This window comes from Nicotiana tabacum, chromosome 19 (assembly GCF_000715075.1).
Source record: "Nicotiana tabacum cultivar K326 chromosome 19, ASM71507v2, whole genome shotgun sequence".
Lineage (NCBI taxonomy): Eukaryota > Viridiplantae > Streptophyta > Magnoliopsida > Solanales > Solanaceae > Nicotiana > Nicotiana tabacum.
The window spans coordinates 133,788,032-133,860,120 of record NC_134098.1 but is presented as its reverse complement, the minus strand read 5'-3'; the positions used below and the strand labels follow the sequence as shown (position 1 = coordinate 133,860,120).

Genomic DNA, 72,089 nt, shown 5'->3' with positions numbered 1-72,089 from the left:
TTTTTTCTAACGTTGGCTTGCCTAAAAAGCGAAATGTTAGGCGCCATCACGGTCCCGTCGGTGGAAAATTTCGGGTCGTGACACATGCCACCTTCCGGTAGAGCTCGAACATAAAGCACTTTGGGCACTGTGGCAGTTGAATCTGGATATAGAGGCCGAAGGCACCAGCAGAGTCACTGAGTTACATGAGCTCGAGGAATTCAGGTTCCATGCATTTGAGAATGCTAGATTATACAAAGAAAAGATGAAAATGATCCATGATAAGCACATCTTAGATTAAAACTTCAAGCCCGGAGATCTAGTGTTGTTATACAACTCGAGATTGAAATTGTTTTCGGGTAAGTTGAAGTCCTGATGGTCAGGACCCTTTAGAGTGGTGCAAGTGTTCTCAAGTGGAGCTATAGGGATTGAATCCGAAGATGGGACAAACAAGTTCACGGTAAATGGGAAAAAGGTTGAAACATTACCTTGGAATGGTCGAAGAGAAAGGGGATAAAGTGGTGATAACTTTGGAAGAGCCCCAGTTCGCGAACGAGGAGTGATAATGAAAGCATGCGTCGTGCAGCGACATTAAATCATGCGCTTCCTAGGAGGCAACCCATGGTTTGTTGTAAATCGTCGTGCCACGACGTTAACTTAGGAGCTTTTTGGGAGGCAACCTATTATTTTCTTACTTTGGTTGTTGTAATTGATTTTGAACGACTTTGATCGATCTACTAGTGTATAGGGCAAAAGTTATGCGCATTGGAAGGATTCGGGGGTCGAAATTAAACCGAGAATAGGTAAAAATGCGGCAAAGACAAAAATTAGCTGGAGACGGAGATCCGCAGCTGCGAATTGGACCGCGGATATGGCCGCGGATTTTGGCCTGTATTCTATCCCCCGTCCGCGGCCGCGGATTGGACCGCGGATATGGGTGCAAATTTATGGTTCGCCTCTGCCTAGAATCCGTGACCGTGAATTGGACCGCGGATATGGGGCATGTCCAAGTAATTTTTTTTTAAATATTTAGTCAAATTTTTTTATTTTCCCTAACTTAAACGCCCACCACCCCCACTTCCCCCACTTATCCTCTTTCCTTCCTAACTTCAAGTCCCCAAACCCTTCTCCTTCCCCCCATAATTAAAACGCCCTCATCCCTTCCCCCATATTTTCCTTTCAACACAAGACTCTTCTCCTTCCTTCTCTTCTCTACTCAACCAATCTCCAACCTCCGTTCTTCTCAAGATCTCCAAGTAAGTACATGATTTTATTCCTCTTTCTTAGTTTTTTTCTTTTTTTTTCTTTTCAGTGACTTTTTTTTAATCTTTTCCCTTGATATTGTATGTATAGGGTAGTAAAATCATAGGTATTTTGTCACGATCCAAAATCCCAACCTGTCGTGATGGCGCCTATCTCGATACTAGGCAAGCCGATAATCTCGATAAACTACAATTCCTCTTAAGTTTGAAAATACAATAATTTAATATAATACAAAATCTCACAAATACTGACATGAACACTCTCCAAAACCTGGTGTCACTGAGTACATGAGCATCTAATATGAATACAAGTTTGGAAAATACGGTCTATAATAGTCTGAGACCAAATACAGTAAACAAGGAGATAGAGAAGGAGAGATAAGGTCTGCGGAACACGGCAGCTACCTCAAATTCTCCTGAAAACCAACTGCGTGAAATGATCAGCACTCGCTATATCTGGGAACACCTGGATCTGCACACGAAGTGCAGGGTGTAGTATGAGTACAACCAACTCAGCAAGTAACAATAATAACTAAGGAACTGAAGATAATGACGAGCTACACAGTTATAGTTCACTTTCAGTGATTCCAGTAAAGAATAGACATGCTTTCAAATCCAGCAGTTTAAGTCAAATCAATTTTATACAATTCAATTTTATGTAATCCGGATATAAAATCTTTCTGAGATTTCACAGTAATGACAGATAGCAACCTTGCAACAACAAATGCAAAGCAAGTACAACCTCTCAGGCAACAATCACTCAACTCATCACCACAACTCAACCACTCGGCTTTCAGCCCTCAGCACTCACACTCAATGGGTACCCGCGCTCACTGGGGGTGCACAGACTCCGGAGGGGCTCCTACAGCCCAAGCGCCATAATCCGCATGAACAACTCACGTGCTGCACGGACAACTCACGTGTTATAATATCCTACACGGACAACTCACGTGCCATATATCCTTACCTCACCGACAGGCCCTCGACCTTACTCAGGCCTCAACCTCTCTATTCTCTCGGGCTATCAGAAATCACAAAGATCAGCCCAAACAAAGATAACATAGTAAATCAACAAATATCAAGAAAGACTGAGATATGATGCACAAGTAAAATCATGAATGAGTACAAGACAGCAATTAGCAAATAATTCAACAAGTACGCTACCTCTGTGGGTCCCAACAGTACTATCACATAGCCTAAGCATGATTTTTAACTTGTTTACAGTCAAATTTCTTCAACACAAAGAGAGCTTATAGCTAACAACAGGTTATTCAACTTTACAGTTTCACGGGACGAACCAAGTCACAATCCCTTCAGTGCACGCCCACACGCCTGTCACCTAGCATGTGCGTCACCTCCAAAATAATCACATGATACTAAAATTCGGGGTTTAATACCCTCAGGACCAGATTTAAAACTATTACTTACCTCAGAGCGTGAAATTCTTTACTCTGCTATGCCTTTGCCTCGCAAATCGGCCTCCGAATGCCTCTAATCTAGTCACAAATAATTTTTTCCGGTCAATAAAATTTATTGGAATTAATTCCATAAGAAAATACTAATATTTCATAAAAATCCGAAATTTAGCTCAAAATCCGCCCATGGGGCCCACGTCTCGGAACTCGACAAAAGTTACAAAATCTGAAAGTTCATTCAACCACGAGTCTACCCATACCAATTTTACCAAAATCCGACCTCAACTCGACCCTCAAATCTACAAATCTTATTTCCAAATTTCTAAGTTCCAATCTCCGATTTACACCTCAAAATCATGTAATCTAGTCGGATTATTCAATGATAATTCAATATTATGGAGTAGAAATGATCACAAGTGACTTACCTCAAGTTTTCCTTAAAATTATATCAAAAAATCGCGTCTCCTCAAGCTCCAATTTGTCAAAAATGACAAATGGGACGAAATTCCTATTTTTATAATTCTGCCCAAACTGCCTCGGTTTTGCCTAGATCTTGGCCTTCGATTTTGACCTTCGATCGAGGTCCTCGATACCGGGTCTCGATCCTGGGCCTCGATCATGGCTCTCGATCCTGGCCCTCGATCATGGCTCTCAACCCTGCCTTCGATCGTGGCCCTCGACCCTAGGCTCGATCGTGGCTTCGAGCCTGATCCTCAACCCTGCCTTCGATCGTGGCTTCGAGCCTGATCCTCTACCCTGCCTTCGATCGTGGGCCTCGAACCTGGGATCGATCGTCCTTGATTCTGGGCTCGATTTTATTTGGGCTCGATTCTGGGCTCGATTTTCTGGCAGAAGAAATTTCCAACAGAAGGAAATTGCACCAGCTGTTGTAGTTCAATTTTTGATCTGTTAACCATACGAAACTCACCCGAGGCCCTCGGGACCTCAACCAAATATACCAATAAGTCTTAAAACATCATACGAACTTAGTCGAATCCTCAAATCACCTCAAACAACGTTAAAACCATGAATTACGCCCCAATTCAAGCCTATTGAACTTTGAAATTTTCCATTTCTACAAATAACGCCGAAACCTATCAAATCACGTCCGTTTGACCTCAAATTTTGCACACCAGTCATAAATGATATAACAGACCTATTTAAATTTTCATAATCGGATTTCCACCCTGATAACAAAAAGTCAACCCTCCGGTCAAACTTTCCAAAAATTCAACTTTCGACATTTCAAGCCTAATTCCTCTACGAACCTCCAAAAAATTTTCTGGACACGCTCCTAAGTCCAAAATTACCATACTGAACTATTGGAATTATCAAAATTCAAATCCGAGGTCATTTACACATAGGTCCATATCCGGTCCACTTTTTTAACTTAAAATTTTCAATTATGAGACTAAGTGTCTCATTTCATTCTGAATTCCTTCCGGACCCGAACCAACTAAACCGATACGTCATAAATTAATTGCAAGGCATAAATTGAGCAATAAATGAGGGAACAAGGTTATAATATTCAAAACGACCGGCCGGGTCGTTACATTCTCCCTCTCTTAAACAAACGTTCGTCCTCGAACGAGTTTAGAATAATACCTGGAGTCTCAAATAAGTGTGGATATTTGTTCCGCATCTCCTACTCCATATCCCAAGTAGCTTCTCCGGCTGGCTGGCCTCTCCAATGTACCTTCACTGATGCTATGCTCTTTGACCTCAGCTTTCGAACCTGCCGGTCTAAAATAGCCACTGGCTCCACATCATAGGTCAAATTACTGCCCAGCTGTACCGTACTGAAATTCAGAATATGAGACGGATCCCCGACATACTTTCGGAGCATGGATACATGGAACATTGTATGAACACCTGATAGACTAGGTGGCAAAGTAAGTTCATAAACCATCTCCCCAATTTTCTTAAGTATCTCAAAAGGCCCAATATACCGAGGGCTCAACTTGACCTTTTTCCCGAACCTCAACACACCCTTCATGGGTGAAATCTTGAGCAGAACCTTCTCCCCAACCATGCGAAACAACATCACGAACCTTTCTGACGGCATAACTCTTCTGTCTAGACTGTGCCGTGTGAAGCCGTTCCTGAATCACTTTGACCTTCTCTAAATCATCCTGAACCAAGTCAGTACCCAATAGCCTAACCTCACCCGGCTCAAACCAACCCACCGGAGATCGGCACTGTCTCCCATACAAAGCTTCATACGGAGCCATCTGAATGCTTGACTGGTAGCTATTATTGTAAGCAAACTCCATGAGTGGCAGAAATTGATCCCAAGAACCCCCAAAATAAATGACACAAGCGCGTAGCATATCCTCCAATATCTGAATAGTGCGTTCGGACTGCCCATCCTTCTGAGGGTGAAATGTTGTACTTAACTGAACCTGTGTGCCCAATTCTCACTGCACTGCCCTCCAAAACTGTGAGGTAAACTGCGTATCCCGATTTGAAATAATGGACACCGGCACACAGTGTAGGCGAACAATCTCGCGAATATAAATCCCAGCCAACCGCTCCGAAGAATAATTAGTACCAATTGGAATAAAATGTGCGAACTTGGTTAGCCGATCTACAATCACCCAAACAACATCAAACTTTCTTAAGGTCTGTGGGAGCCTAACTATGAAGTCCATGGTAATACACTCCCACTTCCACTCCGGAATTTCAAGTCTCTGAAACAATCCTCCTGGCCTCTGATGTTCATACTTTACCTGTTGACAATTTAAATACCGAGATACAAACCCAACTATATCTTTCTTCATCCGCCTCCACCAATAGTGCTGCCTCAAATCCTGATACATCTCCCCGGCGCCTGGATGAATAGAGTACCGCAAACTGTGAGCTTCCTGGAGAATCAGCTCACGCAAACCATCTACATTAGGCACACATAGCCTGCCATGCATCCGTAATACACTGTCATCTCCAATAGTGACTTCCTTGGCATCACCGTGCTGAACCATGTCCTTAAGGACAAGCATATGTGAATCATCATGCTGGCGCTCTCTGATGCGATCATATAAAGAAGACCTAGAAACCACACAAGCCAAAACTAGATTCGGCTCGGAAATATCTAATCTAACAAACTGATTAGACATGGCCTGAACATCCAAGGCTAAAGGCCTCTCTACTACCGGTAAATATGCTAAGCTGTCCAAACTCTCTGCCTTATGACTCAAGGCATCGGCCACCACATTGGCCTTCCCGAGATGATAGAGAATGGTGATATCATAATCCTTAAGCAACTCCAACCACCTTCGCTGCCGCAAGTTAAGATCCTTCCATTTAAACAAATGGTGTAGACTCCGATGATCGGTATATACCTTACAATGGACACCGTATAAGTAATGCCGCCAAATTTTCAAGGCATGAACAATAGCTGCTAACTCAAGATCGTGGACTGGATAATTTTTCTCATGTACCTTTAACTGTCTGGATGCATAGGCAATCACCCTATCATCTTGCATCAGCACTGCGCCGAGACCAATACGCGACGCGTCACAATACACAGTATAAGACTCTGAACCTGTAGGCAACACCAATACTGGAGCTGTAGTCAAAGCTATCTTGAGCCTGTGAAAGCTCTCTTCACATTCATCCGACCACCTGAGCGGAGCACCTTTCTGGGTCAATTTAGTCATAGGCGATGCAATGGATGAGAAACCCTCCACGAAACGACGATAATAAGCGGCCAAGCCGAGAAAACTCCAAATCTCAGTAACTGAGGATGGTCTGGGCCAATTCTGAACTGCCTCGATTTTCTTCGGATCCACCTTAATTCCTTCACTGAACACTATATGTCCCAAGAATGCCACCGAACTAAGCCATAACTCACACTTAGAGAATTTGGCATAGAGTTTCTCCTCTCTCAGGCTCTGTAATACAATACCCAAGTGTTATGCATGCTCCTCCTGGCTACGTGAGTACAGCAGAATATCATCAATAAATACCACTACAAATAAATCAAGATATGGCTGGAATACACTATTCATCAAATGCATTAATGTTGTTGGGGCATTGGTTAGTCCAAAAGACATCACAAGAAATTCATAGTGGCCATAACAAGTTCTGAATGTCGTCTTTAGAATATTCGAATCCCGAATTTTCAACTGGTGATACCCTGATCTCAAATCAATTTTGGAGAACACCCTCGCTCCCTGAAGTTGGTCAAATAAGTCATCAATACGCGGCAATGGATATTTATTCTTGATTGTAACTTTGTTCAACTGCCTATAATCAATGCATATCTGTATAGTACCATCTTTATTTTTCACAAACAGAACTGGTGCACCCCAAGATGACACACTAGGTCTAATAAACCCTTTTTCAAGGAGTTCCTGAAGTTGCTCTTTCAATTCTTTTAACTCAAATGGTGCCATACGATACGGAGGAATAGAGATAGGCTGAGTGCCCTGCACCAAGTCAATACTGAAATCAATATCCCTATCGGGTGGCATACTCGGTAGGTCTGCAGGAAATACATCTGAAAAGTCTCGCACGACCGGTACTGAATTAATAATAGGAGTATCTGCATCAACATCTCTCACAAAGGCCAAATATGATAGACATCCCTTTCCAACCATACGTTGGGCCTTCAAATAAGAAATTACCCTGCTAGGAACAAAATCTAGAGAACCTCTCCATTCAACCTTTCGCAACCCTGGCATCATCAACATCATGATTTTTGCGTGACAGTCCAGAATAGCATGACATGGAGACAACCAATCCATACCTAGGATTACATCGAAATCAACTATACCGAGTAATAAGAGATTAACTCTAGTCTCCAGTTCCCCAATAGTTACCACACACGATCGATACATACGGTCCAAAGTAATAATATCGCCCACCGGTGTAGATACACAAATAGGTGAAACTAAGGATTCACAGGGCATATCCAGATAATGAGCAAAATACGATGATACATATGAATAAGTGAAACCAGGGTCAAATAATATAGAATCCTCCCTGTGGCATACTGAAACAATACATGTGATCACTGTGTCTGAGGCAACAGCATCTGGCCTGGCAGGAAAAGCATAGAATCAAGCCTGCCCGCCACCTAATCGGCCTCCCCCTCTTGGGCGACCCCTAGCTGCCTGACCCCCACCCCGAGCTGGCTGGGCGAGTGGTGTAACTACTGGTGCTGGTGTCGTTGGCCGAGAACTCTGCTGTGGAGCCCCACTCAATAGCCTAGGACAATCTCTATTGAAATGACCCAATTCTCACTCGAAACAACCCCTCCTTTGACGGAATAGCTGCTCCTGATAACCCGAAGAATTACCTGTAGAAGCCTGAGTGGACGAGGCATAATGAGAACTCTGCGCTGGTAGTGCACTGAATGAAGACTGGCATGAGTGAGCATTATAAGAACCGTGGCTAGCTGATGCACCACGACGAGCTGCACGACCCGCCTGAGCATGTCTGTAAGAACAACCCCTACCGCGGTAAAACTGACCCCCTGAAGGAACACCGCTGAAATCACCGGAATTACGAGGCCTCTTAGCCTTCCTCTCAACCCGTTCCTGGCATCGAACCATCTCAATCTGACAAGCAATGTCGATAACCTCATAGAAAGTAGCACCATCTGGGGTGTTGCACCGACATGTCTACACCTCTCGTAAGACTCCCACCATCTGAACGCAGCCCTAGTAAACTGAAAAGTAGTGAATGAGACCCCACTGATCTCTAGAATACCCGATATCTGATGCATCCACTGATACTTATCCAGAAAACCCTGGGCATCAGAGGCCAGCACCGCTAAATGGTGGAGGTTGAAGCCTCTCAAATCTCTCAAGTCTCCTCTGCTCATCATCTGCCATAACAGGAAACTGGACTGGTAGTGCCCCCGGTATCTGAAGTCCCTATACTACCTGGTCTGGAGTACGTGCAACAGGGGTATGAGTACCTCCCCAGGCCTGAGAAGTGGCAGGTGCGGCCTAAGCCGAAACCACCTGAGCCAGACCAGTGCAGGCTGCCAATATCTGGGCCAAAGTCTCTTGAAGGCCTAGAATCTCAATGGGCACAGCTGGTGCCTGAGCTGATCCTGTCGGCTTAGCTATATCTGGAATCTGCTCCTGAGCTGGAGCAACTGGTGGTACTACAGGTGCTGGTCCAACTGTGATACGAGCTACACCTCAAACTCTACCTCGGCCCCAGCCCCTACCACGGCCCCGGCCTCTCGCGGCCCTAACTGGTGGCACTGGTGGCTGACCGTCTGATCCGGTAGTACGTGTCCTCATCATCTATGAGAGAATAGAATAGTAGAAATTTAGTTTCCAGAATTAACAAATTCGCACGACAGAATGCAAGAAAGTGAAATTTTCCTAAGGGTTATGCAGCCTCTCGAAGATAAGTACAAACGTCTCTGTACCGATCCGCAAGATTCTACTAAAACCTGCTCATGACTCGTGAGACCTATGTAACCTAGGCTATGATACAATCTTGTCACGGCCCAAAATCCCAACTTGTCGTGATGGCGCCTATCTTGATACTAGGCAAGCCGATAATCTCGATAAACCACAATTCCTCTAAAGTTTGAAAATACAATAATTTAATACAATACAAAATCTCACAAATACTGACATGAACACTCCCCAAAACCCGGTGTCACTAAGTACATGAGCATCTAATATGAATACAAGTCTGGAAAATACGGTCTATAATAGTCTGACCAAATACAGTAAACAAGGAGATGGAGAAGGAGAGATAAGGTCTGCGGAACACGGCAGCTACCTCAAATTTTTCTGAAAACCAACTGCGTGAAATGATCAGCACCCGCTATATCCGGGAACACCTGGATCTGCACACGAAGTTCAGGGTGTAGTATGAGTACAACCAACTCAGTAAGTAACAATAATAACTAAGGAATTGAATATAATGACGAGCTACACAATTATAGTTCACTTTCAGTGATTCTAGTAAAGAATAGACATGCTTTCAAATCCGGCAGTTTACGTAAAATCAATTTTATACAATTTAATTTTATGTAATCCGGATATAAAATCTTTCTAAGATTTCACAGCAATGACAGATAGCAACCAAGTGCAACAACAAATGCAAAGCAAGTATAACCTCTCAGGCAACAATCACTCAACTCATCACCACAACTCAACCACTCAGCTTTCGGCCCTCAGCACTCACACTCAATGGGAACCCGCGCTCACTGGGGGTGTACAGACTCCGGAGGGGCTCCTACATCCCAAGCGCTATAATCCGCACAGATAACTCACGTGCTGCACGGACAACTCACGTGCCATATATCCTTACCTCACCGATAGGCCCTCGGCCTTACTCAGTCCTCAACCTCTGTAGTCTCTCGGGCTCTCGGAAATCACAAAGATCAGCCCAAACAAAGATAATATAGTAAATCAACAAATATCAAGAAAGGCTGAGGTATGATGCACAAGTAAAATCATGACTGAGTACAAGACAACAATTAGCAAATAATTCAACAAGTACGCGACCTCTATGGGTCCCAACAGTACTATCACATAGCCTAAGCATGATTTGTAACTTGTTTACATTCAAATTTCTTCAACACAAAGAGAGCTTATAGCTAACAACAGGTTATACAACTTTACAATTTCACGGGACGGACCAATCACAATCCCTTCAGTGCACGCCTATACGCCCGTTACCTAGCATGTGCGTCACCTCCAAAATAATCACATGATACCCAAATCCGGGGTTTAATACCCTCAGGACCAGATTTAAAACTGTTACTTACCTCAGAGCGTGAAATTCTTTACTCTGCTATGCCTTTGCCTCGCAAATCGGCCTCTGAATTCCTCGATTCTAGTCACAAACAATTCGTTTCAATCAATAAAATTTATTGGAATTAATTCCATAAGAAAATACTAATTTTTCATAAAAATCTAAAATTTAGCTCAAAAATCGCCCTTGGGGCCCACGTATCGGAACCCGACAAAAGTTACATAATCTGAAAGCCCATTCAACCACGAGTCTACCCATACCAATTTTACCAAAATCCGACCTCAACTCGACCCTCAAATCTACAAATCTTATTTCCAAATTTCTAAGTTCCAATCTCCGATTTACACCTCAAAATCATGTAATCTAGTCGGATTATTCGATGATAATTCAATATTATGGAGTAGAAATGATCACAAGGGACTTACCTCAAGTTTTCCTTGAAAGTATATCAAAAACTCACCTCTCCTCAATCTCCAATTTGTTAAAAATTGGAGTATTTATTCCGCTCTCCACTGATAGTAGTATTTATTGTGTAGGTAACATGTAACCTTTAAGGAAGAGACGCACTACCGGGGCCTCATCAAGTGGTCATGGAGGCTCATCTCGGGGACAGGCACTGGCCAGTACAACTTAGTTTGATCGTACCAGGTTTGTCTCCAGAGCTGCCCAAGACCGTTTCAGTTTGAAGGCCACTAAAAAACTTGTACCGAAAATGGGTATTGACAGGGCGTCCCTCCAGGATGACAGGGCGTCCCTCCGGGAGTTGATCAGGCGCAGATTGGATAACCTTTTCAAAGAGCCGTAGGAGGGTAACTTGATTCTTGTCCGGGAGTTCTATGCCAACTTCCCCGAACATGAGGATAGAATATACATTGTGTGACACACGAGGGTGGATACCTCGATAGAAGCCATCAGAAGAGTGTATCGATTGCCTAAATTCAATGGGGAGTAGGATTTCTATGATACTTACAGGAGAGAACCCATCACATGGAACAGGTTTTTCAGAACTATCTGTGCACCAGACAAAGAGGTAGTGTGGGTTGTGTCGGGATCGAAGCTACACTCTGCCTCACTCACTTTTGAAGGAAAGTGCTGGTTGTACATCATCAACAGTCGCTTGCTGCCATCCCACAACACCACGGAGGTAAATGGTCCGAGAGCTGCCTTGATCTGGTGCTTCGTGAATGGCCACAACTTTGATGTGGCCAAGGTTATTCAGTCTGAGATGTTCGTCTGTTCACCACAGAAGAGGTATGAGTTTTTTTCCCCTCTCTGATCACTAGATTGTGCGGGGCAGCAAGGGTGCCTGAGAACCCAAATGCGGATGGCATGGTAAAGAAAGAAGCAAAGTTCCGGGCAGACAAAGTGACCATCGAGAAAGACTCAGTGGCACCAGGGGCAACTCATAGTGTATGATTCTAATGCGTCAGAAGAGGGCGATGAAGGGCAGGAGGAGGTTGAACCTGCCTCACCCCTACAGTAATAAGCTGCAGCGACTGAAGGACCATCCCAGGTCAGACGGAGTACACGGATGACAGCCTTAGAACAAGACATGGCAGGATTGCGCACTTCCGTCACGGAGTTGGGCGATAGAGTTGATAATTTGGCCACCCAAAATGCGAAGTCAGAAAAGAAAATCATGGGCTGGCTACGTGCGCTGGGTAGAGCATGTCATCTCGACCCTGGCACTGTCTCCGATCAAGACTGATCCACCAGGAAGTTCCTTTACCTCACATTACTTTACTTTATATGACATGGGGACATGCCATCTTTTTAAGTGTGGGGTCAGGGATACTTTGTTGTATGTTGTATGTAGATAGTTTCGTAGTTTATTTGTATAAATCAATTTCGACTTGGCCCAACGATGGATATCATTCGACGGGTTTCTTGAGGGACTAAAGTCGATCGGGAAAAAAACCAAAAAGATTTTCTTTTGTAGTAGTGTATCAATTCCCCCTTGGTTTTTCTTTAAACCACGGTTCTTTTATCAGGGTTTTGTTTGAACCGGGTGTAGTTAGCTTTTTATTTTTAGTTAAGAACTTATGGGCTATGGGCAGAATTAGAATAGGATCCCTTAATTTCATAATGCCTTGAATATAGCGGTTACTTTAGTGTGACGCTTAGGCTCATTTGTTGACTCTTGTAAGAATGCCTTAAAATGTATGTTCTTAATTTGGCTTAAGTACCCTGATCTGAGCGTTTGATGATCTAATATGGAATGAGTCATGTGCCATGTGTGTGTGAGGCTTGTTATATTCTGTGCACGACATTTAACGCCTAGAACTTGCCCCGTGTGTCTGCAAAGCGAAATGGTAGTCTTGTTTAGTCTAGGAAGTGATATAGGCATTTTTTGTTGAACCATATATATACATACTCCACCCACCTATTTTCTATGTACCATAGTTAACCCCGTTGAGCATGTAATCCTGTTTCCTTGGCAACCACATTAGAAGTCGTATCCCTTGTTTGAATTGACCTTCTTTTTTAACCCTTTACCTCTCGTAAGCACTTGAAATACTATGAATTTACAAAGGATAACATGTAGGGTAGTTGGTGGAGCTTTTGAGTGGAACTAGGGAAATAAGGAAAAAGGTATATCTTGTTGGAAAAGCCAATTGTGAAAAAAAAAAGAAGAGAAGAACATTGTTAATAATGTATCATGTTGATTGGTAATAATTCTTTAGTGGCTTTTAAGGTGATTGTGCTCAAAGAAGAAGTGTGGGGTAGTATATGTGGTGTTAAAGATGAAAATATTGGTTTAACTTAGGTATGGACTTGATTGTAAAATAAATGTATTAAAGTGCTTAGGGAGGTGTAGTCACTATTATATCCAAATATATCCTACCCAACCTATAGCCTACATTACATCCAAATAAAGTCCTACTTGATCCTAGACTGAGTGAGCTTAATTAGTAGAGTCGTACACTACGGGCAAGCCTATGGAGCATTTTCTGTGGCACAAGAATGTCATTTCTGAGGGTGAGTGAATTATGTTCCTTTTAAAGTTCCCCAGTGTGTGTGAATTTTACTGATTGTGAAATGAGTCTCTTTTGTTGTGAGCAGGCACTTGATTCATGAAAGAGAGGTAAGTCTGGACCTATGAATTAGAGTAAGTAAGCCGTTTAGGAACATTGCGTGGCTAGAGGGAGTCAACTCTTGAGGTGTAGATGTTGTACTAATGTCCTCAATTTATGTGAAATATTCTTGGTGTGACGAGTAGGGAAGTCGCTTAGTGAAGTTAGGCCTCTTAGAATGTAGTTTGATTGCTCGGGGACGAGCAATGGTTTAAGTGTGGGGTGTTGATAGTAGGCTATATTTATGCAATTAAGAAACTATTTACACTCTAATGTAGCCACACTTTATTGATATTTGAATGCTAAAAGATAACAAAATGCTCTAATTAAGAATTTGATGCTTGCAGGAGCTACTCCGAGCTAGGAGGGAGCTAACGAGTGTTTTGGAGTCAACATGGAGTGTGAAAGGCCAATCGAAGGTTAGCCTGGTCGAAAAGGAGCGAGAAAAGCAAGCGAGACGACCCTTCCAAGTGCGCGACCGCGAAGTGGGTCGCGAATTGGCCCGCGAACTCAAGGCACTGAGGCAATGGAAATCTGCGGCCGGATCCGCAGCCTCGGCCACGGACGGGCGGACGAAAGCCAAATACGCAGGTTTAATTATGTAATTTCCTAGGCGACTAACCTAAACCTATATGAAGCCTAAACTCGCCCAGAAGTCAGAGATAGCTGGTTTTAGAAGATTTTAGAGGCAAGAACAAGGGAGAGAAGACGGATAATTTCCTAAGAGTTTTCATGTTCTTCTTCATACTTCTATTTGTTGATTATAAATTATTTTATTGATTTGTTTTCCATTAGTATGAGTAGCTAAATCTATTATCTAGGGTTAATGGAACCAATTGTTGGATGAAGTCTTGACTCTATTTTGTTATAATTGAGCCGTGTTTGTTCTATGATTATTCAACTACGTATTGTATTGAGGTTAATTGAAAGGGCCCTTGATTAATCGTGTCTAGCTACCTTGTGTTGCTTGAGAAAGAACACTTGGTTAGATTGTAGTTGAACAACACCACTTTTGGGTAAGTTAAGAGATTAATTATTTGAATTTAAAAGTGTGGTTAGAAATAACGAGGCTTTGGTGGGATAATTCTGAGTTGCATAAATTGTTAACTAGAGTAGTTCGAGAGAATGCTTCTAGTAAATTATCGTAATTGATCGAGAGATAATTACGGTAGCCTGGAACTCATAATCCTCATAGAGTACTATGGCGAGATTATAGCTAAAGAGTTAAGAATTAATCCGGAAATTGGGAAAATCAATAGCCCTAGATCCTTTTACCCTTGAATTCAATTTTAGTCTTGATTATTGCTAATTTTATTGTCATTTTTCCTTAGCTAAATAAATTCCACTGATTATTCATAAAACTCTTGCATCCGGAAGTTGTCTAAGCTTATCATTAGCATTATTTAAAGTTGTAGTAAATAGGTTAGTTCCCTTTGGGATTCGACTCCGGACTTGAACCGGATTATATTTACAGCGACCGCTTAGTCCTTTTTACAAGGAATAGTTGGGCATGATCAACCACGGCACCTCCCCTTGGATGTGGCGCGTCAGTACGTCCATAACCAGAGCAAACAAAAAAGTGTTGTGTGTTGACCCCTGATGCAACCCCATCATAACCGGAAAATAGTCCGAGTACCCACCCACTGTCCTCACTCGGGTCTTTACTCCATCATACATGTCCTTAATCAACCTAACGTAGGCAACATGTACACCTCTAGCCTCCAAACATCTCCACAAAACCTCCCTCGGAACTTTATCGTACGCCTTTTCTAAGTCGATGAACACCATATGCAAGTCCTCCTTTCTCTCTCTATACTGCTTTATCAATCTCCTAACAAGGTGGATGAGTTTTTTGGTAGTCGAACGCCCCGGCATAAACCCAAATTGGTTCTCGGAAATAGACACACTCCTCATCACTCTTAGCTCTACCACTCTCTCCCAGACTTTCATAGTATGGCTAAGCAGCTTGATACCTCGATAGTTTTTACAATTTTGGATATCACCCTTGTTCTTGTATACATGAAACATCGTGCTCCACCTCCACTCATCGGGCATCTTTTTCGTTCTAAAAATGACATTAAATAACCTAGTGAGCCACTCCAAGCCTGCCTTGCCCGCACTCTTCCAAAACTCCACCGGAATTTCATCCGGCCTGGTCACTTTGCCCCTGCTCATCTTTCGCATAGCTCCCTCAACTTCATCAACTCTAATCCGCCTACAATACCCAAAGTCACAACGACTCCCAAAAAGTTCCAAATCACCCAGTACAATACTCTTGTCCCCCTCTTTGTTCAAGAGACTATGGAAGTAGGTCTGCCATCTCCGACGAATAAGCCCCTCATCCAACAAAACTCTACCTTCTTCGTCCTTGATGCAATTCATTTGGTCCAATTTTCGCACTTTCCTTTTTACCCGTAAAAGTAAATTAATATTTTAAAGATATTTTCGTAAACTAACATTATTATTCCAAAATAAGACTTTCGTTCTCCTAGTTCTGTTGGTTTCAAACTTTTACTCGGACAATTCCTATTATAATAGGTCTATTATAATAGTTCTAGAAATATTCAGTGTAATGACTATCATGGCCTTTCTACCCGTAAAAGTAAATTAATATTTTTAGGATATTTTCGTAAATTAACATTATTATTCGTACTTTTATAATAATATGATTAATAAAATTAAAAAAATATTCTAGCAAGTATATTGCAAATACACGCATGTAATTACTATTAAAAAAAATCTCCAAATCGTAATAACTGATAATGATCAAATTATTGAATGTTCATCGTATATAAAGAAATCAACAGTATAGTTACACACGTTGCTACTCTTATTAGCAGAGCTTTTAGCTTTATAACAAGGCCTTCAACTTGCATGTGATTTTCAACTATGGCCTTTGAAAATAGAAACATATTCAACGTACATGCTTCAATGTCTTGAATATGGTTATCTAACGTACAATACTATTATATGTGAATGCATGTGGCTGATGCTCGCAGGTGGTGGCCAGACATAGCCTTAGGCAAGCAAATCGAGTGTCTCATGTTTTGGCAAAGGAAGCTTCCAAGGTGTCCAATCTAAACCAATTTTTGCGCTTGCAGCTCCACCCTATTTTGTGGAAACCCAGTTCCTAGACAAAGGCGGAACATACTTTGTTAGATTAATTTCGGATAATGTATGTAATAAGCTGGTGAATTTGGAAACCAAAATACCCTAAGTGGCATCACTACAAAATGTAATTTAGCTACTGTTTATTAGTATTAATAATATCAGTATTCCAATTTCTTAACAAAAAAAGACAATTGCAGTTTAGAGAAGCCTAAATAATAGATTATTAATATTTTAATTGTTGTATGATAGGTTGAGTATCTCGAAGTTGTTCGATCTGAATGTGAAAATAGCATAGGCTAGCCAGTTTTCGGATTTGTCATTGAAAAATAGCCATCGTTTGTAAAGTCATTGAAAAATAGCCATTATTTTGTTGCAACACGAAAAGTTCCAGCATAATATATTAGAGATCGGTGCACCTCTGTATGAACTTCCAGCATATTATGTTGGAACTCCAACACGCAGAAAGTTCCAACATAATATACTGGAAATTGGAGCACCTGTGTATGAACTTCCAGCATATTATGCTAGACCGGTATATTATACTAGAACTCCAGTATATTATGATGGAAGCCGAGTATATTATACTGGAACTCTAGTATAATATACTAGAGTTCCAGTATACTTATGCTGGAACTCCAGTTTATTATACTGGAATTGCAGTATATTATGCTGGAGTATTTTCTGGATTCTGAACAATGTTTTCGTTCAGATTTATCTTTATATGAAAAGTGGCTAAATTTCGATTATTTTTGAAACTGTGGCTATTTTTGAAAGACCACTTGTAAATCCGACTATTTTTGAACTTCTCTCGATCTGAATAAATCCCAGGGCCCAAGAATCAAGTCTAATTAATGAACTTAACATATAAATATACTTTATACGTATAAATATATTCAGTTTGGTTTGATTCGATATTTGTCAGTATTTATATAAGTAAAAAATCAATCCTATTTTTGGTACAGTTATAAATTTATAATTAAATATATGAGTTTACTTAGAAAGACCTAATAATTGATACAGTTAGATTCGGTTCAATCGGTTTTTTTGTCTCTTTACAAATTTGTTTTTACTTTTATAACCCGATCTCTTTTTCTTTTCTTTTTTTACACATGGGAGATTTCCTTTTATACGTAAGAGATATATCTTTTACACATAAGAGATCTAAAAAGATCATTTTCTTAAATACAAAATTGTAAAGGGGCATGATGACACACCCCAACCTCGAGAAGCGCGACCGGCGCTCAACCGAGTGAACCCGACCGAGCAAGCCTAATAGATACTGTCTACCAAAATAACCCATAATCAAGAAAAGACATGATTTCATAAATTATACAGTAGGAGTCTCAAAATACATATTTCTTATAGTTCAAGTGGAACAAGTGATCAAACGCAACATGACTTGTTTAACATTCCCAACACCCATATACAGCCCACATAGTGTCTACCGAGCCTCTAAAGATACAAAAGAGAGTAGAGATGGTGCCGGCAACAAGGCCCCGGATATACCTAAAATAAAAGTGACCATAATATAAATAAAAGGTACGATACATGACCCCGGAATGAAATGGGGCTCACCGAGTCCGCTGAGAAGAGGATGCAACACTATCTGAGATCCGCACTGTCTGCTATGTAACCACCTGCATCCATTTAAAGATGCAGAGTCCCGGGCAAAAGGGACGTTAGTACCGTCGAATAGCCCTAGTATGTATAGCTAAACACCAACTCAATAGAATGAATAGTACTACAAGAGGAGCATACAAGAATTCAATAAGGGCTTCAAATAAATAATAAAACAACAAGTTAAGGATCATATATATTTTCAAGCCAATTTCCATATTACTAGGTTGGGTGACCTTTAGTACCGATGTTCCACAATTCACAATACCTCCGTGTTCTTACACGGAGTCCGATCTTAGCCCGATCGTCTAGGCCGCCTCGTTGGAGACGTTACCACAATTCCATTCACAATACCACCGTGTTCTTACACGGAGTCCGATCTCAGCCCGATCGGCTAGGCCATCTCGTTTGAGACATTACCACAATTTCATTCACAATACCATCGTGTTCTTTCACGGAGTCCGATCTCGGCCCGATCGTCTAGGCCATATCGTTTGAGACATTACCACAATTTCAATCATCTCACATCGTACTTCTTTCATGTACTTTCGATTCATTGCCACTAGTGATTATGATTACAAAGTCATTCTTGACACTTGGCTGTATTTCATAGTTCCAAACCCCTTTACCCACATTCCATATCATTATCAAAATCAAAAAGGCTCCCCATTCAAGGCATTAAATTCACGTATGAGATGTTTGGGAATCTTAGGCACATAGAGGCTTTTTCATACAATTTGGCATAACAACCTTTATTTCAATCTTGACATGAAGTCTTAACATTCCTAACACATATTACACATTTTGAACATATTCTCAAATGGAAAGATTACATGATGAAGCATTTAGCATAAACATTGAACTTACATCCTTCAACACAAATACGTTAAAAATCGTCAATTCTATAATGATCAAGAACTTACTCCGATAACATGAACGATGTGGGATTCGATTCTAAGAAGAAGAACGGGGGGGGGGGGGTTAGCCAACATACCTCAATTGAGCTTCTTAAAACTCTAAGACGTTCTGGAATATTAGCAACTTTAATCTATTTTAGCAATATAACAAAATTGAACCAAAATTAGGAAGATGAACAAGGTTTTAGCTCATTTGAGCATATTATCAAACACTAGGTGTGCATCAATGCTTTAAGGCTCTTTTGTGGAAGATTCCATCATTTCCCAACCCACTCTCTACCATTATTAGCTCACAATCTTCCCACATACTATAAGGATACATGCATGCAAGGTAAGCACTCCCATCCCCATGAATTAACTCACTAATGGCCCATTCTAGTTACATTTTGAAATTAAGAGTTTGGGTGATAGAATCTTACCTCTTAGGAAGAAGACCTAGGTTCCTCTGTTGACAATCTTCAAGATTTAAGTGAGAATTGAAGAACAATTTGATGAAGATCACTTCTCCCTCTAGGACCCTCTCTCTCTCACTCTAGGAATATCAGAAAATATGCTCAAAATGGTCCATGGGTTGTGTTTTAACGAAATAGGGTCGGGTTTAAGAACCCCAAAAATAAAGTTTCGGAACAGGTTCTGCGATCACATATGCGATCGCATAACCAATATGCGGACCGCATATCGGTCGCATAATACAAACCAAAATGGCCAAAAAAGTTGTCCGTGTCTGCGGTCACTTTGCGGCCCGCATAATTATTTTGCGGTCGCATAATGCACCGCAGAATAGTTATGCGGTCGCATATTCGACCGCATAATTGCTCCCAGTCTGACCTAAAAATTGCCTCACTCTGCGGCCATTATGCGGTCCACAGAGTGATATGCGGTCGCATAATGGACCGCAGAAACGCGTAATTCTGCCAAACATTTTCCTTTACTTTTTGATGCATTGTTCAACCCAAAAAGTCCGAACCGCGGTGAGCTTTCTATAATTCACAACACGTAAAACCAAATCGGCACCACGAAATATTATTAACACTATTTTGCTAAATTTTACGGGGCCTTACATTTCCCCTCACTTAGGATTATTCGTACTCGAATGAGGGTAAGAATATGTTATTAGCATCTTGTGCAACTCAGTTTTCATACCACATACCAGCAGCCCCAAATCTGACTAACTCCCTAAATTCTCAAAAATTTTGCCAGAGTTTCATTTGTAACTAGGCCTATCCACCTGTCAGAGAGCCCCAGAAACACATCTTACAAACATGTATAGAACTCAACGACATAGCATAACTCATAACCACACCAACTGTGGCCTCATGTAAACAACATATAATCAAAAGGAGCATCTTTACATTAACTGAACAAGTGGTACAAAATTCTTAGGTGACAGGTTCATAAAAGAAAGGATTACACAACTATTCAAACAAATGAGGATACTTCTTCTTCATCTCTTCTTCGGCCTCCCACGTGGCCTCTTCAACCTGCTGGTTTCGCCATAACACTTTCAAGGAGGGAATTTCTTTATTCCTCAACTTTCGGATCTGCCTATCAGGAATGGCAACTGGAATCTCTTCATATGACAATTCTTCATTAACCTCAATGGTCTCAACCGGAACAATGAGTGTCGGATCTCCAACTACTTTCTTCAACATAGACACATGAAACACCGGGTGTACTAATGACATCTCAGGTGGTAGCTCAATCTTGTACGCTACCTCACCAATCCTCTGAATGATTTTGTATGGCCCGACATACCTCGGACTCAATTTCCCTTTTTTTTCTAAACCGCATAATACCCTTAATGGGGGAAACCTTCAAGAATACCCAATCATATTCTTTGAACTCTAAGTCTCTGCGACGAACATCCGAATAGGATTTCTGACGACTCTGAGCAGTTTTCAACCGCTCCTTTATTATCTTAACTTTTTCCATAGCCTGATGTACAAGGTCTAGCCCTATCAATTTAGGTTTCCCAATCTCGAACCACCCAATGGGAGATCTACATCTCATACCATATAATGCCTCAAATGGTGCCATCTGGATACTTGCATGAAAGTTGTTGTTATAAGCAAACTCTATGAGTGGCAAATGATCATCCGAGCTACCCTTGAAATCAAGAATACAAGCATGCAACATGTCCTCGAGCGTCTGAATAGTCCGCTCTGCTTGCCCGTCGGTCTGTGGATGGAAAGTTGTACTAAGATTCACCTGAGTACCCAAACCTTGCTGAAATTTCCTCCAAAAATTAGATGTGAACTGAGCCCCTCAATCGTAAATGATAGAAACTGGAGTGCCATGTAGCCTGACTATTTCTTTGATATACAATTGAGCATACTGTTCCGCTGTGTCGGTAGATTTAACTAGCAAGAAGTGTGCTGATTTCGTGAGTCGGTCCACGATCACCCAAATTGAGTCAAACTTGCGCGGAGTGCGTGGTAATCCTACCACAAAATCCATATTAATCATCTCCCACTTCCACATTGGAATTTCTATGTTCTCTGCGAACCCACCAGGCCGTTGATGTTCGGCCTTCACTTGCTGACAGTTCGGGCACCTTGCCACAAAGTCCGCCACATTCCTTTTCATGTCATTCCACCAATAGACTTCCTTGAGGTGGTGATACATCTTCATAGAACCTGGATGCACGGAATACCTAGAAGCGTGAGCTTCAGTCATGATCCTTTCCCGGAGACCATCTACATTCGGAACACATAGCCACCCTTGGTACCTTAGTGTACCATCATCCATGCTAAGAGAAAAAGCCGTTGTCTTATGTTTTCGAATCCCCTCCTTCAATTGCACCAAAAATGGATCGTTGTATTGCTTCTCTTTGACTTCCACCACAATCAATGATTCAACCCTATTTTGCACAATTACCCCTCCTTCATTAGAGTCCGTAAGACGAACTCCCAAACTATCCAATCGATGGACTTCCTTAGCCAATGGCCTTTGGTATACCTCCAAGTGTGCTAAACTACCCATAGATTTCCAGCTAAGAGCATCCGCCACAACATTGGCTTTCCCCGGGTGATATAGAATATCAATGTCGTAATCCTTGAGTAACTCAATCCATCTTATCTGCCTCAAATTCAGTTCTTTTTGTTTGAAAATATATTGAAGACTCTTGTGGTCCGTGAATACATCCACATGGACCCCATACAAATAGTGAAGCCAAATTTTCAATGCGAAAACCACCGCCGCAAGTTCTAAGTCATATGTTGGATAATTCTTTTCATGATTCTTGAGTTGCCTAGAAGCATATGCTATAAATCTGCCGTGTTGCATTAACACACACCCAAGCCCAATTCTTGAAGCATCACAATACACCACAAACTCATATGTACCCTCTGGCAAGGTCAACATCGGCGCTGTAGTCAATCTCGATTTCAACTCCTGGAAGCTCCTTTCACAAGCATCGGGCCATTGGAACTTAATTGCTTTCTGAGTCAATTTAGTCAACGGAGAGGCAAGAGTAGAGAACCTCTCCACAAACTTCCTGTAATACCCTGCTAAGCCCAAGAAACTGCGAATTTCGGTGGGTGTTGTAGGTCTAGGCCAATTCTTTACTACTAAAATCTTTTGAGGATCAACCTTGATTCCTTCTCTAGAGACAACATGACCCAAGAATGTGACCGATTCGAGCCAAAATTCACACTTTGAAAAATTCGCATATAATTGGTGCTGATGAAGAGTATGCAACACTGCCCTGAGATGATCGGCATAGTCCTCCCGACCTAGTGAATACACAATTAGTTTCATCGTACGATCCGGAATATCAAAGAAGGGTATTGTTCCTAAATGTCCAAGTAGCCTCCAACTTATAGATGTGGTCGACAACACACCGATAAGAAGGACTCTACCAGACACGGCTCCGAGACATCCTATGACACTTTAAAACCTTAGGCTCTGATACCAATTTTGTCACGCCCCAACCTCGGAAAGCGCAACCGGCGCTCAACCGAGTGAACCCGACCGAGCAAGCCTAATAGATACTGTCTACCCAAATAACCCATGATCAAGAAAAGACATGATTTCATAAATTATACAGTAGGAGTCTCAAAATACACATTTCTTATAGTTCAAGTGGAACAAGTGATCAAATGCAACATGACTTGTTTAACATTCCCAACACCCATATACAACCCACATAGTGTCTACGGAGCCTCTAAAGATACAAAAGAGAGTAAAGATGGTGCCGACAACAAGGCCCCGACTATACCTAAAAAACAAGTGACCATAATATAAGCAAAAGGTACGATACATGACCCCAGAATGAAATAGGGCTCACCGAGTCCGCTGAGAAGAGGATGCAGCACTATCTAAGATCCGCACTGTCTGCTATGTAACTACCTGCATCTATTTAAAGATGCAACGCCCCCGACAAAAGGGACGTTAGTACCGTCGAATAGCACTAGTATGTATAGCTAAACACCAACTCAATAGAATGAATAATACTACAAGAGGAGCAGACAAGAATTCAATAAGGGCTTCAAATAAATAATAAAACAAAAAGTTAAGGATCATATATATTTTCAAGCCAATTTCCATATTACTAGGTTGGGTGACCTTTAGTACCGATGTTCCACAATTCACAATACCTCTGTGTTCTTACACGGAATCCGATCTCAGCCCGATCGGCTAGGCCGCCTCGTTGGAGACGTTACCACAATTCCATTCACAATACCACCGTGTTCTTATACGGAGTCCGATCTCAGCCCGATCGGCTAGGCCATCTCGTTTGAGACATTACCACAATTTCATTCACAATACCATCGTGTTCTTTCACGGAGTCCGATCTCGGCCCGATCGGCTAGGCCATATCGTTTGAGACATTACCACAATTTCAATCATCTCACATTGTACTTCTTTCATGTACTTTCGATTCATTGCCACTAGTGATTATGATTACAAAGTCATTCTTGGCACTTGACTATATTTCATAGTTCCAAACCCCTTTACCCATATTCCATATCATTATCAAAATCAATAAGGCTCCCCATTCAAGGCATTATATTCACGTATGAGCTGTTTGGAAATCTTAGGCACATAGAGGTTTTTTCATACAATTTGGCATAACAACCTTTATTTCAATCTTGACATGAAGTCTTAACATTCCTAACACATATTCAACATTTTGAAGATATTCTCAAATGGCAAGATGACATGATGAAGCATTTAGCATAAACATTGAACTTACATCCTTCAACACAAATACGTTAAAAATCGTCAATTCTATAATGATCAAGAACTTACTCCGATTACATGAACGCCATTGGATTCAATTCTAAGAAGAAGGAGGGAGGGGGGGGGGTAGCCAACATACCTCAATTTATCCTCTTAAAACTCTAAGATGTTCCAGACTATTAGCAACTTCAATCTATTTTAGCAATATAACAAAATTGAACCAAAATTAGGAAGATGAATATGGTTTTAGCTCATTTGAGCATATTATCAAACACTATGTGTGCATCAATATTTTAAGCCCCATTTTGTGGAAGATTCCATCTTTTCGCAACCTATTCTCTATCATTTTTATCTCACAATCTTCCCACATACTACAAGGATACATGCATGCAAGGTAAGCACTCCCATCCCCATGAATTACCTCACTAATGGCCCATTCTAGTTACATTTTGAAATTAAGAGTTTGGGTGATAGAATCTTACCTCTTAGGAAAAAGACCTAGGTTCCTCTCTTGACAATTTTTAATATTTAAGTGAGAATTGAAGAACAATTTGATGAAGATCACTTCTCCCTCTAGGATCTTCTCTTTCTCTCTCTCACTCTAGGAATATGAGAAAATATACTCAAAATGGTCCATGGAGTGTGTTTTAACGAAATAGGGTCGGGTTTAAAAACCCCCAAAATAAAGCTCCGGAATAGGTTCTGCGATCGCATAACCAATATGCGGACCGCATATCGGTCGCATAATGCAGACCAAAATGGCCCAAAAAGTTGTCCGTGTCTGCGGTCACTATGTGGCCCGCATAAGTGTTCTGTGGTCGCATAATGCACCGCAGAACAGTTATGCGGTCGCATAGTCGACCGCATAATTGCTCCTAGGCTGACCCAAAAACTGCCTCACTCTGCGGCCATTATGCGGTCCGTAGAGTGATTCTGCGGTCGCATAATGGACCGCAGAAACGCGTAATTCTGCTAAATATTTTTCTTTACTTTCCGATGCATTGTTCAACCCAAAAAGTCCGAACCGCGGCGAGCTTTCTATAATTCACAACACGTAAAACCAATTCGGCACTACAAAATATTATTAACACTATTTTACAAAATTTTACGGGGCCTTACACATGATGTACAAATAACACTTCGGTTAGGTTGGTTCACTCGATTTTTAGAATTATTTTGACACCCCTATGTAGGGCAATTTAATTAAATAAAAATATAAAACTTCATTAAATTCATCCATAAAAAATCTGTTTCGGAACGTTGATATAGTCTTCGTAATTTGACACTAAAAATATATTTTGAAGAGTTCTTTTAAAACCTAGGACATGCATGATTTCGTGTAGTATATCGTTTTATTTTCTCCATGTTTATTTTATGCTCAAATAATTAAAGGGTGATATGCCTTAATTGGTCCTATACACTAATTCTTCTTCAATTTTAATTTTTTACTTTTTGCTTTGTTTGACCCTCGACCGATGTAGAAGTAAATGGAAGGGTGAAAACAAGACAGAGGTAAAATGGAATAACTTTTTTTATTTTATTTATTTTTTTAGAAAGAAGTAAAATGGAAGAACTGCAAGGAGAAGTCATTCACAATTAGAAAATCGATAAACCGCACCAAACCGATAATTCGAGTCAAATCGGAAAAAAAATTCGATGTGATTTGATTTGATTTGGTTTTGTATTGGAAAATAAAACCCGACCATAATTAGTTTGGTTTGGTTTTAACTAAAAAAAGTCAAACCGAAACCAAACCAACCCGATAGTACATTTATATAATTTTAAAAAATATTTTATACACATAAATATTTATTATAATGTAATTTATAAATATTTCTTAAATTTTTTGCGATACTAGGAATGACGATAGTGTTGGATAATTATTTTAGTTTTATATTGGTTTATAATGAAAATATATAACTTAGTTTATCTTTTTCTTTAGTGCTTAATTATGTAATTAATATTAGTACTTATTAGCTATACTTATTTTAGCATGACATATATAGTATTTTTAGATTATATTAATTTTCATTATGGCTTATTCATTACAAATATTTGTTTTATGTAATTTTATTATTTTATTTTTGTTATTAAATATTTTAGTATAATGCTATGACTTATCTCATATTATTGTGTTAGTTTCTTGGAAAACACATTATATAGTTATTTTTTAGTAGGACATAAGAAATATTTGGAGGACGAGTTATATATTTTATGTTATGAAGACTTTACGAGAAAAAATTCGAAAAATCTGAAAAATTCAAAAAAAATCAAGATTGAAAAATTCAACTTTGTTGGTTTGGTTTATAAATTAAAAAATGTGACACAAATTTGGTTTGATAATTGAAAAATTTCAAGGAATCCATATAAGCTACGTACACCCTATTCACAATAATCACTAAAAAGCTTCCGGACTTCTGCCGAACCTCTATAAATACCCTTCCCACCTGAAAAAATTTGAAATTTCCCCCATTGTCGCTCGCTTCCGATGTGAGAGTCGCTCGCTTCCGATGTGAGTTCGTCTCTCTGCGGTTCACGTTTTGCTGCTCTAGTGAGTTCTCTCTGCTCGCTTCAAGTTTCGCTGTTCTTCTCCGGCACTCACATTATCTGTTCACTCTTTTCTAGGGTTTGTATTTTAGATTTTTGTATAATATATATATATATATATATATATATATATATATATATATATATATATATATATATATATATATATATATATATATATGTCGCTCGCTTCCGATGTGAGTTCGTCTCTCTGCGGTTCACGTTTTGCTGCTCTAGTGAGTTCTCTCTGCTCGCTTCAAGTTTCGCTGTTCTTCTCCGGCACTCACATTATCTGTTCACTCTTTTCACATTATTTACAATTAAAGAGTATAAATGAAATAAAAGACAGTCTTAAAATAAAATGCACCAAATGTTCTAGTGGTAGAATAGTATCCTGCCACAGTACATACCCCGATTTGATTCCCAGATGGTGCATTTTTTAATTATATAATTAAAATACCGATCAACTTTGGTCGGTTTTTTCGGCATTTTTTTTTTTGAATTTAATAGACCGACCAAAGTTGGTCGCTAATTTCCGACCAACTTTGGTCGGTATGCCCTTCCGACCTTCAAAATACCGACCACACGTTAATGGTCACGTTTTGGACGGTTATTGGCCATTACCGACTAATTTTGGTAGGTTTTTTTGACGGTTTTTCCCGAATTTCTAGTAGTGTATGGTCTTGGTCTATGTTTTACTACCACAAATATGCCCTCAAATACTTTAAAGAGAGGCGAGACTCGATTCAAGTCTGTTCGTGAAGACATTAGATGTTTCATTCAAGATAAAGATAGACAGGTAGAAAATTGATAAGGTGTGATTACAAGAAAATTCAAGTACTTTCTTGTTACGCTACGAAAGGAATTAAACCTTTTAGTAGGTCTAGGTAATTGTTTCCGTTTGGTACATTATGGTTAATGCAAAAGAAGAAGGCATTGCTCCAATAGATCCATACCATAATTTAAGGATTACGCATTTAGCATCTAGGGGTGATACATCCGTTTAATATATGAATTAAGCACAGCTTTCTTGATTGATGATCTATGTATCTAAACTAGTTGAAAGTGGCAACCCATTAGTCTAGGTTTTGGCTTAACTGACATTAGATATATGTGCATACAAATATCCAGGCTAAACGTAGTTCTGTTCATGTTTTTTTCATGTTACCTATCAAAACAGTGTTTGTTCTGGTAACAATTTACTTTTAGTATTTAAGGTTTCTACTTATTTCTAATTTTATTTGACATCATTGTCTTTTAAACAGTGTATATCAGAATATATAGCGGTTGGATTTAACCTTTTCCTTTATGAGAATTTTCTTAATAAGTAAAATCCTTTTCTTTTCAAGAATTAGTTAATTTGAAGTTGATTTTACAAGATTTATTGAGTTTGCAAACGTTTTTGCTGGTGGAATATTGTAGCTTTAAGTATATCATATGTCTTATTGTTCTGACTTCTTGACTATGTTTAGTTGTATTTGGTTGTGCATCCATATAAGTTGAAGCCCACATGAGCAACAAATTGTTGAAAAGACAGGGTGGTAATATTAATGCAATATAAATGTTTGTGTTCTTTTCTCCTCTTTTGCAGTATATTGTTTAGCACTCAATTATTAATATATGATACAATCAGACCTCTCTATAACAACATCCTTATATAACAGTCATTCACTATAAAAGTCAAGTTTTCCTTGGAACCGATTTTTTAAGTTATATTTTACCTTTTTATAACAGCTTTTTACCTATAACAACAACAACCATATTTATAGCAGAATGCTCTTTGTAAAATTACTCCTCTATAACAACTGTATAAATTTTTTAAGATTACTAATAATAATTCTAAAAATATGTACACAATATTTTCCATTAAACAAAGTTTCTATCTTGCATAAGATATAAGATTTGAAGATTTGCACATGATATCTTTTCCATTAGACAAATTCCAAAAAATATTTAGATAGAAAATTTAACTGTTAAGCTCTTCAATTGTCTTCAAGGTAAAACTGTGGGATCCCTCTTTGCTGAAAATTTGGACATAAACCTTTGTCAATTCAAGCGTTATATTGTTAGGGAGAGAATAAAATTTATGAAACAAGTTATAATTATAAAGTTATTCCGTCAATTTTGAAAGAAATTATTTTTCTAGGTAGCTTTAAAATGTCTGCCTTAGAGTTTAAATCTTTATACGTTTAGTTATAAATTTATTAATAATGTATTAGCTTTCTTCAATATTTTAACTAGTGAAATCTGCATAGCTTTTAAGATTTTAGATTTGCATAATTTTGTTATCATTTATATGTAACATTAGAAAAGGAAAAATAATCAATTTTTGGATAATTTTTATTTATAACAACCAAAAAATATTTAAACGCCAAATGCTGTTATAGGTGTATAACATCCATTCATTATAAAAACTAAAAAATATCGGAACAAACGAAGCTATTATAGAGAGGGTTGACTGTAGTTTGCAGCTCTACTATTTTTTATAGTTCAATTTTTTTACTGCTGTAACTGTGCTTGCCTGAGCCGAGAGTCTCTTGGAAATAGCCTCTCTACCTGCATAAGATAGGAGTAAGGTCTGCGTACACATTACCCTCCCCAGACCCTACACATGAGAATATACTGGGTATGTTGTTGTTATTGTGTTATATATATATATATATTGTTACCAATTATACTGATTGATTTATTTCTTTGCGTTGTTCTTATGTAGTGGTGTAAGTTTTTGTGTTAGATTGTTATTGGAAAATGTCGTCTAGAACAATGTGTCTAACTTCTCTAGTACTCATATTATCTGTCATTACTCACTTTTTTCTAGGGTTTGTTTTCTATTTTACTTTAGTATTTTGTGTTATATATATATATATATATATAATGTTACATATTATATTGATTGATTTAATTATTTGCGTTGAGAATGTGGTGGAGATTCTTATGTAGTGGTATAAGTTTTTGTGTTAGATTGTTACAGGAAAATGTCGTATAGAGCAATGTGCAGGTATTGGTTGGCGAAAAGGGAGTGCGACTACGGTAACAAATGCAAAGTATGCGTTATTTTAAATAATTTTATCTAAAATTTTAAATATTTTTTAATTAATCGGTCAAATTACTATTTTGACCTTAGTTTTTACACGGTGAGGATGATACCCGCTTCTCGGTGGAAAAGGTAAGACAATTCGGATTGTCGATTAATTCCACAACTTCTTTTTATTATTTTGTCGATATTGTAGGTGCCGTTGTGCATAGCTTTCCTACGTGGATGCTGTACCGACGGCACAAGGTGCTTCCGACGGCACCTTGAGCTCCATGGACATGTGGAGTCGGCACATGTGGAGTTTGCATCGGCGCCGGAGCATCCTGCACTGTCGCCGACGCCTGCTGAGGCGGCATTGTTTCCGACAGCGCTGGTGGGAGCTGCCTCTATTCCTATACCTCCGGCTGTCTCTATCAGTCAATTGGCATCACCACTACCACCGCCATTACTGACGTTGTTGTGGCTGATCCTAGCGTCACTGCCACAATTTCTGATGCCTCTACGCCTGCTGAGGCGGCATTGGTTCCGGCGGCGCTGGTGAAAGTTGCCTCTATCAATGCCAGCGGCATCACCACTACCACTGCCATTACCAGTGATGCTATCACTATGGCTGACCCTAGCACCACTACCACTATTTGTGGTGCCTCTGCTGTGGTTGGCCCTACCATGACTGACCCTACCCCTATATTGGCTGACCATACCATAGATTCCTCTGCTATGGGTGCCACTTCTGTTGATGCCTCTGCATCTCTCTCTGCTGGTAGCACTATTTCTATAGCTATTGATTCTGCACTAGTCGCAATGGAGGCAGCAGCTATGCACTTGGTCGCTGCACAGAAAGAGCTACCACACCATTCATTAGCAATTGAGAAAGTTAAGCTTCAGATTGCTCATGCACAGGCAGCACTAAAGGATATAGTGGCTCATTCATCTGCTGACACTCATGCAAAGGTTCTTGATCATGCTATAATGCCCTGGAGACTAGGGGCAGACTTAGGAGACTAGAGGCACATTTAGGAGAGTGGAGGCACTTTGTGCAGATGATTGAAGATTGAAGTTGTACATAAAGAAGAGTACTTGCATGTAATTGGGTGTTGTAAATAAATAAGTGTCTTTGATAGTTGAAGTTTGAAGAATAGAGACACACTTAGGAGACTAGAGGGCACACTTGGGAGTCTGGAGGTACTTTCTGCGGATGATTGAAGTTGTACATAAAATTGAGTACTTGCATGTAATTGGGTGCTGTAAATAAAGAAGTGTCTTTGATAATAGAATTTTATCTTTCTTATTCGTTATTATTTTCTTTTCCTTTTCGTTTTTATTTCCCATTAACTTCATTTTTAATGTGTTTTGAACCTGGAAATGTAAATGACTTCTGAACTGAGTGGCGGTTGCGACTTCACCAACTGTTCAAGCGTATGATGTCAAACGGGTGGCACTAATGGTATGTTTCATAATGTTGGGAAAGTTTTGGTCTTTGAAATACGTCAATGCACGCAAAGAACTCTTTTAGTGGTCTAGAATAGTTGTTATCTTGTCACCGACCTATTTGAGGCCATGTTGAATGTGGGTTTTATGTTAATTTGCTTATTTTGATATTTGTTCTTAATAACCAGTAGTCCATGCTACTCTTCCAGATGCCTGATCACTTATCTAGAATACACCCTAATCAACCCCAAGAAATGAGTCCGAGTGATTGAATCATTTTTTTTTTTTCATTTTACACGTTTTATCCTATTTTAGTTCATAACTCCTTGATTTAATATATTCATGCACTCTTCAGTGGTTCCAATGGGAAAGCTGAGAAGCGTTATAGTTTTTGATTTTTTAAATATAAATTAAACTGTTGTTGAAAGGACTTGTTTCTTTTCTAGAGCTATCCTTGTGTTTATTCTATGCTTTGAAAATGATGGCACTTTAACACGAAGCCTATGTTCCGCTAGAGCTGAGCTAATACTTTTCAAGGCTTGAACTGGTGTTTTTGTCAAATTATTATTAGTTCGCTTAAACTGAAACAGAGACTGCAATAAGATTAATGACTATTGTTGGTGGTTACTGAATTTTCTTTTTTGATAGATTGCTGAGAGATCGGAGGGAGCAAGAGACAAAGTTAGGAGCTCTCTGGGAGAAGAGGAGGTATGCTTGTACTAAACTTTAACGTGTAAGATCAAACAAAACATATATTAGTTAACCATGGAAGTAGAAACAAAACACTGATTAAAACAAGTCAGAGACGTGGGAATGCAAATACTTTTAGCTGGGTGACAATTCTCACCCATAACAGTCTGAAAAATTCGGTACTCTGTTTTCCCCAGTAGTCTCTTGCTTTCTGAGAGTCCTGGGATGCTTATGGCTAGAAAGTATTCACTGTTTGATGAAAATTGTGATTTGGCAAGGGTAGACCAAGTATTGGATAGATATTTGCCACTTGCAATCAGGATGAAGCAAGTGCATAAAACCTTAATATGAAAAGTCATTTTTCACAGTTATAGTTTGTCCTACTAAATAAATGTATTGATGCCTAAATTTAATATTTAGGTATTCAAAAGGTCTGCATGTTTCAGCATTTGCAAGATTTCCTTATTCCTTGCATACTAAACTCTTCTGAGTTCTGACAGCTATTCTTTTCGGACACCGAAGGTTCCCAAGGGTGGATACAGATATATGGGTTACATGCGTCCTTTGGCAATCTGGGAAGTGCAATGTGCTTGATGTCCACCTACGCTTTCCAAGTAAGATGTGAAGCCGGAGTTGGGGAGATTCGATTCTTTGTCCAGGCCTCCAGGGAACATTGGTTTTCAAAGGTTTGCTCTTCTACTGAATTTGCCAGAAGAGAAAGTTGCTACCAACACATGCAACAATGTTTATCATTATCTGCAGCAAGTGTTGAGATAAACTTCACCACATTTGTCTCCTTGACTCTAGTTTCCGTTAGTTTTAAGGTATTGTTGAGCTTTTTTTGTTGTTTATCTAGAGTTCCGTTAGACATGAACTAAAAGTGTTCTACTTCTGTGAACCATTAAAAGCTTTTAATATTTCAAGTTGTATAATAAGGACCAAAATAAACTACTCATATGATTGAGAGACTTTGTGGGATTTTACTGGGTTGTTGTTGTTGTTGTTATATGATTGAGAGACTATTTTGATTTTATTAGTGAAGGAGAAATTTTGAGAGAAGAAAATGAGATATGGGTAATTTAGTAATTAGGGTTGCTGCTTTGATCCTCTTATGTAAATAATTTATTTGATAGGCAGTTATCTTATATAAGCTTTTGAGAGAGTCCTTGTTCCCTGGCGCCTCCTTAGCCTTTACTGCAGTGTCCAAACTAGTAAGATCAGAAAGCTTTGTCTCCACTGAATTGTTATGCCATTGCATTTGACAGATTGAAATCCTGCATGTTTATTTCCACTTTTGTCAAATCACTTTTTGTTGGGGCGGATTTTGATGAGTTGTCATGATATATCTAGAATGAAGGATAATGGAGTCTATTCTTCATTCTGTTTACCTGACTGAGTTTTGTCTTCAACTATTGGAAACAACAGGTGCTAGGTCTTGGATTTAACATTTACCAAGAAAGAAAAATTGGCAGGTGTAAGTGCAGAGGTTTGTATAACTTTCTTGTTAAAATTCAGTTTGCTTAAGTCATTTTCGTGTTAAAGTTGCTATCTTTTCCTCTTCTAGTAATTTAGACACGTGACAGATTTTTAAGACATGATTAATTTGTCTTGATCTACTATAATGAACAGCCCTTGCATTAAAATATGCAAATCTTTTGTGTGTTTGCATGAATCAATTATCGGAAACTTTTTGTGAAATCAAATGAGTTTGTAGTTATTCCAATGGTTTATCACGAGCCCAATTATCAGAACCATCTAGGGCTAGGTATTTTAATATCAATTGCTTGAAACAGAACCAAACACCACTAACCTACAATGGTGTTTCGGTCAGCTGCTGCAATTCTGTTCAACTTTTCGTATCCATGGGGTATTTTCTATTTAAAACTACACATTGCTAAACTGTGATTTCCCCAAAAGCAGAACCTAAACCATATGACAAATTTCACTTTTGGTTGACCACTTAATCTTTAGCTGAATAGACCGTTCTATCTGGATTTTGATAAAGTTTGTCATAAGAATAAAAGATTGTCTCACTTGCATAAATTGCATGTTGTTTGGATACTCTTATTTTTTTTGTATTTCCTCTTTCATTTGAAGGAAAACTTGTTGTAGAGCCATTTTTTTAAAATGTCTGTTTTCTTTATGAGGCCAAAGTTTGAGATTCATGTGGTATTGTCTCATATCCCATTATTGTGTGATGACGGATCGTTCTTTCTTGCTTTGCTAATTTGGTTTTTATTTTGTGGTTTATAGAAATTTTAGTGTGTGTTGTTCAGTCAAGAGGATGTTGCTGATGCCGAGACTCCTGATCCCATGGACATCATGAATGCATTGCAGCTGGTGCTCAGGAAGTCTGGAGCTCATGGTAGACTTGCTCGAGGACTCCATGAAGGTGAAAAGGTTATTGAGAAGCATGTTGTGCAGCTTTGTGTGTTAGCTGAGGACTGCGACCAGACATATAACATCAAACTGGTGAAAGCACTTTGTGCTGATCACAATGTTTGTCTGATTACAGTTCCCAATGGAAAAACTCTTGGTGAATGGGCTGGTGTAAGTGATTGATTATTGCTTATCTGTCACTCTAGTTAATGTATTATCAGACTTTAGTGTCCTTGAATAGCTGCTTTCTGCTGTGAAAATGAAATTGGAATGTGTGTTTTACTGTATATGTTTTCGGAGTGGAAGGGTTTTAGGGATTTGTGGTTAATAATCACCATTCGCCAGAATGCTGTGACTGAAGTCTTAACCTCATTTTGGACCTGGATCATCTTTTAACCTTTGGTTAATCATCTTCTAACCTTTGGTTAATTGATCGTGTTTAACAGACCTATGCTTTTTTGCACTTGTATTTGAGTGAAGTGGAGGGGCACAGGAGGGGTTCTGATTATTAACTTGTTGACTTCTCTTTGAAGTATTTTGTAGTTCGCATTTTTGTTGAACTGTATCATGTAAATCGAAATCCATCACTCATTAACTATGATCTTTTCGATTACAGTTATGCAAGATTGATTCTGAAGGGAAAGCAAGGAAAGCTGTTGGTTGTGGCTGTGTTGTTGTGAAGGTACATCCTGTATCCTGTGGCTTTACATGAACAGTAGCTGATAAGTTGCCAAACTAGAATTATATTTCATCGTAATGAATTTTCTGATTGATTCTGCAGGATCATGGAGAAGAGACTGAGGGTCTTCATATCGTCCAAGAGTACGTGAAGTCTCATTAAATAGAAGCTTGAGATGGAGATTAAGGGGACTATGAAGCTAGAGTTCCCGTGAGGCTATCTTTTTGGCATTTATTTAGAGTTGAGATTTTGATATTTCAAACCAAGTTCCCTTATTGTTGTGTACTTCAAATTTTGTTTTCCCATCTGGGAAGATCTAATAGTTTGAAACTGCTCTCTAGTATATAATCTTGTTGCCCATCAGCTAAAGAAGTCGCATTTTCAAAAAAATAATATTAGCATTGGCATGCGATCTCAACACTTGCTGTATAGTTTCTGAAGTAGTACCTATTATATTTCTTACACTGGATGTTATGCAATCAACACAAATGTTTCCAAAAGATAACCGTAGCATTGATTTGTGGTTTCTTCCTAGTCATTTTTTATCTTAAAACTGGGAAGCATTCCTCGAACAATGATTTTCTCTATGTGCATGCTTAAAAGGCCAATAAAAGAGAGGAGAATTACTTTAAACTCTCAATTTCCTGAAATTCAATATAAGGTGTTATCTAGCTGACATTTGTATAACTGTAGAGAGGATGCTGCTGTTGCTGTTACCGCTGCCGAGACTCCTGCTCCAGCACTTGGGGAGCCCATGGACATCATGACCGCTTTGCAGCTGGTGCTTAGGAAGTCTAGAGCTCATGGTGGACTTGCTCGAGGACTCCATGAAGGTGCAAAGGTGATTGAGAAGCATGCTGCACAACTTTGTGTGTTAGCAGAGGACTGCGACCAGCTGGATTACGTCAAGCTGGTGAAAACACTTTGTGCTGATCACAATATCAGTTTGATTACAGTTCCAAATGCAAAAACTCTTGGCGAATGGGCTGGTGTAAGTAATTGATGATTGTTTATCTACTGCCCCAGTTACAGTATATCAGTCTTTACTGTCCTTGAGTAGTTGTTTTCTGATGTGATTTTACTAGATACTCCATCTTTTAGGAGGTGAAGGGTTTTGCCAACTTGTGATAGGTAATCCTTAGAATGCCATGACTACCTTAACCTCATTCTTGACCTGAGTTATTGTGTTTGATAGTCCTATGTATTTTTCGCACTTCTAACTGAGTGGAGAGACAGAGGAGGGTTCCGATTATTAACTTGTTGACTTCTCTTTGAAGTGTTCTGTATTTTGCATTTTTGTTGATGTGTATCATGTAAATTAAAATCCAATCACTCATTCACTATGAACTTTCTTCGATTACAGTTATGCAAGATTGATTCTGAAGGGAAAGCAAGGAAGGTTGTTGGTTGTGGCTGTGTTGTCGTGAAGGTACATCTTATATATCCTTTAACTTTACATGAACAGTAGCTGATGAGTTGCCAAAGTGGAATTTGTATTCCATCGTAATGAATTTTCTGATTGATTCTGTAGGATTATGGGGAAGAGACTGAGGGTCTCCATATCGTCCAAGAGTACGTGAAGTCTCATTAAACAGAAGCTTGAGATGGAGCTTTAGGGGAACTATGAAGCTAGAGATTCCATGAGGCTATCTTTTTGGCATTTATTTAGAGTTGAGTTTTTGATATTTCAAACTAAGTTCCCTTATTGTTGTGTACTTCAAATTTTGTTTTCCCATCTGGGAAGATCTAATAGTTTGAAACTGCCCTCTAGTTTATAATCTTGTTGCCTGCATCAACTTAAAAAAGTTCGTATTAAAAAAAAAAACATTAGCTTTACTTATACTGCTTTTGTCCATGTTAAGTGCATGCGGTCTCAACAACGACTGTATATTATTTTTGAACAATTTTTCTCTCGATGTATGCTTAAAAAGTCAAGAAAGGATAGGAGAATTACTTTAAGCCCTCCATTTCTTGATATCTCATGCTTTCTGTTTACATCTGCAGGTCAATTAAGTTATTTTCTGAGCTTCTAGCTTTCTTTCCTGCATATTTTGATAGCTATCCAGTGATTTCAACCTAAATGCTCAACTCAAATTAGAGATACCAAATAAAAAAGATTGACATAGGCAATTTGAGAAAAATAGTAGCTTTTGTAGAAAAGGAGAGAAAAACCAGAATCAGAAGAATATGAATCACACGAACAGTTTTAAGTGGTGATCGTTGTATTCAAGGTTCAGCTGCACTTCAATACAATGAACCAAACGCTATTAAAATAGAAAACTCTCACCATTTTGCATCCTTCTTTCCTTTGTCCTTCCCCCAAATTTTGCCCTATAATGGCTTTAATTACTATAGCACCGAGAAAAATCTATTTTGACATTCCTTTATTTCCTTTCCGCTCACCGATCATTTTGTTTACAATCAGGAATATCACGCAAATCTTTCGAAAGGATAATTTAATACATAACACTAATAACATCCCAATGTATTTCTACAAGTGAGTCTGGGGAGGGTAGTATGTACGCAACCTTACCCCTACCCTGGAAGGACAAATATACTATTTCCGAAAAACCCTTGGCTAAAGAAAAGATTGAAAAAGCACTAATAGCAAGTAAATAATTTAATAGATGCTAAAGAATAAAGTGGTTTTTTTAGAGACTTTTGTGAAATAGAATTATGAATTTGGACATTCTCCCTCAAGTCCTAACTAAGAAACAGTTTTCAAGAAAATAAATTCCCTTCCTTTTTATCGTTTAGTCCCAATAGATCGCGATATGATAATCCACCACCTATCTAGGTTAACTTCACATATTTAGTGTAACCACTTTAGCCGAATTTTTAGAAACTAAGCGTATAAATACTTTCCGATTAGTGGACAGAACTCATTACTATATATTAAAGCTTGAGAACTTATTACTAATAGCTGATAAACATAGGTGTACTACCTTGTCTTCTCAGTTCTCATTCATGTTAAGTGTACAAAATTGCATATTAGCAAAACCTAATTATCGAAAGTCGTGGTAAACAAATAAGTAGAAAGATGCTACAAGTACAATTCTAACTAGAGAAATTAAGATCATTGGGCTTTTTTCAGTGCTGGGGTTAATTAGAAGAAAAACAACTAAAGGAGCAGAAAAGAAAAGGCGAATGAATTGGGCAGAGCAAAAGTCAAAGGTACTTATTTAGACCGCTTCGCTTATAAGCTAACTTATAAGTATTTTTTGACTTATCTACGCGTTTGGTAAACACTCAAAGTGATTATAAGTCAAGTGTTTATAAGTTAAAATCAGTCATAAGTCATAAGTTGGTCACCCCCAACTTATAGCTTTTCACCTTAGCACTTTTAGTTTGACCAACACTTTTACAAGTTTATCCTTAATAATATTGTCTAATTCACAAAATACTTTTCCCAAAATAAATTTCTCATATTCATTGTTAATTCTTTTCTTTACAAAGATTTTTTTTTAATTTATATTCTTTTGAAAAAAAATCATGGGTATTTTTGTCATTTTAACAAAAGAATAGTTTATCGGCATTTTTTTATCAAATACATTAATTGTTTATTATCACTTTCAACACTTGTATCCAAACACGTAAATGCTTATTTTAAAAATCAGTTTTCGCAGTTTAAAACTTTTCAACACTTCAAACTTATCAGCTATTTACGATCAGCTAATCCAAACGGATTGAAAGAGTGATAAAATTAACTGGTTTAGTGCCTTTTTTTTCTTTTTTCTTTTGTGTACCAGATGGGCCAGTGGAAATTTTCTGGGGATCTAAAAAAGATTCTCATTTATGGAATTATTAGGTCTTAATATGCTAAAATCACTTTTGTAAAAGCTGAAGAAACCTTTTTCATATTTTAATTTCATTGTCTCAGGCTGTCACTTCCTTTTTTTTTGCTTTTTGAACTTTAGAAAATCACAGATACAATCACCCATTAAACAACAATTCTTACGAAATTTTCTGATTTTCGTATATCAAAACTTCATGATATTTTTTTCAGATGAAAGGAGTTGGTCTTTTTCTTATTCTCTAGTTTAAAAAATTGTTCTCCAACCTTAAAATGTCATTTTTTATATTAACGAATACACTCTAGCTTCTTTTTATATTTGGAATATACGTTAGAAAGAGTGTTCGTTGAAACTGAAACAGTATTATTTAAGCAAAACTTCTCCTGGTCCAAAGTGGGTCAAGCAATTTCTACATTCGGTGGATAGAAGTTAAATTATTGGCTAATTCCTAAATAGCTGTCCTTTAGAGTGGCTACCTGGTGTCATTTCGACCAATAGGAAGCAGTGAGCCCATAACCTGTTTATCGCGTTGTTACACGTCCAGAGCGATGGCACTAATAAAAGCCCAGTACTGAGCAAACCAAGAAGCAACACAATCAGCCCAGAGTTCAGTCTCAACTTCTAGGAGGCCTAGAAAAGTATAAAGGCAGGGAAGAAGAGCCTCTTTCAAACGGAAGCGTCTAATTTTGAGTTTGAGATACTTGTTACCCTTTTCTTTTGTGACAAGGGTAAGAAGATATTTAAATTATTTTTTACAAAGAAATACATTTACAATATTTATAGAACAAATATTAGTAGGAAGAATATTAACATAGGAATATAATTCAACCACAATACTCATACGATGGTGAAATTTGAAGCTAATACTTCTACATGTCAGAATCTTCGTATTGACTTGTTAACCATTAGGTCAAGACTTGACTTGTTTCAAATTTAAAAATACTTTACCTTTATTTCACCTCCCATTTGCTTCATTATCAAATATTCATGAGATTATTCAATCCAGTCAATGTAAAACATTATGACTGCTAAAAGTAACCTTATGGCGTTCTTGTATGGAAAAATTACGAAACACATCAAACATATATATTGTATTTACCATTTGTAGCTATACTTTCAACAAATTTTTCATCTGTAGCTATATTTGAATTTTATAGCAAATCCGTAGCTATATTTGGTTAGAGCGTCTATTTAGTTAGCTGAGGTCTTGAGTTCGACTCTCAACAAGAGCATTTTATTTTTTTGTATTTCTATATTCGCGTTGGTTGTATTCGTTGCACGTATGAATACAGTTGATAGATGTTGTATCCTTTGTATACACTCATGTACATAGTTGATACATGTTGTATCCTTTGTATACACCCTTATATTTTACCTTGGTTACAGTTGATACATGTTGTATTCGTTGCCTGAATGAATACAATTGCGCGAACGAATACGGTTGATACATGTTGTATTTGTTATTCGAACGAATACAATTGACGCATATTGTATTTGTTGCACGCTTGAATACAAGTTATACAAGCTGATACCAATTATAGCTACAAATAATAGTTAGGCAAACTATAATTATTAGGCTCTAAATTATAGTGCTCTATCAAAAATCTTCTTTCTCGTATACCTAGAGAAGTTTCTTTTCCCTTCAAATATCAATTCAATGAAAAGGTCCGAAAAAGACGGCTAATACGTAAGAAATGTACTTCGTGTGCTTTGTCTTTGAAAACCAAATTCAAATTGTACAAACATGATTGAAATCAACCAAAGCTATATCTAGCGATGTTTTCTTTTTTTATATGTATTGATATGCATAATAATTTGGGGCTATACTATAACTTACATCAAATTTGCAAACGGACCATTCTACACATTAATAAATTTTGTACAAGGAAGCAAGTTCAAAGATTAGTACTATCTTCCTAAGACCTTTAGACTGTAGAGGCAATAATCTCTCTCTCTCTCTCTCTCTCTCTCTCTCTCTATATATATATATATATATATATATATATATATATATATATATATATATATATATATATATATATATAAAGGCACGAAGGCCCTAAGAGAAATGTCGTTCGTCTTTTTTATCTTTAAAAATACAATTCATACTAGACAAATGTCACGACCCAAAATCCCACCACATGTGTCGTGATGGCACCTAGTTTCTAAGACTAGGTAAGCCGGTTTTTATTACATTTTGAAGCATTTTTTTTTATAAGTAACCAAAACTAACAGTTGAATAAATATGAATATACAACCTCCCAAGACTGGTAGTACTGAGTCACGAACTCTAAATGAATATATGGAATGATCTCGAGGACCGAATATACAATACTGTTTGATTACAAATTAACAGTACAATGAAATGAAAAGACTCCAAGGGATTGCGACGTCCAAGCAGCTCTACCTTGAATCCTTACAATCCCGCTTTAACTCTGTTCAAGTCCGTTATCTTCGATATCTGGCTCTGCACAAAAATGTGTAGAAGTGTAGAGTGAGTACACCACAGCGGTGCCCAGTAAGTATCAAGACTAACCTCAATGGAGTAGAGACGAGGTACAGTCAAGACACTCACTAGTCTAATAACCTGTGCAATATTATATACGAAATAATAGGAAATAAATAATAATAAAGGCAGGATAAAACAACCAGTGATATGCACAACAGACAACAAGGATACCATTAATATCACTCAACAATTAATAAACACAATTACACCCAATTAAATCAAGCCCTTCAAATTAATGTCTTTCACATAGTTCTTCCAGATAACTCTCTTTCAAATATAATTTTCTCAAATAATTATTTTTCAAATATAATTCTTTCAATAAATCTTTTCAAATACAATTTGCTCAAATAAATATCTTTCAAAATACAATTCTTTTATATAATACTTTCTAAGTAAAAATCCTTCCAAATAAATATTTTGAATATAATTCTTTCAATTAAAAAGTCACCATGTGACACCTCATTTCAAAATCATCAAAATACGGGTCTCAGCCTATTTTCATAATTTTCGTAAATATAGGTCTCGGCCCATTTTCATATTTTCACGGCACCTCGTGCCCATAATTAAATCATCGTATTTTTCCGGCACCTCGTGCCTTCATTTCATATCACAACTGCATGGACAATTCACGTGCCCAATATCATTATCATTTCATCACAGTACCTCGTGCCCACATTTTATATCACAACTGCACGAACAATTCACGTGCCAATATCCCCATTTCATATCACAATTCACGGCACCTCGTGTCCACATTTCAATTAATAAACCGCCTGACAATAGCCACAGGCTCTCAATTTCAACATAAATCAGATTATTATCAATTTTACTAACAACAAGACAAGTTGCACAAGGTATAAAAATAAACACAAGAACATCACAACATCACATGAACATTGTCAACACCACAACCTCACATCATCACATATCGTCCCTGACAATAGCCACCCTTATCGCTCCTATAACCACCCTTATCGCTCCGCCCAGACAATATCAATAGCCACCCTTATCGCTCCTATTGCCACCCTTATCGCTCCTATAGCCACCCTTATCGCTCCGCTAGAACAATATCAATAGCCAATAAATACAACAGTGAAATGCCACCCTTATAACCACATAATATCAATGGTGAAGTGTCACCCTTATCTCCCCAAAATAACAACTCACATAACACAACAATTTACACGAAAAATTATCACAATAACATAACAAAAATTAATTCATCTCACAATTTGCCCAATGGCCACAACCAAATTTCAAAGCTACAAACAAGTCAATTAATTTCACAGAAAATAGCCAAATGCTTCACACAATGTGTACAACACCCAAAAATAATCAATAGTGATAGAAATTACTCAACATAAAGCGAAGTCTTCATAAAAGAATAAATTTTTAATAATTATATAAACACATCTTCTTAAACTCATTTAATTAATTATTTTCCGAGGAAAAAATCCAAAATGAAATTAAATTCCAATAATTATCAAACCAGCAAATTCAAGAAATTTCATAAATAATCAAATAACAATCACATCATATTGTCATATAACAACAGAGTCAACAACAAGGGTTTAGGCACAACAAGTAGATGATTAAATATATGCCAACAATTATTCAATTTACTACACAATATGCTCAAGACTTTAACTCAATAAAATTTATACATATAAACTAAGTACGTACTCGTCACCTCGCGTACATGATTTTCAATTACCCAAGTTGCACATAAGACTCAATACCTAAGGAGAATTTCCCTCACTCGAGGTTAAGCAAGACACTTACCTTTTTGAAGTTAGGCCGATATTCCAAAATAGCCTTCTTGCTTGAATTGGCCTCCGGACAGCTCAAATCTATCCAAATTAATTGCATAACTTCATTAAAATTCATCAAAAATAATTTCGGATAATAATATGTCGAATTAAAATTTTATTCCAAAAAAGTCAACAAAAGTCAACGTGGGACTTGCCTCTTGGAAACCGACATAATTTTCATAAAACCCGAACACCCATTCTGATACGAGTTCAACCATACCAATTTTATCGAATTCCAATAACAACTCGACCTCCAAATCTTAAATTTTCATCTTTGAAAGATTTTACAAAAAATCTTAATTTTTCTTCCATTAAATCCAAATTAAATGATGGATTCAAAGATATAATCATGGAAATTAATCAAAACTGGATAAGAATCACTTACCCCAAACACCCACGCAAGAATCTCTCCAAAAATCGCCTTCTATCGAGCTCCCAATTTGATTTTGAGTTATGAATTCAAACCCCCATTTTTGGGACTTTTAATTCTGCCCAGATAGGCCTTCTACGCGTTCGCGATCATTACTTCGCGTTCGCGAAGGCCAAAACCCAACTGCCTCAAATCCTTCATCGCGTTCGCGACGTCCTAGTCGCATTTGCGAAGGCCAACTGTTTGTGCCCCATCATTTCTTCTTCGCGTTCGCGAAGTCCTCGTCGCGTTCGCGATGACCAGCTGACCAACGCCTTCGCGTTCACGTTCCACTCTTCGCGTTCATGAAGGCCAAACGATCCCAGGCCCCTATCTTCCTTTTTTCTTCGCGTTCGCGTTGCCTGGGCCACATTCGCGAAGGCTTGCCCTGCTCCTTCTTCGCGTTCGCTTTCATAGCTTCGCGTTCGCGAAGGACAAATCATTTCCCCTCAAATTCTTCTTCGCGAACGCAGGACTCCCTTCGCGTTCGTGAAGAAGGAAACCAAATTTCAGCAACAGTAGTCCAAACAACTCCAATTTGGTCCAAAACACACCCGAGCCCCTCGGGACCCTGTCCAATTATGCCAACCAGTCCTATAACATATCACGGACTCGCTCGAGGTTTCAAATAACATCCAATTATGCCAAAAATATAAATCGCATCACAAATCGAACTTATGAACTTAAAAAACTTCCAACTTCTAAAACTCATGCCGAAACCTATCAAACCAAATCGGAATAATGTTAAATTTTGTAGGCAAGTCCCAAATAACATAACAGAGTTGTTTCAACTCTCGGAATCGCATTCTGACCCCAATATCAAAAAGCCAACTCCCGATCAAACTTTTCAAAAATTCGACTTTCGCCATTTTAAGCCTAAATTGGCTAAAGACCTCAGATTCACGGTTCAGACACGCTCCTAAGTCCAAAATCACCCAACGGAGCTAACGGAACCGACAGAACTCTATTCCGGAATCGTCTTCACACAATTCTAACTACGGTAAAAATCTTAAGGCTGAAACTTCCATCTCAGGGACTAAGTGTCCCAAATCTCTCTGAATCATCCGTAAATCAAACTCGACCACACACGCGGGTCATAATACATATTGCGAGGATGATATAGACCTTAAGTCACTAAACAGGGCGTAAATTATTAAAATAATAAATCGGGTCGTTACATTCTCCACCTCTTAAACAAATATTCGTTCTCGAACGTTATAAGAATTATTCTGAGGTTACCGAGTTGATAATTTTACTTTTACACATAAACTCACTATTTATTCCACGTTACCACATTTGAAATAAGCCCGACAACATCATCTCACTTGAGATTAATTCTTTTATCCATATTTGTAAACTTTAAGGCCATTTTCTTACGCTCCAATATTTTCAAAAGACCTGATTTCTCACAACAACGCATAATATTAGTCTCAACTAGCTATAGCAACTCATGCCTATGCACACATCAATTTTCTCGATAGTGTTGAAGTAATTCAAGACTTCCTTTGGGGTACTGCATTATTCCCCGCTTAGGATCATTCCCCTCAAACACATAACATAATTTGTCTCTTCTTTTGCAATTCTCAATCCTTCAAATTTTACTAACTCCCAAATTTTTCAGAAATTTCGGCAGAGTCTCCCCTGTAATTGGGCCTATCCACCTGCCAGAGTAACACCCAAACAACTCCTAACAACATATCCAAAATCCAACAAAATACCACAAGGTATATATCAATAATATTAATCTCAGCATTGCCTGATCATAATGATATCAGGACATGAAGCACATCATATGTATGCTCAGAACCACATCTCTGGTCTTAAAAGCTGTTCATAATTAATTCTAGTATTATCAATTAATCTCATATTAACCATCACCTCGTTTCAAATTTTTCACAACACTGCCAACAGAATGTGAGACATGAAGACCTCATGATTACTTACTCGGGTTAATGGGTCACATTTAACGCCACCTGGACACTCACCTCATAGGCTAAAACTCAATATTTACAGCACAAAAATAGATGAATATGAACAGAAAATATACAAGCATTATCAAATAAGCCTAACAGGCCTGACTCCCTATTAATATTATTGCACAAATTAAATTTCACAAGGGAGAATTTTAAACTCATAAACATTTCACCACAAGGACCTCGTCCTTATATAACTTCCATCGCGGCTTGCAGCCCGGTTTAAATATTTCACATCATGTAAAAATGCTAGGATCTTGTCCTCAAATCTGAATCACAATTATGTTGCACATTGTGCCAACTGAAATTTTCAATTTCCTTTATGTCTTCTTTTCAATACATTTCATAAACAATTTTCACAACATATAATGAACCCTCATACCGGTAGGGCGTATAATTCATAAAGATTGGAATCAATTATTTCTAAACACATTAAACCCACTGTAATAAATAATAAAAATTACTTTTGGACTTATAGCCCTCAATGGTGTACAAAAATAAATGACAGACACGGACTCACACCTTCAAATCTCCCAATAGGGATAAACATATAAGTGGGTCATAATTTACGAAGCTCACCATAAGTGGAGCATAATAGGAGGACTCACCTTATTATTCAGAACCGAATCAAATTAAGGAAAACATCCTTTTATAATAAAAATCAGGATCGTACCTGCAACGATACTATCTGGTGTATTGGCCTCAGCCAAACCATAGTGATCATATCAACGGGTTGGGCCTCCACCTCTTAGGCGCCCACTCCCCGCATGTCCTCCATATCTAGCTGACTGTGCATGTGGAGTATCAACTGGAATAAAGCTTGCAGTTGAAGTGTTCTGATGGAATCCACCCCTCCCAAGTCTGGGACAATCTCTCATGATATGCCTAGTATCACCACACTCATAACAAACCCTCTGAGGTCGCGGCTACTCGTACTGATCTGTGCCGAATAACTGGAATAATCATTGTAAGAATCTCGTGTCGGTGGTGCACTATAAACTGGAGCACTCCGAGTAATATGATGTGCGGACTGAGCTGACTGACTGCTCGAGTCTCCGTTATAATGGGTTTTAGCTGAAGAGTAAAATCCACTGAACCCTCCAGATCTTCGAGACCTTTTGGCCTCCTTAGACTCCCTTTCCTCGCCTAAAACACCCTCAATCTTCCTTGTAATTTCCACTACTTGTTGAAATGGAGCATCAGTTTGCAACTCTCGAGGCATACATATTTTAATATCATAATCGAGCCCCTCAATGAATCTGCGGACCCGTTCTCTAATTGTAGGTACTAAGATAGATGCATGATGGGCTAACTCACTGAACCTGGTAGCATATTCTGACACTGTCATAGTGCCCTGACGTAACCGTTCAAACTCTATGCACCACGCATCTTGGAGAGTCTAGGGAACAAACTCTTTCAAGAACATTTCCGAAAATTGAGTTCAAGTTGGTGGTGTTGCATCGGCTGGTCTACCTTATTCATAGATTTGCCACCACCGATACGCTGCGCCTGATAGTTGAAATGTAGTAAAGGCAACTCCACTCACGTCCACAATACCCATGGTGCGGAGAATACGGTGATAATTTTCCATAAATTCTTGGGCATCCTCTGTGGCTGTGCCACTGAATGTTGGTGGATCATATTTCTTAAACCTTTCTGGTCTCTTTTGTTCTTCTTCTGATGCCTCTGGCCTGACCTCAGGTCAAACCGGAATAATAGGTTGTACCGGTACTACACCCAGAACCTGACCAACGGGAACCTGTTGCTCTGGAGTTGTGGTAGGAGTCTGAGCTACTCCCCCAATCTGCGGAATGTTTGGTGCAACAGAGATCAATCCCGCCTGAGTTAATGTACCAAACATACTCAGGAACTGTGCTAAAGTCTCCTGAAGTCCGAGGGTACAAACAGGTGCTTCCGGTACCTGTCCCCCAACTGGAGCTACTAGTGGCTCCTCAACTGTTGTTCTGACAGGTGCTCTAGTCGTAGCACATGCCCTTCTTTGACCTCTACCTCGGCCTCTATCTCAGCCCCAGCCTCTTGCAGCCTTAGCAGTATGAGTGGATGCCTACTCAGCTAATCCAGTAGCACGTGTCCTTACCATTTGTGAGAGAATAGAGATACAAAGGCTCAAATTCCAAATTCAACAAATTCCGCGCGGCAGGAATGAAAGAAATGGAAATTTCCTAGCAGTTCTGTAGCCTCTTGAATATAAGTACAGACGTCTCCGTACCGATCCGCAAGACTCTACTAGACTTGTTTGTGACTCGTAGAGCCTATGAACCTAGAGCTCTGATACCAACTTGTCACGACCCAAAATTTCACCACAGGCGTCGTGATGGCACCTAGTCTCTAAGACTAGGTAAGCCGAATTTTATTACATTTTGAAGCCTTTTTTTATAAGTAACCAAAACTAACAGCTGAATAAATATGAATATACAACCTCTCAAGAATGGTAGTATTGAGTCACGAACTCTAACTGAATACCTGGAATGATCTTGAGGACCGAATATACAATACTGTCTAATTACAAATTAACAGTACAATGAAATGAAAAGACTCCAAGGGACTGCAATGTCCAAACAACTCTACCTTGAATCCTTATAATCCTTTGTAACTCTGCTCAAGTCCGTTATCTTCGATACCTGGCTCTGCATAAAAATGTGCAGAAGTGTAGAGTGAGCACACCACAGCGGTGCCCAGTAAGTATCAAGACTAACCTCAATGGAGTATAGACGAGGTACAGTCAAGACTTTCACAAGTCTAATAACCTGTGCAATATAATATACAAAATAATATGAAACAATTAATAATAAAGGCAGGATAAAACAACCGGTGATATGCACAACAGACAACAATAATACCATTAATATCACTCAACGATTAATAAACACAATTACACCCAATTAAATCAAGCCCTTCAAATTAATGTCTTTCACATAGTTCTTCCAGATAACTCTCTTTCAAATATAATTTTCTCAAATAATTATTTTTCAAATATAATTCTTTCAATAAATCTTTTCAAATACAATTTGCTCAAATAAATATCTTTCAAAATACAATTCTTTTATATAATACTTTCTAAGTAAAAATCCTTCCAAATAAATATTTTGAATATAATTCTTTCAATTAAAAAGTCACCATGTGACACCTCATTTCAAAATCATCAAAATACGGGTCTCAGCCCATTTTAATATTTTTCGTAAATACGGGTCTCAACCCATTTTTATATTTTCACGGCACCTCGTGCCCATAATTAAATTATCATATTTTCCCGGCACCTTGTGCCCTCATTTTATATCACAACTGGACGGACAATTCACGTGCCCAATATCATTATCATTTCATCACAGCACCTCGTGCCCATATTTTATATCACAATTGCACGGACAATTTACGTGCTAATATTCCCATTTCATATCACAATTCACGGCACCTCGTGCCCACATTTCATTTTATAAACCGCCTAATAATAGCCACAGACTCCAAATTTCAACATAAATCAGATTATTATCAATTTTACTAACAATAAGACAAGTTGCATAAGGTATAAAAATAAACATAAGAACATCACAACATCACAACATCACATGAATATTGTCAACACCACAACCTCACATTATCACATATCGTCCCTGACAATAGCCACCCTTATCACTTCTATTTTCACCCTTATCGCTCCTATAGCCATCCTTATCGCTCCGCCCAGACAATATCAATAGCCACCCTTATCGCTCCTATTGCTACCCATATCGCTCCTATAGCCACCATTATCGCTCCGCCCAGACAATATCAATAGCCAACAAACACAACAGTGAAATGCCACCCTTATAACCACATAATATCAATGGTGAAATTTCACCCTTATCTCCCCAAAATAACAACTCACACAACATAACACTTTACATGAAAAATTATCACAACAACATAACAAAAATTAATTCATCTCACAATTTGCCCAATGGCCACAACCAAATTTCAAAGCTACAAACAAGTCAATTAATTTCACAGCAAATAGCCAAATGCTCCATACAATGTGTACAACACCCAAAAACAATCAATAGAGATAGAAATTACTCAACAAAAAGCGAAATTTTTATAAAAGAACAAATTTTTAATAATTATATAAATACCTCTTCTTAAGCTCATTTAATTAATTATTTTCTGATGGAAAAATCCAAAATAAAATTAAATTTCAAAAATTATCAAACCAGCAAATTCACGAAATTTCATAAATAATCAAATAACAGTCACATCACATTGTCATATAACAACAGAGTCAATAACAAGGGTTTAAGCCCGACAAGTAGATGATTAAATATATACCAACAATTATCCAATTTATAATACAATATGCTCAAGACTTTAACTCAATAAAATTTGCACATATAAACTAAGTACGTACTCGTCACCTCGCGTACATGATTTTCAATTACCCAAGTTGCACATAAGACTCAATGCCTAAGGGAAATTTTCCTCACTCAAGGTTAAGCAAGACACTTACCTTTTTAAAGTTAGGCCGATATTCCAAAATAGTTTTCTTGCTTGAATTGGCCTCCGGGCAGTTCAAATCTATCCAAATTAATTGTATAACTTCATTAAAATTCATCAAAAATAATTCCGGATAATAATATGTTGAATTAAAATTTTATTCCAAAAAAGTCAACAAAAGTCAACGCGAAACTTGCCTCTCGGAACCCAACATAATTTTCATAAAACCCGAACACCCATTCCGATACGAGTTCAACCATACCAATTTTATCGAATTCCAATGACAGCTCGACCTCCAAATCTTAAATTTTCGTCTTTGGAAGAGTTTACAAAAAATCTTGATTTTTCTTCCATTAAATTCGAATTAAATGATGGATTCAAAAACATAATCATGGAAATTAATCAAAACTGGATAAGAATCACTTACCCCAAACACCCACGCAAGAATCTCTCCAAAAATCGCCTTCTATCGAGCTCCCAATTTGATTTTGAGTTATGAATTCAAACTCCCATTTTTGGGACTTTTAATTCTGCGCAGATAGGCCTTCTACGTGTTCGCGATCATTACTTCGCGTTCGCGAAGGCCAAAACCCAACTGCCTCAAATCCTTCATCGCATTCGCGACATCCTAGTTGTGTTTGCGAAGGCCAACTGTTTGTGCCCCATCATTTCTTCTTCGCGTTCACGAAGTCCTCGTCACGTTCGCGATGACCAGCTGACCAATGCCTTCGCGTTCGCGTTCCACTCTTCGCGTTCACGAAGGCCAAACGATCCCAGGCCCCTATCTTCCTTTCTTCTTCGCGTTCGCGTTGCCTGGGCCGCATTCGCGAAGGCTTGCCTTGCTCCTTCTTCGCGTTCGCTTTCACAGCTTCGCGTTTGCGAAGGACAAATCATTATCCCCTCAAATTCCTCTTCGCGAACGCAGGACTCCATTCGCGTTCGCGAAGAAGGATACCAGACTTCAGCAACAGCAGTCTAAACAGCTCTAATTTGGTCCGAAACACACCCGAGCCCCTCGGGACCCCGTCCAATCATACCAACCAGTCCCATAACATATCACGAACTCGCTCGAGGTTTCAACTCACATCCAATTACGCTGAAAATACAAATCGCACAATAAATCGAACTTATGAATTTCAAAAACTTCCAACTTCTAAAACTCGTGTTGAAACCTATCAAACCAACCCGCAATGATGTCAAATTTTGCAGGCAAGTCCCAAATAATATAACGGAGCTGTTTCAACTCTCGGAATCGCATTCTGACCCTGATATCAAAAAGGCAACCCCCGGTTAAACTTCTCAAAAATTTGACTTTCGTCATTTTAAGCCTAAATTGGCTACAGACCTCAAATTCATTGTCCAGACACGCTCCTAAGTCCAAAATCACCCAACAGAGCTAATAGAACCGACAGAACTCTATTCCGGAATCCTCTTCATACAGTTCCGACTACGGTAAAAATCCTAAGGCTTAAGCTTCCATCTTAGGGACTAAGTGTCCCTAATCTCTCTGAATCATCCGCAAATCAAACTCGACCACACACGCGGGCCATAATACATATTGCGAGGCTGCTAGAGACCTTAAGTCACTGAACGAGGCGTAAATTCTTAAAACAAAAAATCGGGTCGTTACAACAAAATAGTCATTTAGTTATTTCTCAAATATATAAAAATAGTTATTTAATTAATTCCCTAATATTTAGGATTAGTTATTTAATTATTTTTCTACTTTTTAGAACTTTGATTTTTCAATTCCTTTTAGTTTTAGAAGTTTTTATTTTCAACTCCATTACTAAATTTCAAGTATTTTCAATTTATATTAGGGAAGTTTCGACCACTTTATACCGTTTTTAGATTTAGGATTTTTTTTTAGTAAATAAAATTTTTGCCACTTTCAGCTCTATTTAGTTTTAGGTGGAGGATCAAAAAGGTAACTATATTAAAACAGTGAAGGGCTTCATATCAACAAAAGGGTATAAAACTCAAGCTATATAATTTTGGTTTTGGCATTCTACAAAAGTTATGTATTAAAATGCAAATACATAATCTAAAAATACTATAATTAGATATAAATTATCTCAATATTTATAATTATTATAACCATTAACTCAACATCAAGTTCTAGAGATACTTTCAAAATGACACTTAATAATTGCGCGTCAATTATATGTATAATATTTATATAATTTTTAAAAATGTATACTTAATGATACGGGTTACACGCGTAAACACGTAATGTATCATAAAAGAAGGAATTGAACTCTTAACCAAAATGGAAAAACCTAGACCCCTTTCTTTTAAGGAATTGTCACAATTCTAAACTTATAGGCTTTGTGGTTTGTAGTGTGATTTTTTAGGTCCATTCCTAGTTAGAATTTTAGAAGAATCCTTTTTATTTGGAATTGTAGTAGTGATAATGCTTGTATTGGCATCTTGAACTAGAATTCTACCAATTATGCTATAACCTTCTTTGCTGCGAATTTCAATAATGAATAAAAATAAACTAATAAATCATTTACATTGAGGTATTTTCGCTAGTTTTAAAATGAGATGCAGTAGTTGTCATAAGTTGGGGAAACCCACATTTATCATTCTAGCAAAATGACGAGAGTAAACATTAGCTTATAAGAATTAGAATTACTACACCATAATCATTGCCTTGGCCCTGTACATTGTTTTTCTTCTTTTGTTTTTTAAATTGGGTAATTGTTCATGCAAAATGGTGACAACTGATTTGAGTTCAAAAATATTGACTACATAATTTTCACTTTAGATGCACTACTCTCTTTAATTAGGTTGGCAATCTTTTGGACTTTTCTCCTCTAAATGCAACCTTTCTTTCCACTATAATCTATTAGCCTTTAACCCACAAATGATTGCATTTAAACGTGTAGCTTTGCTATTGATCATTTGAACTAATAAATATCTGTGAATCATTATTAAATATCTCCCCTCATTCAATTGTTAAAAAGCCTTCAATGTTGAATTCTTTTCTATTGGTTATATTTCTTAGTTTTTTGTTTCCTATGGTCTGATTGGTTACCCCTGGTGAATCAATACTTTACTAGTGGAGAACATATAAAACTGATAGAGCTAAAATATTGATTTTCTTATCTACAATTCATAGACTCTATAGTCCATTTTTTTTAGAAATATAATTAGTGTATATATGTGATCAAAAGTTTAATAAATTGACTATTCCAACATTTGTGCTTGATAATAAAATTAACTCAATGGCAAAAAAAAAAAGGGTTAGAAAGTCAACATTGTATTATAAAATTTTGACATTTGCCCTTGATAATAGAATTTACAACCCATTAGCGTCCAATTGATCTAAACCTAAACATAATTAATTTGAAGCCCCAGAAAAATTCAGACGATAATTCTATTTCTATCATTTGGACCAAAAGGGTATTCAATGTAGATTTTTTTAACCCCCATTGTGGAATTCAGCTGTACAAAACTAGTGAAATGAAATCATTGGGGGTGCGGGGTGGGGGTAGCAGAATTCAGGTTGCGGTAAAATTCCTATTTATTACGCTAATATGGTAAATGATTGGGTCAAGTTGAGTCAGGAACCAAAGTGTTGCAAAATTGGAATCAAAATCCCAAAATATGGTAAAAATAGCACGAGCTAGCCAGTTTTCGCACTGGTCATTCAAAAATAGCCAGTGTTTGCAAAATCATTGAAAAATAGCCATTATTTTGCTGCAACACGAAAAGTTCCAGCATAATATACTGGAGATCAGTGCATCTGTGTATGAACTTCCAGCATATTATGCTGGAACTCCAACACGTGGAAAGTTCCAGCATAATATACTGGAGATTGGAGCACCTGTGTATGAATTTCCAGCATAATATGTTGGACCAGTATATTATATTGGAAGTTCAGTATGTTATACTGGAGTATACTTATGCTGGAACTCCAGTATAATATACTGGAACTGCAGTATATTATGCTGGAGTATTCTCCGGATTTTGAACAGTATTTTCGTTTAGATTTATCTCTACATGAAAAGTAGCTAAATTTCAATTACTTTTGAAATTGTGGCTATTTTTGAATGACCGCTTGTAGATCTGGCTATTTTTGAATTTCTCCCCAAAAATATGTGAAAAACGACTGGAGAACATTTTTATATATAGTGCATGTAATACATGCGCTAAACCTGAATGTGAAAAGACAGTCAGGTATACATGCTCTATACTATACCTGAATGTGAAAAGACAGTCAGGTATAGCGCATGTAATTCATGCGCTATAAGTGATTTAAATAAACTAGTAGTCTCCTTCCCGACATAACAAAAAACATATCGTCCCCCCTCCCCCATTTTTAAAAGAAAAAAACTTCACTTGATCCCACACCTTTCCCAAAATCTTGTCCTATCATTATTTTATCGATCTAACACTCGATCCAAGGCTGCCTCGTGGAGTGGAGCTCGTTTATTGCCCGATTCGGTGGTCAAAGCTTCATTATTTCTCCATTCAAAAAAATTTCAGAAAGTGGTATGTCGAAAGACCTTTTTAGTATAAGTGATATATATAATTGAGTAATTAGATGTTATTACTGTATTGTATGATTTTGTGAATTTTTTTGATTTTTTTTAACCAAAATAATTTAATGTTTAACAAATTTGTATGAAAATTGTTTATTATACATTTGTTATATAGTTGTTGAATAATTTGTGTTACATGTTTACTATTTTATAATTGTACGACAATAATATGTGATTTTAGTGTTGTTTAGTGCCCTTTAGTGTTAATAGTAGAACTGTAAATAAATTTTAATTTATGTTAATTGATGTTATTTATTGCCATTTATAGTAGTGTGCATTTAGTGTTCTTTAGTATTCTTTAGTGTAGAACAATAACGACGTGTCCTCATTAATAAACCCGATTAGAGTAATCAATTACGGATCAAATATTAATCAATTATTAACATACAAATTAATATACAAATCGTTATGAACGAAATAAATACTTAATAGTAATTTTTTTAAAAATAATATCGAATAGTTAAACAAATTAAGTATTTAGTATTATCTTAATGAGGAATAAGATTGTTAAAAAATAAATAGTACGTAAAAGAGACCGTGCTGTTTTTGTTTAGTTAAAAGTATTAAATTAAGACATAAATCGTTATGAACGCAATAAATACTTAATAGTAATTTTTATAAAAATAATTATTAAAAATATCTCGATAAGTTAAACGAATTAAATATTTAATTTTCTTATAACGATGAGAAAATATGAAAAAAAAACTTGACAGTACAAATAAAACCCTACCGAATTTTAGTCGTAAAATACAAAAAACTAACATATAAGTAATAATATAAAAATTTATCAATTCAATATTAATATAAGAAATATCGCAATATATTTCGAGACGTTAAACGGTTAAAGAGAACAATAATATTATTCAATTTACAAACATCGTCATGGATTGTCCGTCTGTGCATCCTGGACCTGTTGTTCGAGAGCTACTGTTGCTCTAGGGTGGCCATAGGTCATCACACATCTGGGATGGACAGTTGCTTTCCCAGACCTTTCACCCCAGGCGTAGCGACGATTTTTGGGAGTTCATTAAGGAGCGCCCACTTCATCCCCATACAGTTGCATGCCTACAACGGACTGGTTTTTACCAGATTGTAGAAGTCGGCTGGTTGTAGTTCGACTGCCCCCTGATCACGACTATGATCGAGTTGTGGAGACCTGAGACTCACATATTTCACCTACTTATCGGCGAGGCGACCATCACGCTACAGGACGTGAATGTATTATTCGGGTTGCCCGTTGATGGTTTGGTTGTCCACTGCCCGCTCACTCTTAGGGATTATAGGAGACGACTATCTACAAATGTTGCATAGGCTCACTAGATTCCAGCATGCAGAGCTGACTGCTATGAGTGGCGCTTGTCGATTACAGTTATCACCTGTTAGGCAGCATCTGGAGGAGATCACCGATGACTCACCATTAAAGGCTATTGAGCGGCAGTCGAGGGTGTTGCTATTGATGATGTTTGGTGGTATTCTTTTCCCGAACACTTCGGTAAACCTTGTTAGCCTGCGATTTTTGCATCATCTGGAGAGGCTAGATGAGTTATATCGCGCACCATTTTCTCGCGAAAGCGAGTTTCGACATGTGACAACTCTGTTAAACGGTTAGGGAACCTATTTGCAAATAACTCTGATTGAACTAGTCTGCGCTACCAAAGATCGGGTAAGGGTTCAAATTACCTCGAAGAGAAGGTGTTAGGCACTCTTCGGGGTCCACAAATGTGATTCCCGGCTAAATTTTAAACTATGTGAGATTATTGGATTAAACTATGTTGTAGGTTGCTAAGTTGTGAATTGATCCTAAGTGGTCAAGTATATACATAAATTAAAAGCAGTTAATTAAAACTAGTCATGGAAAATGTAAGAATTGAAAATCATAAAGAAAAACCTATTTAATTATATTAAAGGGGGGCTAAATTTTTACGCTTGATGGATCAACTTCCGTGCAAAGTCTGCTAAGACTTTTATAGCCAAAAGTGCAATGACTATTTGAGCAATTTCTGTACCATGTTCGCTACCCTCATTACTATCTTTAAGTTGTTAACCTAAGAGCGCACTAATTAATTCTAAATCGCGTCTTAATTCAGAGCTACCCGTCCCTTCCTATAGTCCAGGAGGCTTTGGACACTATTCTAAAGTGATTATTCTAGACTTAAAGAAAATCTTAGGTTTCTATTTCTATTCTTATTAGCATCACATAAAAGAGACCACATTGGGACTTGAACAACATATAAGGCAAGTAAGGGCTCATGTTGATATTACTTGTATGCAATAGTTAGCTGTTAGACTGGAATTGACAAAAAGGGGTAGTCTGGTGTACTAAGCTCCAGCTATGCGCGGGGTCCGGGGAAGGACCGGACCACAAGAGTCTAGTGTACGCAATCTTACTCTGCATTTCTGCAAGAGGCTGTTTCTACGGCTTGAACCCGTGACCTCCTGGTCACATGACAACAACTTTACCAGTTACGCCAAGGCTCCCCTACTAGACTAGAATTGACAACTAATCATATAAGTGAAACTTTCAAATAAACACTTAGCAATTTATATCACCTTTTCCATTATTTCCATTATGACAAAGTTATTGCATGCTAATACTATGAACAGAGTCCAGAAATAAAACCAATAGGTCCTTAGGCTTCAGCAGACTCCACACGATTCCTTCTCTGGGTTTTTCCACTCTTCAAACTTTCAGCTTTGGTCCAAATATTTCAGATCGTGGCCCTGCTATTCCAGAACACAAAGAACATACAAACATGCATCTAAACTGATTTTGCTACATTACATCGCTCAATTGGTTAATCAGACTTATTATTCCCTAAGCACGTTATTTCTATGATGCTCAATTCAGGCTTATGTTATTTAAATACTCAAGTCACACATTAATCAAATGCTATCCTTTTATATTCTTAAGAAATAACCTATGCAGATGTAGATTCAAAGGGTTAGGCAAATTTCATTATTAAATCAAATACTTTTGCTTCTAGCACCGTAATATTTAAAACTTAAAGCATGGTATACTTTTGCTGCGCTCCATGAGGAATAAACCTAGTATAAATTTATATCTAGGCAAACATGGAGCGCAGGCAACCAGATTTACACACATTAATTCATATCTCATGTTCTAACAGGACCTATGTATTCAAGCAAGTTTTAGCAGTATGACCAATCCATAGAAAGCAGTAAAGGTATGGTTTAAACACAGAAGTTTCACGCAAGTAAGTTAGCAATGTTCATAAAGAATAAGGGAACTGACCTGGGAGCTTCCAGGATTAACATAGCATTCGAGCAGCGTAACTAATTAAATCAACTACTCTACATACAACTACCACGCAAGAAACTAAGAAATGGCATCGAACGCTACTACTTTACACATAACTAACGCATCAGAAAAGCTAAAAATAGTATCGACAACAAACTAACCAGTTCGCGAAGCGCCAAATTAATAAGAAACCAGAAATCCAAATACCGATAAACGAACAGAGCTTGGGCAGCAGTAAATAAGCCAGACAAACTTCAGAATACTCAGTGATAAAAATTTTGAACGGCAGCAACAAGAAACCAATACTCGAATCTTCACGCTCTAAGATCTCAAGAAGCTCTAAAGATTCTGAGCAATACTCGCATCGAGTGAAATAAAAGAAACCAAACTTTGTCGCGGCTTACAGCTAGCAAAGCAGGTAGCCGAAAAGCAGTGAATATTATAACAATGGTGAAGAGCAGTGGTCACCAAAAGCCCCCCTTATTGCTTTAAACAGTAGTAGTGTTTATAGCTAAAAAAAATTATTAACGCTCTAAGTTAAAAGGACAGAAATTAAGGCAAAAAATTAGTATTTAACAGAATCAATTAGCAGAAGTCGGAGGCCACAACTTTGGGGAAAAAGTGATTCTTTCTATATAGAAAAAGTATATGAATAGTTATCAAATTCGACCACTATATAATTAGAGCAATAATAAATCATGTCAAGAAGGAAAGAAACTTGCAACATTGAGCTTCTCTGACAAAAATTATATCAAATCAAAGAGAGCGGAACCCGCGATAAATTCAAAATATTTACCTATTTGGGGACTCCTATGAACTTGGACAGATTTTTTCAATGAAATTCGTACCCAAATGATCTGCCAAAATTCGTTCACTTAAGGAAGAAAATGGTATCTGATTTAGGGAACAGATTATGCTATGACATTTGGTAAGGACAAAAAGGAAAGATAGAAAAAGGTTAAATAAAGTAAATGAATCAAACAATTGAAAGAGGAGGGCATGGGTGTTTGCCGAGGACGGGGTTGACGGGGTTCTGGCGAAGAAGACTTGGAAAAAGGTTTTTGAGATTAATTTGCTGAAATTTCGTTTAGTAGATTGGGTAGGCTTAGGGAATTTTGGGTCAAGGGTAAGGTTGATAATTGACCTACTATTAAATTAAAGTGCCATAATAATTAGGAATGATAATTAGTAATAAAAAATAAGATACAAGAAGTTAAAAAAGAAATACTATTTTATATAAATATTTGAACAAGCTAAAACATAAAATTGTAAATGCTTCATATCTTTAAAAGTTGCTATACGTAATAAATTTTTTTTATAGAAAAATGTAAAAACAACAACAACAACAACAACAACAACAACAACAACAACAACAACAATAATAATAATAATAATAATAATAAAGTTGTAGTACTTGTAATAATACATAAAAAATGCTATAAATATTATTATGACTCTTAAACAAAATAGTAGCCCATTAGAATAATATGGAGTAAGGATGGACAAAATTGGGTGTCAACAAGTTATCTACGTACAACTAGGGTTCTAGCCTACCTTTATAGGCAGCTGTGCAGGGCGTCCATGGGCACCGTGAGAGACATCGCCGGATTTATTCCGCTACTGCAGGTGATAACATTATCAATTATTTTCATGATTATCACAAAGATAGTAAAACATACTCAAATTTATGTCCACATCCAATATTAGGTTTGGGCTTTGGAGCGGTTCTTGCAGATCCAGCCCCCTCCCCGACCGATAGCTCCAGATACACCACCTATGTTTCTACCACGTGCTAGGAGGTGGGTAGAGAGGCGAGGCCGCGCCCGCGAAGTCGAGGCTTGACATCATCTCTCTTATTACAAGGATCTGTTGGATCTACTTGAAGTTGCTCAGGTAAATATTTGACTAAGTTTTTTGATAATGCTCGATCTGTATTGTGTTTACTCACTATTCTTGTGTTTAATAAATAGTTCATATGGAAGCCATTCAACGACGAGCTCATCGCCGGTTTGCGTGGTTATTGCTCATGCAGTCGACTTGTTTGGATGTCTAAGGTCCCACTAATATGTCTCGATATAGTCAAGCATCATGCCACCGGACGAGCCCTACTACAGTTTGGTCGCCGACAACTTATACTTATTCCTCCTAGTTGGTATTCCACACATTACGAGCGGGGATGATCGCAACAAGGTCGATCAGGCATTCTTGGCCTAGCTAGAGGCCTAGATAGAGGACTAGGATCAAAGACTAGGCCTGATTCAGCCATACCCTCCACATAACCGTATTGACAGGGAGAATGAGTATATGATTTGGTATTACCGTGTTACTCGCACTCTGATTGGTAATCCCGTTCATCGGGAGGGTGGTCGATATGTTCCACGCCGACAGGCATGAGATATTGGTATGTTATTTGATATACCTACTTATCATGTTAGATTTCCTTTCTATCCTTTATTAATTAATATGTTATATGCTATGCATGCTATTGGCTTACACCGTTTCTACGAGATGGGGCTGCAGATGCTACAATATGTAGGCGACAGAGTGCCAATTGTGCACGAGTGGGGTCGTCAGGTTGCTGATCTTGCTGCTCACACATTGAGAGCTGCCCAAGAAGATGCGGGATTAAGTTTTGATGCTTCGTATGTGCCGCCTAAGGATTACCATCATGGGCCCGGCATGCCCTCAACACGTGGTAGACGTGCCAGGCGTGTCTATAGAGGAATGGGTGGCCCACATGGCCGTGGTGGTCAGCGAGGACGGGGTCCCCAACAAGGGGGTGTTGAGACACCCGTGGAGGATATAAGCAATGATCTGCCGGGTGACTTTGCTGAGCCACACGATGCTCGCAATGATATGCCGTCATTCAGCCTTCATCTGTCACCGGGGACTTCACAATTGACCCCGAGAGATCTAGTTTTGATCAGGACATCACCATTTTGGTGTATGATTGGGATTAGTATTTTCCTACTGCTCTAGAGTCATTGAGGGTTGCAGAGGATCGACTAGTGCGAGAGGTGCATAGTGGTAGACGACTGGGTTATGGCTTTTCATCGAGGGATGCTGAGGATACTCCAGGCACATAGAGGGATACATCATATGTGGTGGAGACGTGACAGTCTTCATCTAGCCCAGTGCACCTCGGAGTTCCCCCAAAGCATTGTGTGCCTACTCAAACGCATGTGTGTTTGTATTACCATTACTTTAAAAAAAGAATTATGTAATTTTTAGTCTGTAATATCTAAATTATTTATATTTTTTTAAAGATTTCGCCATCACCTATCACGGAGGCTACAATGTGTGATATTTCCTACCTGCCAAAGACGCAGGGTCTTATTCAGGAGCCAACTGAGACACAAGTTTGTCTATTACTTTTTTTAAAAAACTATTATGTTACTATTATATATAAAATATACTAAATTCTATTAATATTTTGTAGCTTGTTCATGGCCCAACGGACACCTCTACTGATCCTGCTAGCCTTCCAGACGATGCTTCAGCGCATACTCAGATAAAGAGGTGACGGGATGAGGATGATCTGGATAGTGTAGCCGGTGGGGATGGTATGCACCTCAGGCCAGCCAATGCACTAAAGCATACAGGTTGTGAGACACATTGATATGTATTTTGATTTGTATATATGACATTAAATATTTTTGTTAATATTATTGATGCTTTACATTATAAGATCATGTGTTTTTAGTTTTAGTCTTATTGATTAGTTTAAAACTAGAACACAAAAAATACGGCAGACTAAAATAAATTAAAATACTTTAATAAACACACATAATACATGAAAACTAGGTACGTCATTGCGTCCAGACATATGTATTGGTTGAACTTGAAAATTTATGGAAAATTGTATTCTTTATTTGGTTAAACAATGCTGAGCCGCAAATAATAATGTAAAATGCGCGGGGGTTTTATAGGTTAGAATGAGTGATTTTATGTTGTGTAACGTATATTGTTTCTCTATGTTTCACAAACAAAGGATTCTTTACTGTATAAGTGCGTGTAGGCTTTTTCAGGTCGATAAGACAAGACACATAACGCATATGGTTGATGCGCTATGTGTCACGTACAAAGGATTCTCTACGGTACAAGTGTGTGCCGGCTTTTTCAGGTCGATAAGATAAGACAAATAATGCATATTGTTGATGCGCTATGTTTCACGTACAAAGGATTCTTTATAGTACAAGTGTGTGGAGGCTTTTTCAAGTCGATAAGACAAGACACATAACGCATATTGTTGATGTACTATGTTTCACGTACAAAGGATTCTCTATAGTATAAGTGCGTGCATGCCTTTTTAGGTCGATAAGACAGGACAAATAACGCATATTGTTGATGCGCTATGTTTCACATACAAAGGATTCTTTACGGTACAAGTGCGTGCAGGCTTTTTCAGGTCGACAAGATAAGACACATAACGCATATTGTTGATGCGCTATGTTTCACGTACAAAGGATTCTTTACGGTACAAGTTTGTGCAGGCTTTTTCAGGTCGACAGGACAAGACACATAACACATATTGTTAAATCACTATGTTTCACATACAAAGGATTCTTTACGGTACAAGTTCGTGCAGGTTTTTTCAGGTTGACAAGACAAGACACATAACGCATATTATTTATGCTCTATGTTTCAGGTCGGCATAATGCATACTGCACATGCGTCATGTTGAACTACCTCTTTATTTAGTTCTTTTTAATTTGAACCAATTTTTTAGTTATTCATTTCAACAAACATTTCAAAAATACCGCTTATATTTAATAAGTGGTTTAAGAAAAGGCAAAAGGGTAAAGGTAGTTCAAAAAATCCACATGGAATACGTCATAACACAATCGATCCCTACCTTGAAAGAAATATGCTAGGTTGCTATACTGATTTGGTGGACGACAGGTGGTATGGTGTTTTACGTCGCTTAGAAAATATGCCTATCAATATACATATTGATCTCAAAGTTACAGGGCACATTATTGAGGGGAAACACATTCAACAAAGCCTGAAGGTATACGAATTTGGGGTGAAAAACTACAATGGGTTCCCCTATACTCACAAAGGTGTGATTATGAAGTACTATGCCATTGGCATGGGCTAGTTTTACCACAAGCATTGGCTGCAACGTTTCAAACAAACACACATAAAGATGAACCAGAAGTTATTCGGCATTTGATGAAGGAGATTTTAGAGATGAAAAAGGTACTAGCCGTTCATCATGCACTGGATGATCTTAACTACCTGCAAGGAACAGAGGATTAACATTGGGATTTATTAGAGAATATAAATTGAACAAAGATCTTGATTATCCTGTATTTTCAATAGTTGTCGAGTGGGAGGGACTACCAAATTTTTTATCACAGTCGTCGGACGTAGAAGTCCCATATTATTATAGAAATCAAGCAAGTGATCTTATTGATGATATTAGTGAAATACGAGAAATCGGTGTCAACTGGAGCCTAGATTATGATGCCCTCGGTTCAGACAGATGCGTACAAGATGTTGACGAAGAAGATAAAGACAATGACAATGAAATAGTTCCCGACAATGACGATAATGGCGAATGAAAATCGTTATTTATTTCTTCAAGTTATTTTTAAGTATTTTATTGAATCTTCAAAGCTAATTGCCAATTAGATTTAAAACTATTGGAAACATAATTTTAATTCATAAATATTGCAAGCAGAACCATTACAGACACTTAGTACAACAAAATATACTGATACAAATAACTGATTTTATGCTTGAAAATTGCCAATATTGAATGAATTGCCACCGGGAGCTGAATTGTCACCGCTTCCCAAACCGACTGTAGGATATTTACAGCGATCGTATCCTGTTTGGGAATATATACCACATTTACGCGCATAAATGGTATCACTAACATCCATTTGGTTCTGTATCCGCATTCATTTTTGCACTTGTCGGCGACGCACAAAATCCTTGTTACACACCATTTTAAATGGTTCCGGCGGCCAATAATGTTCAGAACCCACTGGTTGTAAGTGGCCGCTATAGGTGCTTATGTATGCAGTCACACTATTTTTTAATCAACATACCTCGTCGCTGCAAACCCAGCATGTTGAAAGCACTTCATACATGTGAGCATAGCAAGTGATAAATTGACCATTTCCCACATGAACCAAATTACCCGACGAATAATAGGTACCCTCTTTGTTTTCTTTTTTTCTCCTATCCTTTCAAAACCCTTGTTTAGGTTGGACGCTAGCGCTTTACTAATATGATAAAAAGTCAGACTCTTCTGCTTAAGTCATTACTAGAGAAAGCAATGTCATCCACATAAAGCATAATAAGGACGGTACTTGATGTCGACTTGCTCTATGCCCAAAGCTTCCTCAATCACTTGGACAAAGGGATTTGACCTACCAACTGCAGGGTCGGGACGCTTTCTCGAGCCTTTTTCCCTTATCCCTTAGCAAAATTTTCAATATTACAAATTTTATGTTATGTAGATTTGGGATTTAATATTCATATATAGGCAAAATTCAGCATAGGTAAATCCTCGCTGTCAAAGAAATGACGTTAAATATACATAACAAAAGTTTTACGGTCAAGTATGGTATGGAAAGAAATTCAATAGGAAAGAATAAAGTATATCCAACATGGAATAATATGGACAAAATCTTAATTGATTTATAACTCCTAAATTTAACACAAATTTTTTTAACATTCCATATATGTTACGTAGAGTTAGGATTTGAAAGGTATTTGTAAGGAAAAGTTTATATAAGGTGAAATATTAATCGATTTTAAAGTTTTAATATTAACTTCCTACATGGTTTAAAATAAAAAAATATTTAATAATTAAAATTTCAGTTGATTTCACATTAAAATAAAGTTGTCATTTCATTATTTTATTATATTTAAAATTTTTAATTTCAACTAAAATTTATGATTCAGAATGTAGTTATTGGATTCTACTCTTGCAATAGTAATTTATTCTTTTTTAATTTATCGAAAAAACATTATATAGTATTTCTCATTGATTAAAGAAATTGAACAACTTAGTTTGCTCACGAGAAAGAAAAAGTTATCTTCTATTAGTTAACATACCTTATGTCTTTTAGAATAACTTAAAAATGACGGGGAAAAAGATGAACTTGAAAATAACTTTACTTTTAAAAAACTCTTAAACGTTTAAAGGCTATATGTTCTTGCTGAAATTGAAAAGGAGGCATAATAAATTATAAAATTTAGATGATGAAATTATAGAACTGAAACTAAGTTTAGTTGAATATACAGAGTAATGATTGAGGAATTCTATGAGACAGGGTTTCTTTATTTATTAAGTTGGCTATATATAATGAAAACCCATCAATTCAAGAGCAGTTTTTTTTTTTTAATAAAAAATTTATGAGATTCTTGTAAAAAGAATCACTCACGAGATGGGCACACGCGCGTAACTAAGACTAATGTGTGTGTGTGTGTGTGTATATATATATATATATATATATATATATATATATATATATATATATATATATAAAAGATTCCAAAATTCTAAGCAAAAAGGGACCTTTTTTAATGAGTATGGTTAAAATTCATTGAAAACATATGGATGAGTCTATGTACAAAATTTGAGAAAGATTGGAGGTGATTTGGATTGATTTGATATCAAATTTCATAGTTAAATCGAGTTCAATCCTATTATTATATATTAATAAAATTAAAAAATAATCTAGCAAGCATATTGCAAATACAAGCATGTCATTAGTATGAAAAAATCTACCAAATCATAATAAATGACAATGATCAAATTATTTAATGTTCATCATATATAAAGAAATCAACAGTATAATTCACATATCAATGAAAAAGAAGCTAAAAAATGAAGGAGGAAGAGAAAGAAGAATTTTTTTTTTTTTGGTCTGAACAGATCATTTGCATCAACTAAAACATAGAGCTACAAGGAGCAGAACATGCAGGTAGAATCCCCATAAGGTGTGGGGTAATAGTAGTGTAGAACCTACATTACTATTACCAAACATACTGGCAGTAGTTGTAACGACCCAATATGTCATTTTGACTTTTAGAACTCCGTTATCCTAAATAAAACTTTCTGTATGTGCTTTAAATGATTTATGATTTGTGGGGATAGTTGGTTCGGGATTTGGAAGTGTTTGGGTTGAAATCGGAACACTTGGTTCCTTAAGTTGGCTTTAAAAGGCCAAGTTTGGCTTTGGTCAACATTTTGAGTAAACAGACTTGAATCAGTGTTTTGACAGTTTCAGTGATTCCGTATCATGATTTGGGACATGGGCGTATGCCCGGAATCAAATTCTGAGGTCCCTAACGCGAGATATGGAATTTTGATGAAAAATTAAAATGTTTAAGTTCAAATAGCAACCGGATGTCTAATTATGTGAAAACAATCCCGGAATAGAATTTTGATGATTCCAACAGCTCCGTATGGTAATTTTGGATTTAGGAGCGTATTTGGAATTTTATTTGGAAGTCTGTAGTTAAATTAAGCTTGAAATGGCTAAAAACAAGAATTTAAGTTTGGAAATTTGACCGAGGAGTTGACTTTTCGATACCGGAGTCGGAATCCAGTTTCGAAAATTTTTATAGCTCCATTATATTATTTATGACTTGTGTGTAAAATTTGAGGTCAATCGAAGTTGATTTGATAGGTTTCGACATCGAATGTAGAAGTTGGAAATTTTAAGTTTCATTAAACTTGAATGGGAGCATAATTCGTGGTTTTAGCGTCGTTTTATGTGATTTGAGGTTTCAAATAAGTTCGTATGATATTTTAGGACTTGTTGGTATATTTGATTGAGGTCCCGAGGGGCTCGGGTGAGTTTCGGATGTTTAACGAATCAAAAGTTGGACTTAAAACAGCTACTGCAATTTTTTCTTTCTGCTGGAAATTCTGGCCGAAAATCGAGGCCGAAAATCGAGCTCCCAAAAGAAATCGAGCTCCCAAGATCGAGGCCGAGGATCGAGGCTAGGATCGAGCTCCCAAGATCGAGGCCGAGGATCGATGCAGAGGATCGAGGCTGTGGATCGAGGCTGAGGATCGAGGCTGTGGATCAAGGGTGCCTGGGCAAAATTATAAAAGAGGGCATTCGTCCCATTCGCCATTTTTAATAAATTGGAGTTTGAGCAGAGGCGATTTTTGATAGATTTTCAAGGAAAAGACATTGGAGTAAGTGATTCTAATTTGGATTTGGTCTATAAACATACATATATCATTATTTTCACCATTTAATTAGTGTTTTGAGATTGAGATTTGGAAAATTTTAGAAATCTCATAGAAATGAATTTTTGAGATTTCGGTATCGATTCAGAGTCGGATTTGAGTGAAACTGGTATGGTTGGACTCGTAATTGAATGGGTTGTCGGATTTCATAACTTTCGCCGGATTCCGAGATGTGGGCCCCATAGATAAATTTTTAATTAATTTCAGGATTTTTATTAAAAATGTAGTATTTTCTTATAGAATTGATTCTTATAATTTTAGTGATTGTATCGAATTATTTTGGATAGATTTGAGCCAGACAGAGTTGGCTAATCGTGGAAAAGGCCTTATAGTGGATTAAATTGGAGCAAGACGAGGTAAGTCGCTTATCTAATCTTGTGAGAGAGAAATTACCCCATAGGTAATTAAAGTAATAATTGTTGCTAATTGTGGGGACTACGTACGCACGAGGTGACGAGAGTCCATACGTAGCTACTATTAATGCTAAAGTCCGGGTAGTTTAGGACTCAAAGTATGAATTACTTGTGTAAATTATATTCTTTATTAATTAAATTATTTGATGTATATATTGTGAATTGTCATGAAAGGTAGTAAAAGGTGAAATTTTCATATGTATTGTGAATTTTCAGATAAAGATATTAAAGGATGAAAACCTTATATACTTGATTTTCTGTTTAAATTAATTAATTGTTAAAAGAAATTTTTTCTCCTCCCGAATTTGTCTTATAATAAATATACTCTCCTTCCGGAGGCACATAAGAAAATGTTCTCCTTTCTTGTGGAGCGGGCCGAATGCCTCGGCAGGATAGATGCATCTATGGATCGCGCCGCACGTCCCTCGGCAGTGTACACGAAACTCTGGATCGGGCCGTACGACCTCGACAGAAATCGTGCTTAATAATAATAATAATTACACGATACTTGGACAGTTTATTACAGCTTGTAAAGCTGTTTGATAAATTAGAAATTTATTGAAATTGAACTGCAACTTGTAAAGCTATTTGATAAATTGGAAATTTATTGACAATTGAATTGCATCATGTAAAGTTATTTGATAAAATAAAATTTTTATTGAAATTGAAGGATTTAATTAATAGATTAGAAATTGTTGCATTCGAAGGAATTTGATTGATAAATTGGAAATTTATTGGAATTGAAGAAATTTAATTACTTCTGCTGGTTCAATAAAATTATTGTTAACTCTGTGAATCACGTTGATATAAATATTTCTATTTTTATGATTATTTAATATTATTGACCCATAGTGAGTGTCAAAGTCGGCTATCTCGTCTCTACCACTTCGAGATTAGGCTTGATACTTACTGGGTACACGTTATTTTCGTACTCATACTGCACTTGCTGCACATTTTATTGTGCAGGTACATATATGTATAGCGGCCTTGTGGGTGCAGATATGTGGTTAATAATTGTGGGGACATAGGTGAGCTGCATTCTATATTACGATCTGCGGGGACATATGTGAGTTGCATTCTATATTACGATCCGCAGCTAACAGAGTCTCCTTCAGAGTTATTATATTTTCATGTCTAATTTGTATTCTAGATAGATGCTGTATTTTATTTTAATTCCCTAGTAAATGCTCATGGACTTGTGACACCGAGGTTTGGGATGATTATGGGTTGCACTGTATTGAAAATTTTTAAAGATATTAGTACGTATTTGGTAAATGTCATCTTCTGCTATTTAATTGAGGGGAACAACTATGACTTCAAAAATATTAAAATGAAAATTTATTTAGTATTTATTGTTGGCTTGTCTTACAGCGGTGTCCGGTGCCATCACGACCTATAGGTAAAATTGGGTCGTGACAGTAATTGTCAAAGTGCCTATAGAAATATTGGTATCGGTAGAACCTACATTACTATTACAACAAAAAGTAGTGGTAGAGGAACTCAAAGCTCCCTGATGCGGCTAGTTGTCCAAGCTTCCAAAAGAGTGTGCAACTTCAGCTGTGGCCATGCGCAAAGTTGCCTCTCCTAAGCAGTCCGCTTATAGGTGATCCAAAACGAGCAGTGACGGATCCAGGATTTTAAAGTCGTGGGTGCTCACTGATAAAAATTTTGATAGAAAAGAAAAAAAGAATTTAGTTATGGGTGCTCACTCAATATTTATCTAAATCTTTTTATAATTACCTATACAAATTTACTAAATTTTGTCAAAGATAATGGGTGAGCACACAAAAATAGCATGTAGATCCGCCTCTGAAAACGAGTGATGGAGGTTTCTGTCACGACCCAAAATCCATTATAGGGCGTGATGGCGCCCAACATCGCCGTTAGGCAAGCCAACACTTAATTATTCATTTTATTATTTTTAAAATCATGAATCTTATTTAGATAGAGAGATCAATGCATTAAAATAAATCGTAGTTACTTACAGTTTAATTAAAATAATAAGTTAAAGAGTATCAATGTAAAACAATCCATAAATAAAATCTAGAACACCCCCAAAATTCAGTGGCACAAGTGCATGAGCATCTAATAGAAGTTACAATAACAATACGACATCTGTCTAGAATACAAGTTAGACATGAAAATGTAAATAATTCTGATGGAGACTCCATATACTGTAGATCGTAACATGAGATGCAACTCACCGTAAAGTCCCCGCAATAGCTGCGCCTTTGCGCCCAAAAGACCACCAGAAATATATACCTGCACAATAAGTGTAGAAGTATAGTATGAGTACGTAAATCAACGCGTACCCAGTAAGTATCTAGCCTAACCCCGGAGAAGTAGTGATGAGAGGTCGACATCGACACTTACTAGTGGTCCGATATATCAAGTACAATAGAAAGTAAACAAGTATGAGGCATGAAAAATAAACAATGTAAACAAATATAGGCACGCGGTACGATCCTCCTTTGAACAGTAAACACCAGCTCTCAATTATTGGGTACCTCCTCAACCGGAATATATATAAAATAGTCCCCACCAGATAGGTCGTCACAACTCAAATCAGAAAAACTCACGAATACGCTGGCTCTTGTCAAATATTACGCACGATTCAGCCCAGGCGAACGGCCCGCTCTCATAAGAGTGCTTCATGAAGTTGCCTAAGCGAACGACCCGATCCCATAAGAGTGTTTCTTGAAGTTGTCGAGGTGAACGACTCGATCCCATAAGAGTATTTTATAGAAATGCCGAGGCGAACAGCCGATCCCATAAGAATATGATACTGCCGAGGCGAATGGACCGATCCCATAAGAATATGATACTGCCAAGGTGAACGGCCCGATCCCATATGATACTTGATACTACTGAGGCAAACAGCCCGATCCCATAAGAATATGATACTGCCGAGGCGAACGGCCCGATCCCATAAGAATATGATACTGCCAAGGCGAACGGCCCGATTCCATAAGAGTGCGGTACAATAATATCCTGCCGAGGCGAATAGCCAGATCTCATTAGTGTATGGTACAATAATGTCGTGCCGAGGTGAACGGCACGATCCCATTAGAGTGTGGTACAATAATATCCTGCCGAGGCGAACGGCCCGATCCCATTAGAATAAGAAGCTTTAACGGATCCTTGACCCTACTCACGAATAGACGCGTGAGTTATGAAATTTGCTTTTCGATGAAAACGCACAACGCAGGAGAAATTCGTAAGGGTAGCACAATTATCCCGCGACTAATCAAGTAGCTCATCAAATCTCTACAATAGCGAGTTTATCACCCTACGTAATCCTAGTCTCAGGTCGTAGAGCGAAATTAAGGAATTCAACACACAAGGATAACTCAAATTGTACACTTAAAGCATGGCGTGAACCTAAGTCTACCCGGATATAATCAAGAATTCTAGCATACGCACGGACACTCGTTACCTTATACATGCGTAGATCCCACAACATGTAACACATAAGAATATAACACCTACAGAGTGAATTCTCTCTCACAAGGTTAGGCAGGAGACTTACCTCGCTCCAAAGTTCTATAAACTGGCTCCAATGTCTCTCTAACACCTCGAACCAATGGCCATCAATCCAAAACTAGTCAAACATTGTTCAAATCAATCAAAATATACACTAATGCGTATAATTTAACAATTTATAATGATTCCCAACTCTGCTCGAAAAGTTAACAAAGTCAACCCTCGGGCCCACATGCCCGGAGTCCGAAAATATTTGAAGATAAATATTATCCATAACACCACGAACTCAAATATATAATTTATTCCTAATTCCATTTTCAAAATCGTAGTCAAAATCTAAAATTACCAATTTTTAGGTTTCTTCAAAACCCCCCCAATTACTATAATTTTTCATGTTTAAGTCCACATGTAAATCATGTATTTAACTCACAACGGTAGGAATCACTTACCTCATGAAGGATGATAAAAATGGCACTCCAAAATTGCCCCCAAGGCTGGCTCCAATGAGAGAAATGAGCCAAAACCCGATTTGGCTAACATATACCTTTTGCCCAGGCGATCTTCGCATCTGCGAAGCCAATGGCCGCTTCTGCGGCAACAAATCCACTTTTGCAGAAAGCACTGGAGGCCACCCTTTCGCACCTGTGGACAAGGTCCCGCTCCTGCGACATCGCAAGTGCGACAATCACCCTCACTTTTGCGCTCCACTCCGCTTCTACGCCATCACAAATGCGAAAATAGTCTCGCACCTGCGGCCACTGCCTAGCTCGCCTAGAACCGCTTCTGCGACCCTCTTGGCAGCTTCTGCGGCTCTGCACCTGTGGCCAAAACCTCGCAGGTGCGGTTATACCAGATCTGCTGCCACCAAAAATTGCATAAGGCCAAATTCTCACTCCAATTTCAATCCGAATCAAACCCGAGGCCCCCGGGACCCCATCCAAACATACCAACACATCCCAAAACATGATACAAACTTAGTCGAAGTTTCAAATCACGTTAAACAACATCAAAGCTACGAATCGGCGATTAAAATCTTTCTTCAAACTTTTAAACTTTACCGAACGCGTCCGAATTATGCTTAAGCATTCCGGAATGACGCCAAACTTTACGCACAAGTCATAAATCAC

General features: G+C 37.8%; 1 protein-coding gene across 6 annotated transcripts; it reads left to right on the top strand.

The window, feature by feature from the left end:
- The first annotated feature begins 26,684 nt into the window (after positions 1–26,684).
- LOC107771609 (small ribosomal subunit protein eS12-like) lies at positions 26,685–36,881 on the top strand. 6 transcript variants are annotated; one of them, XR_001644847.2, is made up of 13 exons: positions 26,685–26,841; positions 29,799–29,881; positions 29,962–31,315; positions 31,948–32,007; positions 32,490–32,813; positions 33,415–33,475; positions 34,243–34,539; positions 34,985–35,050; positions 35,150–35,190; positions 35,741–36,038; positions 36,133–36,178; positions 36,411–36,476; positions 36,579–36,881. XR_001644847.2 is itself a non-coding variant. In XM_016591019.2 (13 exons), exons 8-13 carry the CDS (start codon positions 34,303–34,305, stop codon positions 36,636–36,638), a joined length of 768 nt encoding a protein of 255 aa, XP_016446505.1. In that variant the 5' UTR covers positions 26,687–26,841; positions 29,799–29,881; positions 29,962–31,315; positions 31,948–32,007; positions 32,490–32,675; positions 32,752–32,813; positions 33,415–33,475; positions 34,243–34,302; the 3' UTR covers positions 36,639–36,881. The 6 variants fall into 6 exon arrangements, 5 of the variants coding, with proteins under 5 accessions (XP_016446505.1, XP_016446506.1, XP_075094763.1 ...); XM_016591019.2 differs by lacking the exon at positions 36,133–36,178 and having other exon boundaries at positions 26,687–26,841; positions 32,490–32,675; positions 32,752–32,813; XM_016591020.2 differs by lacking the exon at positions 36,133–36,178 and having other exon boundaries at positions 26,687–26,841; positions 32,512–32,813.
- Positions 36,882–72,089: the final 35,208 nt, after the last annotated feature.

Excerpts from the sequence above, each read along its gene's own strand:
- LOC107771609 (XM_016591020.2), top strand. The coding sequence starts at position 34,303 with ATGGACATCATGAATGCATTGCAGCTGGTGCTCAGGAAGTCTGGAGCT. Across the intron at positions 35,051-35,149 it reads GTGGCTGTGTTGTTGTGAAG|GATCATGGAGAAGAGACTGA; the intron begins GTACATCCTGTA and ends TTGATTCTGCAG. Across the intron at positions 35,191-35,740 it reads GGTCTTCATATCGTCCAAGA|AGAGGATGCTGCTGTTGCTG; the intron begins GTACGTGAAGTC and ends GTATAACTGTAG.